Here is a 72,089-nt window from a genome sequence, read left to right on the forward strand (position 1 = left end):
GCCCCTCACTCAGAGGCGTCTCTATGTTGATAACGTTACTACAAAGCCAGAATCATCGCATTTCATCCATTACACTATGGGAAGAATTTCAGAGAGAAGCTGCAGTGAGCTCCTCCCTCATGGGTGTCTATTTGTTGATAACTTTGCTACAAAACCTGAATCATCATATTTCATCCATTAGCTGATGTGATGTATAAAAGAGAAGCTACAGAAAGCTCTTCCCGCATTTGCGTCTCATTGTTGGTATGATTACTACACAGAAAGAATCATCACGTTTCATGCATTACCCTATGTGAAATATTTCTGAGAGAAGCTACAGAAAGTATCTCCCTCCTTTGCATGTCTTTGTTGGTATGGTTACTATGAAGCCAGAATCATCGCACTTCACCCTTTACCCTATATGCAGTATTTCTGAGAGAAGCTGAAGAAAGCTTTTCACTCATTTGCTTCTCTCTGTTGGTATGGTTACTACAAAGCCAGAATCATCGCATTTCCTCCATTACCCTATGTGAAGTATTTCTGAAAGATGTTGCAGTAAGCTCCTCCCTCATAGGCATATCTTTGTTGGTAAGGTTATTACAAAGTCAGAATCATCGCATTTCGTCCATTACACTGTTGTTGTTGTGGTTGTTGTTGTGGTCTTCCGTCCTGAGACTGGTTTGATGTACCTCTCCCTGCTACTCTATCATGTGCAAGCTTCTTCATCTCCCAGTACCTACTGCAACCTACATCCTTCTGAGTCTGCTTGGTGTATTTATCTCTTGGCCTCCCTCTACGATTTTTACCCTCCACACTGGCCTCCAATACTAAATTGGCGATCTCTTGATGCCTCAGAACATGTCCTACCAACCGATTCCTTCTTCTGGTCAAGTTGTGCCACAAACTTTTCTTCTCCCCAGATCTATTCAATACCTCTTCATTAGTTATATGATCTACATATCTAATCTTCAGCATTCTTCTTTAGCACCACATTTAGAAATCTTGCATCCTCTTCTTGTTCAAACTAGTTATCGTCCATGTTTGACTTCCATACATAGCTGCACTCCATACAAATACTTTCAGAAATGACTTCCTGTCACTTAAATCTATACTCGATGTTAACAAATTTATCTTCTTCAGAAATGCCCTCCTTACCATTGCCAGTCTACATATTATATCCTCTCTACTTTGACCATCATCAGTTATTTTGCTTCCCAAATAGCAAAACTCATTTACTACTTTAAGTGTCTCATTTCCTAATCTAATTGCCTCAGCATCACCCAACTTAATTCGAGTACATTCGCTCATCCTCATTTTGCTTTTGTTGATGTTCATCTTATATACTCCTTTCAAGACACTCTCCATTCTATTCAACTGCTCTTCCAAGTCCTTTGCTGTCTCTGACAGAATTACAATGTCATCGGCAAACCTCAAAGTTTTTATTTCTTCCTCATGGATTTTAATACCTACTCAGAATTTTTATTTTGTTTCCTTTACTGCCTGCTTAATATACAGATTGAATAACATCAGTTAGAAGCTACAACCCTGTCTCACTCCCTTCCCAACCACTGCTTCCCTTTTATGCCCCTCGACTCTTATGACTGCCATCTGGTTTCTGTACAAATCGCAAATAACCTTTCGCTCCCTGTATTTTACCCCTGCCACCTTTAGAATTTGAAAGAGAGTATTCCAATCAACATTGTCAAAAGCTTTCTCTAAGTCTACAAATGCGAGAAACATAGGTTTGCCTTTCCTTAATCTTTCTTCTAAGATAAGTCGTAAGGTCAGTATTGCCTCATGTGTTCCAGTATTTCTACAGAATCCAAACTGATCATCCCTGGGGTCAGCTTCTACTAGTTTTTCCATTCGTCTGTAAAGAAATCGTGTTAGTATTTTGCCACTGTCGCTTATTAAAGTGATTGTTCGGTAATTTTCACATCTGTCAGCACCTGGTTTCTTTGGGATTGGAATTACTATATTCTTCTTGAAGTCTGAGGGTGTTTCGCCTGTTTCATACATCTTGCTCACCAGATGGTAAGAGTTTTGTCAGGACTGGCTTTCCCAAGTCTGTCAGTAGTTCCAATGGAATGTTGTCTACTCTGGGGGCCTTGTTTCAACTCAGGTCTTTCAGTGCTCTGTCAAACTCTTCACGCAGTATCGTATCTCCCATTTCATCTTCATCTACATCCTCTTCCTTTTGCATAATATTGTCCTCAATTGCATCACCCTTGTATAGACCCTCTATATACTCATTCTACCTTTCTGCTTTCCCTTCTTTGCTTAGAACTGGGTTTCCATCTGAGCTCTTGATGTTCATACAAGTCGTTCTCTTATCTCCAAAAGTCTCTTTAATTTTCCTGTAGGCAATATCTATCTTACCCCTAGTGAGATAAGCTTCTACATTCTTACATTTGTCCTCTAGCCATCCCTGCTTAGCCATTTTGTACTTCCTGTCGATCTGATTGTTGAGACGTTTGATTTCCTTTTTGCCTGCTTCAGTTATTGCATTTTTATATTTTCTCCTTTCATCAATTAAATTCAATATTTCTTCTGTCACACAAGGATTTCTAGCAGCCCTCATATTTTTACCTACTTGATCCTCTGCTGCCTTCACTACTTAATCTCTCAAAGCTAGCCATTCTTCTTCTACTGTATTTCTTTCCCCCACTCCTGTCAATTGTTCCCTTATGCTCTCCTTGAAACTCTGTACAACCTCTGGTTCTTTCAGTTTATCCAGGTCCCATCTCCATAAATTCGCACCTTGTTGCAGTTTCTTCAGTTTTAATCTACAGGTCATAACCAATAGATTGTGGTCAGAGTCCACCTCTGCCCCTGGAAATGTCTTACAATCTAAAACTTGATTCCTAAATCTCTGTCTTACCATTATATAATCTATCTGATACCTTTTAGTATCTCCAGGGTTCTTCCATGTATACAACCTTCTTTCATGATTCTTAAACCAAGTGTTAGCTATGATTAAGTTGAAGTCTGTGCAAAATTCTACCAAGCGGCTTCCTCTTTCATTTCTTAGCCCCAATCCATATCCACCTACTATGTTTCGTTCTCTCCCTTTTCCTACACTCGAATTCCAGTCACCCATGACTATTAAATTTTCACCTCTCTTCACTATCTGAATAATTTCTTTTATCTCATCATACATTTCTTCAATTTAGTCATCATCTGCAGAGCTAGTTGGCCTATAAACTTGTACTACTGTAGTAGGTGTCGGATTCGTATCTATCTTGGCCACAATAATGCTATCACTATGCAGTTTGTAGTAGCTTACCCACATTTATATTTTCCTACTCATTATTAAACCTACTCCTGCATTACCTCTATTTGATTTTGTGTTTATAGCCCTGTAGTCACCTGACCAAAAGTCTTGTTCCTCCTGCCACGGAACTTCACCAATTTTCTAACCTACCTGCTAGATTAAGGGATCTGACATTCCATGCTCCGATCCGTAAAACACCAGTTTTCTTTCTCCTGATAACGACATCCTCTTGAGTAGTCCCCGTCCGGAGATCCGAATGGGGGACTATTTTACCTCCGCATATTTTACCCAAGAGGACCCAATCATCATTTAATCATACAGTAAAGCTGCATGCCCTCAGGAAGTTTCCCCTTGCTTTCAGCCGTTCACAGTACAAGCACACCAAGGCCGTTTTGGTTATTGTTACAAGGCCAGATCAGTCAATCATCCAGACAGTTGCCCTTGCAGCTACTGAAAAGGCTGCTGCCCCTCTTCAGAAACCACACATTTGTCTGGCCTCTCAACAAATACCCCTTCGTTGTGGTTGCACCTACGGTATGGCTATCTGTATCACAGAGACACGCAAGCCTCCCCACGATTGGGAAGGTCCATTGTTCATGGGGTGTCCATTACACAATGTGAAGTATTTCTGAAAGAAGCTAAAGAAAGCTTTTCCCTCATTTGTGACTGTTTGTTGGTATGATTACTGCAGAGGCCAGAATATTCGCATTTCATCTATTACCCCATGTGAAGTATTCCAGAGAGAAGTTGCAGGAAGCTCTCCCCTCATATGTGTACATTTGTTGGTAACGTTACTACAAAGCCAGGATCATCGCAATTCATCCATTACCTTATGTGAAGTAATTCTGAGAGAAGCTACAGAAAGCCCTTCCCTCATTTGCAATTTTTGTTTGTATGATTACTACACAGACAGCATCATCACATTTCATTTATTACCTGATGTGGTGTACATAAGAGAAGCTACAGAAAGCTCCTCCCTCATTTACATCTGTTTGTTGCTATGATTACTACACAGACAGAATCATCACATTTCATCCACTACCTGATGTGAGGTATTTAAAAGAAGCTACAGAAAGCTCGTCCCTCATTTCTGTTTCTTTGTTGGTATGGTTACTACAAAGCCAGAATCATCACATTTCATCCCTTACCCTATGTGAACTATTTCTGAGAGGAGCTGCAGAAAGCTCCTCCCTCAAAGACGTGTCGTTGTTGGTAAGGTTATTACAAAGTCAGAATCATCGCATTTTATCCATTACACTTCGTGAAGTATTTCTGAGAGCAGCTGCAGAATGCGCTTGCCTCATAGGTGTCTCTTTATTGGAGAAGTGACTACAAAGCCAGAATCATCACATTTGGTCCTTTACCCTATGTGAAATTTTTTAAGGGAAGCTACAGAAAGCTCCTCCCTCATTTGCCTCTCTCTGTTCTTCCGGTTACTACAAAGCCAGAATCAATGCATTCCATGCATTACCCTTTGTGAAGCATTTCTGTGAGAAACTGCAGAAGGCTCATCCCCCATTGGCGTCTGTTTGTTGGTATGGTTACTACAAAGCCAGATTCATCGCATTTCATCCATTACACTATGTGAAGTATTTCTGAGAAGAGCTACAGAAAGCTAATCTCTCATTTGCTTCTCTTTGTTAGTAACGTTACTACAAAGCCCAAATCATTGCATTTTATCCATTACTTTATGTGAAATGTTTCTGAAAGAAGCTACATGGCATCTAAGTGTGAACCAATGTCTATGGTCCTCTGAGTCTTGTGGATGATTAGCAAGAGCTGGGTTTCACATGGCCATCTTTTTCAAAACAAATGCTGATTCCTACAGAGTAGGTTTGTAGTCTCCAGAAAACTCATTATACTCTAACATAATTCATGTTCCAAAGTTCTACAACTAATCAACATTAGAGATATAGGTCTATAGTTCTGCACATCTGTTCGAAGTCCCTTCTTGAAAATGGGGAAGACCATGCAGTTTTCCAATCCTTTGGAATGCTATGCTCTTCTAGAGACCTACGGTACACTGCTACAAGAAGGGGGCTAAGTTCCATTGCGTGCTCTGTGTAAAATCTAACTGGTATCCCTTCAGGTCCAGTGGGCTTTCCTCTTTTGTGTGATTTTAATTTTTTCTCTATCACTCTGTTGTCTATTTTGCTATCTACCCTTTTGTCATCTGTGGTGTCAGGACATTTTGTTTTGATCCACCTATCGCTTTGACATAAGACCAAAATTTCTTAAAATTTCTGCCAAGTCAGTACATAGAACATTACTTTTGAATTCATTAAGTGCTTCTCACATAGCCCTCCTCACACTACATTTCACTTTGCATAATTTTTGTTTGTCTGCAAGGCTTTGGATATGTTTATGTTTGTTGTGAAGTTCCCTTTGCTTCCGCAGCAGTTTTCTAACTCAGTTGATGTACCATGGTGGCTCTTTTCCATCTCTTACGATCTTGCTTGGCACATACTCATCTAACGCATATTGTACGATGGTTTTGACCTTGTCCACTGATCCTCAACACTATCTGTACTTGAGACAAAACTTTTGTGTTGAGCTGTCAGGTACTCTGTAATCTGCTTTTTGTCAGTTTTGCTAAACAGAAAAATCTTCCTCCCTTTTTTAATTTTTCAATTTATGGCTGAAATCATCGATGCAGTAACTGCTTTATGATTGCTAATTCCCTGTTCTGCATTCACTGTTTCAAATAGTTCAGGTCTTTTTGTCACCAGAAGGTCTAATATGTTATCGCCACGAGTTGGTTCTCTGTTTAACTGCTCAAGGTATTTTTCAGATAAAGCACTTAAAAAAAAATTCACTGGATTCTTTGTCCTTGCCATCCGTTATGAACGTTTGAGTCTCCCAGTCTATATCTGGCAAATTAAAATCTCCACCATGAACTATAACATGGTGGAGAAATCTGCTCAAAATATTTTCCAAATTACCCTTCAGGTGCTCAGCGACAACAGCTGCTGAGCCAGGAGGCCTATAGAGACATCCATAGGACTGTTGCTATTCACAATATACATAAATGACCTTGTGGATGACATCGGAAGTTAACTGAGGCTTTTTGCAGATGATGCTGTGGTGTATTGAGAGGTTGCAACAACGGAAAATTGTACTGAAATGCAGGAGGATCTCCAGCGAATTGACGCATGGTGCAGGAAATGACAATTCAGTCTCAATGTAGACAAGTGTAATGTGCTGTGAATTCACTGAAAGATAGATCCCTTATCATTTATCCACAAAATAGCAGGTCAGCAACTGGAAGCAGTTAATTCCATAAATTATCTGGGAGTACGCAGTAGGAGTGATTTAAAATGGAATGATCATATAAAGTTGATCGTCAGTAAAGCATATGCCAGACTGAGATACGTTGGAAGAATCCTAAGTAAATGCAATCCGAAAACAAAGGAAGTAGGTTACAGTACGCTTGTTCGCCCACTGCTTGAATACTGCTCAGCAGTGTGGGATCCGTACCAGATAGGGTTGATAGAAGAGATAGGGAAGATCCAACGGAGAGCAGCGCACTTCGTTACAGGATGATTTAGTAATCTCGAAAGGGTTACAGAGATGATAGACAATCTCCAGTGGAAGACTCTGCAGGAGAGACGCTCAGTACTCGGTATGGGCTTTTGTTAAAGTTTCGGGAACATACCTTTACCGAAGAGTCAAGCATTATATTGCTACTTCCTACATATACCTCGCAGAGAGACCAAAAGTACAAAATCAGGGATTAGAGCAAAAACAGAAGCATACCGACAATACATCTTTCAATGAACAATACGAGACTGGAATAGAAGGGAGAACGGATAGAGGTACTCAGGGTACCCACCAAAAACACACAGTCAGGTGTCTTGCGGAGTATGGATGTAGATGTAGATGTAGATGTAGATGTAGGTGTAGAAGCTGCAGAAAGGTCCTCCATCATTTGTGTCTCTTTGTTGGTATGATTACTACAAAGCCAGAATCATTGCATTTGATCCATTACCATATGTGAATTATTTCTGAAAGAAGCTGCAGAAAGCCCCTCCTGCAGCAGCATATCTATATTGGTATGATTACTACAAAGCAAGAATTATTGCATTTCACCCATTACCCTATGCGAATTATTTCTGAAAGGAGCTCCATACGGCTCCTGCTACATCAGTGTCTTTATGGTCGTATATTTAATACAAAGCTAGAATCATCCCATTTCATTCATCACGCTATGTGAATTATTTCTGAAAGAAGTTGCAGAAAGCACCTCCCACAACAGCGTCTCTCTGTTGGTATGATTACCACAAAGCCAGAATCAACGTATTTCATACATTATCCTATGTGAATTATTGCTGAAAGAAGATGCAGAAGGCTTCACTTACAGCACCACCTGTTTCTTGTTATGGTTACTACAAAGCTAGGAACATCGCATATCATCCACTACACTATGTGAATAATTTCTGAATGAAGCAGCAGAAAGTTCCTTCTGCAGTAGTGTCTCCTTGCTTGTATGATTCCTACAAAGCCAGAATCAATGCATTTAATCCATTAGCATATGTGATTTATTTTTGAAAGGACCTGCAAAAAGCTCCTCACATAGCAGCGTCTTTTTGTTCATATGATTACTACAAAGCCAGAATCATTCCATTTCATTCATTACCATATGTGTATTATTTCCGAAAAGAGGTGCAGAAATCTCCTTCCACAGTAGTTTCTCTTTTTTCATCAGATTACTACAAAGCCAGAATCATCGAATTTCATCCATTACACTATGTGAATTATTTCTGAAAGGAGCTGCAGAAAAGCTCCTAGCACAGCAGCATCTTTTTGTTGATATGATTACTACAAAGCCACAATCACGCATTTCATCCATTACCCTATGCAAATTATTTCTGAAAGAAGCTGCAGTCCCTCCTCCAGCAGCAGTGTCAATTTGTTGGTATGATTACCACAAAGCCAGAATCATTGCATTTCATCCATTATCCTATGTGAATTATTTCTGAAAGAAGCTGCAGAAGGCTTCTCCCACCTCACCACCTCTCTGTTGTTATGATTACTACAAAGCTAGAATCATCCTATTTCATCTATTACCCTAAGTGAATTATTTCTGAACAATGCTGCTGAAATCTCCTCCTGTAGCAGCATCTCTTTGTTGCTATGATTACTACAACGCCAGAATCATCGCATTTCATCCATTACCCTATGTGAATTATTTCTCAAAGAAGTTACAGAAAGCGTCTCCCACAGCTGCATCTTTTTTTCCATATGATTATTACAAAGCCAGAATCATCCAATTTCATCCATTACTGTATGTGGTTATTTTCTAAAAGAAGCTGCAGAAAGCTCCTCCCGCAGCAGCATCTCTTTTTTGGTATCATTACAACAAAGCCATAACCGTCGCACTACATCCATAACCGTATCTGATCTATTTCTAAAAGAAGTTGCAGAAAGCTCCTCAGGCAGCAGTGTCACATTGTTCATATGATTACTGCAAAGTGAGAATCATCCCATTTCATCCATCATGCTATGTGAATTATTTCTGAAAGAAGTTGCAGAAATCTCCTCCCACAGCACCGTGTCTTTGTTGGTATGATTACTACGAAGCCAGAATCATCTCATTTCATCCTTAAGACTATATGAATTATTTCTCACAGGCAGTGCCAAAAGAACCTCCCACTGCAGCGTCACATTGTTGGTATGATTACTCCAAAACCAGAATCAAAACATTTCATCCATTACACTACGTGCATTTTCTCTGAAAGAAGCTACAGAAAGCTCCACCCATATTTGCGTTACTTTGTTGGTGTCATTACTACAAGACCAGAATCATCAATTTTTATCTATTACCCTATGTGAATGACTTTTGAAAAAAGCTGCAAAATGTTCCACCCACAATGGCGTCACTCTGTTGGTATGATTAATACAAATCCTCAATTATCACATTTCATCTGTTACCCTATTTGAATTTTTTTCCGGAAGAAGCTGCAGAAAACGCCTCTCACATTTGCGTTGTTTTCTTGGTATGATTACTACAAAGTGAGAATCATTGCATTTCTTTGATTACCCTATGTGAATTATTTCTGAAAGGAGCTGCAGAAAGGGCCTGCCGCAGTTGTGTCACTTTGTTGCTATGATTACAACAATGCCAGAATCATTTCATTTCATCCATTACCCTATGAGAATTATTTCTAAATGATGCTACTAAGAGCTCCTCCCACACTTGCATCACACTACAAAGCCAGAATCATTACATTTCATCAATTACACCATGCGAATTATTTCTGAAAGAAGCTGCAAAAAGCTCCTCCTACATTCGCATCACTTTGTTGGTATGATTACTACAAAGCCAGAGTCATTGAATTTCATGAATAACCCTATGCAAATTATTTCTGAATGAAGCTGCAGAAAGCTCCTCCCACATTTGCATCAATTTGTTGGTATGATTACTACAAAGCCAGAATCATCGCATTTCATGCATTTCCATATGTGAATTTTTTTTTTTTCAAGAGAATCAGCAGAACGCTCATACCACAGCAGCTTCACATTGTTGGTATGATTACATAAAAGCCAGAATCATTGCATATTATCCATTACACTACCTGAAATATTTCTGAGAGGAGCTGCAGAAAGCTCCACTCACACTACTACACTTTGATCCTACAGTTACTACAAAGACAGAATCATCACATTTCATCCATTGCCCTATGAGTATTATTTCTGAAAGGAACTGCAGGGAGCTCCTACCACACTGCTATCACTTTCATGGTATAGTTACAACAAGGCCAGAATCTTCTGATTTCATCCACTACCATAGGTTAATTATTGCTGAAATGAATTGCTTGTAGCTCTGCTCACAGTACTGTAACTTTGTTAGTACAGTTTCTACAAGGCCACATTCATCGCATTTCATCCATAAATCTGTGGAAATTATTTCTGAGAGAAGCTGCAGAAAGATTGTCTCACATTACTATCACATTGTTGGTTCAGTTGTGATCTATTTCTGAAGGAAGCTGCCAAAGCACCTCTCTCAGTACTGTCACATTGTTTGAAATTTTACACAAAGCAATACTACTACTACTACTATGTGATCAGGCCCAGTAGACCACACACATCTACAAGTTACCTCCTCCACTGTATTCTGTCCAATGCTGCTATCTGCCATTCGGCCACATCTATTGACCCTTGGATTAAATCTTCATGGGATCCACCACTCCAATTGTTCTTGGGTCTCCCTGGAAGTCTCTTTCCTGTAGGTGTGAAATCCAGGAGCTTCCGAGGCCATCTGTGATCCTCCACCCAAGCTACAATGTTGGCCCACTGCATTTGTTTGGCTTTGAGGGTACCTGCTATGTTGGGCCACTGGTATAGTTCCTCAAGCGCTTCATTGTATCTGATCCTCCATTCCCAATATCTGCATCCAGAACTGTACCAAAAATCTTCCGAAGCACTTTTCTCTCAAAAACAAGGAGCTTATGGAAGCCCTGTTTCCGGATACTCCATATCTCACAGCCATATAGAACAAGAGGCTGGATAAAGGTTTTGTACGGTTGAATCTTGAACTGTCTGGAGAGATATTTCTACCAAAGCAGTTGTGCTAGGCTGTGGAAAGATCGGTTTCCTGCTTGTATTCTGGCATTGATCTCTGCATCACATGACGAGTTCACAGTGGAAAGTGCCCCTAGGTATTTGAATTCTTGCACTCTCTTGTAGGAAAGGTCCACAACAAGCAACAAGCATTGCATTTTATCGATAACCCTATGAAGATTATATCTGAAAGAAGCTGACAAAAGCTCCTCTCAAATTACTATCCCTTTGTTGGTATAGTTACAAAAAAGCCACAATCATCGCATTTCATCTTCAACACTATGATAATTATTTCTGGAAGAAGCTCCAGAAAGCTCCTCTCACACTACAATCACTTTCACAGTTAGTTACTACAAAGCCACAGTCGTCTCATTTCAGCCATAACACTATGTGAATTATTTCTGGATGAAGCTGCAGAAAGCTCCTCTCACACTACAATCACTTTCTTGGTGTAGTTACCATAAAGCCAGAATCATCACATTTCATTCATAACACTATGTGAATTATTTCTGAAAGAATCTGCAGTAAGATGCTCTTCCTTAACAATCAATCTGTTCATATAGCTACTACAAAGCAAGAATCATTGCATTTAATTTGTAACATCATGTGAATTATTTCTGAAAGAAGCCACAGAACGCTCCCCTCAAAATACTATAAACCTTGATGGTGTAGTTACTACAAAGCCACAATTACTGCATTTGATTCATAGCATGCTGTGAAATATTTCTGAAAGAATCTGCAAAAAGTTCCATTCACTCTAGAACCAAAGTGTTGGTATAGTTATTAAAAAGTGACAATCATTGCACTTCACTCATAATGGTATGTGAATTATTTCTGAAAGAAGCTGCAGAAAGCTCACAATACTATCACCTTGTCGGTATAGTAACTACAAAGTCATATCCATCGCATTTTATGCATAACCCTATGTGAATTATTTCTGAAAGACGCTGCACAAAGGTACTCTCACTGTAGAATCATTTTGTTGCTATAGCTACAACAAAACCACATACATGGCATCTCACCCATAACACTATGAGATTTATTTCTTAAAGAAGCTGCAGGAAGATTCCCTCACAATACTATCACTTTGTTGTTATAGTTATTGAAGACATACAACCATTGCATTTAATCCATAACCATATGTGTATTATTTCTGAAAGAAGGTGCAGCAAGCTCCTCTCACTCAAGTATCAATCTGTTGGTATAGCTATTACAAAGCCACAATCATAGCATTTCATTCATAAGCCTATGTGATTTATTCCTGAAAGAAGCCGCAGGAAGCTCCCCTCACAATACTATCACTTTTCCAGTATAATTACTAATGAGCCACAATCATCTCATCTCATTCATAGTCCTATGTGAATTATTTCCAAAAGAAACTGTAAAAAGCTTTCCGACCAATACCACGAGTTTTGGTACAGTTACTAAAAAGCCACAATCATTGCATTTCATTCATAGTCCTATGTGAATTATTTCTGAAAGGAGCTTCAGAAAACTCCACTCACAATACTATCATCCTGTTGGTATAGTTACTACATAGCCACAACCATCACACTTCATCCAAAACCCTATGTGAATTATTTCTGAAAGAAGCTCCAGCAAGCTCCTCTCACTCTATTACACTGTGTTGGTATGGTTACTACAAAGCAACAGTCATCCCATTTCATCCATAATCCTAAGTGCTTTATGGGACATAAGCTGCACGAAGCCCCCTCACAATACAATCACTTTGTTGGTTTCCTGAATGAGATTTTCACTCTGCAGCGGAGTGTGCACTGATATGAAACTTCCTGGCAGATTAAAACTGTGTGCCCTACCGAGACTCGAACTCAGAAACTTTGCCTTTTGTGGGCAAGTGCTCTACCATCTGAGCTACCATAGCATGACTTACGCCCGGTCCTCACAGCTTTACTTCTGCCAGTATCTTGGCTCCTACCTTCCAAACTTTACAGATTTTCTCCTGTGAATCTTGCAGAATTAGCACTCCTGAAAGAAAGGATATTGCGGAGACATGGCTTAGCCACAGCCTGGGGGATGTTTCCAGAATGAGATTTTCACTCTGCAGTGTAGTGTGCACTGATATGAAACTTTCTAGCAGATTAAAACTGTTCTGGAAACATCCCCCAGGCTGTGGCTAAGCCATATCCCCACAGTATCCTTTCTTTCAGGAGTGCTAGTTCTGCAAGGTTCACAGGAGAGCTTCTGTAAAGTTTGGAAGATAGGAGACGAGATACTGTCAGAAGTAAAGCTGTGAGGACCTGTATCTTCATTAGGGTGATCCCCATATGCATCTGCTTCCCACTTACTTACTGTTTTTAGAGTGTCATATGCCTGTAACGCTATCAGGTGGCATCCGACATCACAGTGGGCAGTGGTCATAACGTTTTGGCTCCTCGGTGTATAGGGGATCTATACAAGGGAGATATAACTGAGGGCAACATCATACAAATAGTAGAAGAGACAGATGAAGGTAACAAGGGAGATATACTGTGAGAAGCATTTGACTGAGCACTGAAGACTCACACTGAAACAAGGAAACAAGTACCCAGGGGTAGACAACATTCTGTCAAAACTACCGATAGCATTGGGAGAGACAACAATGACAAAATTATTCCATTTGCTGTGCTAGATGTACGAAACAGGTGAAATATCCACAAATTTCACTAAGGATGTGTTAATTTCACTTCCAAAGAAATAAGGTGCTGTGAGGTGTGAATATTCCCAAACTGTCAGTTTAGGAATGTGTCGTTGCAGAATACAAACACAAATTCTTATATAAAAGGACCAAAAAGCAGCAGATACTGACTTCATAGAAGATAACTTTGGATTCTGGAGAAATGTAGGACCACATGTGACAATACTGACCCTACAACTTATCTTAGAAGATGCATTAAGGAAAGGCAAACCTATGTTTCTACCATTTGTAGACTTAGAGAAAGCTTTTGACAATGTTGACTGGAATGCTCTTCTTCAAATTATGAAGCAGGGATGAAATACAGGGAGTGAAAGACTATTTAAAATTTCTACAGAACCAGATGGCAGCTATAACAGTTGAGGGGCATGAAAGGGAAGCAGTGGTTGGGGAGCAAGTGACACAGGGTTGTAGCCTATACGTGACGTTATTCAAACTGTATATTTGGCAACCAGTAAAAGAAACAAAAGAAAAGTTCAGAATAGGAATTAAAATACATGGAGAAGAAATAAAAAACTTTGAGGTTTGCTGACAACATTGTAATTCTGTCAGAGACAGCAAAGGACCTGCAAGAGCAGTTGCACGGAATGGACAGTTCTTGAAAGGAAGATATGATATGAACATAAACAAAAGCAAAAGAAGATAACGGAATGTAGTCAAATTAAATCAGGTGATGTGAGGGAATTAGATTAATGAATGAGACACTTAAAGACGATGATTTTTGCTATTTGGGCAGCAAAATCGCTAATGATGTTCAAGGTAGAGATGATATAAAATCTAGGCAGACAATGGAGAGGAAAGTGTTTCTGAAGAAGAGAAATTTTGGAGCATTGAATATAAACTTAGGTTGTAGAGTAATTGCACTTTATGCAAGACCCCTTTGTAGCTTTGTTTTCAGTGAGACATTTTTCAGCACTTTTTTTTGCTATCTTCAGACATGTAGATGTAGATAGTACAGAAAATGCTGAAACAGGTTTGTGTGAAAACACAGCTATGAACATGCCCGAAAAAAAAAAGAGAGGGGAAATTTCTCTCTAATTTTCTTAGACACAGAAATAAAGAGAACTGCAATATTCACAACATGGAACTGCAATATTCACAACATGTTTATAGATTTAGGTGTTACAAAGATTTTTCTGGAAACATTTGTATTGATTGTTGTCATATACGAAGTGAAACATGGATATCAAACAGCTTAGACAGGATGAGAATAGAAGCTTCTGAAATGTGGTGCTACAGATGTATGCTGAACATAAGGTGGGTGAATGGACTTGGAGAGAAAAGAAATTTCCTACACAATCTGACTAAAAGAAAGGATTAGTGGACAGGATGCATTCTAAGATGTTAACGGATCACTAGTTTAGCACTGGAGAGAAGTGTGGAGCAGTGGCACCACTCCCATATCGTATATTAAGATCCTCATAAGCCTTTTGGTAACTTTATTTTCAAAATTCTGATGATGAAGTTCATACTTTATGCAAAGTCTTACGAGTTAATAGGTATATTTTGAAGGAAAGATCACTTTCAAATTAAAGGGCTATTTTTCCTCTTTTCAGTAAACTTTACTATCTTAACAGATATTGAATATAATAGAGGGAAACATTCCACATGGTAGAAATATACATAAAAAACAAAGATGCTGTGACTCACCAAATGATAAAACACTGGTAGACAGACGTTGCTTCATCTATGGGTTGTGAAAGTTTGAAATTTGTGTGTGTTTGTGTATTTTTTATTGTGTCTATCTACCTTCACTTTCTCATTTGGTAAGTCACAGCAACTTTCTTTGTTATATGCATTAACAGATATTGATAATTGTTAGTTTAACTTTATCCACATTTGTAGTGCCAGTTATGGACATATTGCTGTGAATTTCCAGGATCTGTTGATACACTTTTGATCATCTGATTTTTCTAATATCTATTGACACCAGTACTAATGAGCAAGAGTCCTGAATTACAAATTACAGATTTTTCAGTAACTACATTTTAATATGCAAGATGGGTCCCATAATAATAATAAGCCCTTGATTTCCAATGCATAGGCATAAATTAGAATTGAACTTTTGAATAGACGCTGCTCATGCGAAGTAACATACTGCTACAAACAAAATATAATGACAATATCCACAGCCAATAAAACTTAGCCTTCTGGCTCACAGGTTTTGTAAACAATAATAAATTAACATAATTCATTAATACTGTAGAACAAATCTGTTTACGGCCTACATTCACTCCACTTTCTTGATTCTGCTGTTAATCTTCTTCAGGTATGGCTTCAGTTTAACTAGGCTGCATTCTAGACCACTCTTGGGAACTATTTGTGTTGCCTCTCCATTCATTTAAGTCAGGCTGAGAGAACTTATTTTACAATTATGAGCAATAAATATCATTATGTGTGTGTTTCAGTTTTGTTTAGTAATATTTGTGTTTACAACAACCATTCTTTGCCGTGTTTTACTTAACTGTATGAGAAACAACTTTTGATGACTTCATCTGTATTGTGTGCACATTTACTTTCTGAAGAGATAATAAGTATTGTGCTCCACAGATGTCCATACTAAGTACCTGTCTGCATACATCATTAGAAACTGTAAGAGATCTGGTCATCCCCAACAGGATCTTAAAGACATGATTAAAGATTAGTGAGCTCATAATTTTGAACTTATAAAAGAAACTTCTGGCTATCCATTTTAAGTACGGAACTATCAACAGTAATTTAAGGTGCTGATCCTCTGAAACTGTACAGCTTCTGAATGGCTTGTATCACAACTATTGATGTGACATAACACCTATGGTATATTTTCTATTGTCTTCTGCAATGAAGTTCCCATTCTATCCATTACAGGGTTTAACCTTACTTGAACCATAATCATGATGATGAACATCTGAATAATTTAGTGGGTTCTGAACCTGAAACATGAAATAGTAGAGGACTACAAATACGACAGTGGGAGCTCATCTTCAGTGCTGTGTGAAAGATCATGCACAAAAATCCTTGTGGGATAGTGTTGCTAACAACTATTGTTTTGATTTAGTTAACTTCAGTGCTAGTAAACAGTCACTATTGCTCAATAGATATTAAAACTGAAAATAAGTAAATTTTTGGAAATATGTAGAATCTGATCACAGATGAAAGAAAATAGAAATAATCTTAAATATATGTTCTTGATTATTAGCATTATTTTCAGAGAGAGATAACAGAAATAAGATTGAGCCCACAGTGTTTTAAATGTTTCAAAGCCAGAAGCTTCTTCAAGGAAATGCACCCAACTGTAGAGCTTTTCTTTGACGGTAGACAATGATAATCCCATTCCTTAATAGAATGTTGATACCTTGCATATTGGCTGCATATTAATAATCATAACTAATCTTCATCAGAGCAAGGAAAACAAACACAAAAGCACACAAGCTCTGGCACCCAAGACCAGACTGCAAGCAGAAGCACATGGTGGGAGAAGCAAACAGGTGGTAGGGAAGGAGGAGAATGGGGCAGGGAGAGATAGTAGGGTAGGGGGACAGTTATGTGCTGCTTGTGGACGGTTACAGGGACAAAGTGGGGAGAGAGTACGGCAGCTAGTTGGAGTCAGGAGATTAGACAGATGTCAGCAGGGGGGTGGGAGGGCCATCAGAAAAGGAGGTAGCTATAAAAACTGTGGGTGCATTACTGGAATTGAGTTCTGGAATGGGAACAAGGAATGGTATAGTTTGGTGGTAGACAGTGACTAATGAAGGTTGAGGGTTACTTAAATGTAAGCTATACTGTAGGGAGAGTTCCCACTAGTGCAATTCAGAAAAGTTGGTGTTGGTGGGAAGAATCCAGAAGGCACAAGCTGTGGAGCAGTCACTGAAATGACAAATGTCATGCTGCGCAGCATGCTCAGCAATTGATTGGCCCAACTGTTTCTTCATCACAGGATTTTGGTTGTCATTCATGTGAACATACATTTTGTCAGTTGCCGTGTCAACATAAAATACAGCTCAGTGGTTGCAGCTTAGCTCTTGGATCACATGACTGGTTTCACAGGTAGCATTGTCTTTGATTGGGCAAGCAATAATTGTGAGTGGACTGGAGTAGGTGGTGGAGGGAGGATGTATGGGACAAGTCTTGCATCTATGTCTATTACAGGGGCATGAGCCATGAGGTAAAGGGCAGCAAGCAGGGGTTGTGTAGTAGTGATATTCTCTAGGTTCAGTGGTCAGTGGAATACTACTGTGGAAGGGATGTAAAAGATAGTGCTTAATACATTCCCCACTCCAGGGTACTATGATATATATTTTTGGTTTGTAAATAAATCTTCCTTTTCCTTCTGCTAGTTACTTTATTTATCCTATATATGTTTCGCCTTCTGTTCTAAGGCATCATCAGTGGGATATATAATGATACAATTTTGTTAGTTTTAGATTATTAAACAGTTCACTTTGTAAAAAAAAGTAATTACTTATGATTTGCTAATTTGCTTATCCTCACATCTGGTCTGGAGGTCACACTACCACTTTTATCACTGCCATATAATCACATTTTTGTGTTCTCACCTTCCATACACCATTCAACATATTTCTTCCCTTTCTTTGGTCGACTATTGTTCCTTTGTCACTCAATACATTTATTTCGTCGTACACTGTTTTTCTCAACGTAAATATCGCAACTCTATTATTTGTTTCATCTTCTTTGAGAAATTTACCTATTTGTTGCAAATGTAACGAAGTATATGTTCGAGACTAACTTCTATTTCTGATGTTTCTACTGCGTGTGCGTATGATTGAGAGAAAGGGAGGGAGGGGGATAGAGCTGACGAGTTTTAATTTGGGTGGGGGGGGGGGGCAGTGGAGGGGGGAATACAAGCTATCAGTGAGTGGTTGAAAACTTTGGTGACAGCGACAGCTGATTTGACTTTTCCTTTCAATATTCTGTGGAGGGGCTCATGGATTTTTTGGATTCTATTATTATTATATTGGACTGTATTATTTTATTAATCCTTTTTGCAGATGGTATTCTATTATTTTAAATAATGAATGGCTTGGCATGTGTACTTGGTCATTCAACAGGATTTTCCCTTCTGCTTTGGTTTTCTGTATGTGGTAATTTTCTTGCATTATTAGGAGGTGTTGTTTTACTGTCAATTATAATTATTTTATGTCATTGTCTCTAGTGGTTGGTTTGTGGTCATTTTCTCTTAGGCATTCTGCAAATGTGATGTGGTTTGTCCCATATTTCCAAACTCTCATGTGTTTTTTTATCTGACATCAGATGTTCCCCTGTTTGCTCTATGTAACTGCCTTCACAAGTGTTACACTGTAGCTGATATATACCTGCTTTCTGGTATATGTCTCTGTTATTTGTCAGTTTTGGGGTGTATTTTTGAACAGAACTGTCTATTGTGTCTGCTATGTTTATTCCTTATCTCTTGAAAATGTTGGTGATTTGATAGGTGAGTTTGCGTTTGTATGTCATTGTGTATCATCTACTGTTTTCTTTCAACTTTTTCTGATTATCCTGTGCAGTTGTTATGGGACTACATGTTTGTGTTTGGTTCTGTTGTGTTGTTGTCTGTGGTTTGGAGCTTTCTGCTTTTATTTTACTTTTAATTTTGTTGTTAAGCTTTGTTACTGTGTTACTGTTGTAACCATTATTTTGTGCCTCCTGCATCATTATGTCCCATTCTTTTTGGTTGCCTTCTTTGGCAAGTGGTACTGTGTTGAGTCTATGGAGCATGTGTTGAAGTGCTGTTTGCTTTTGTGTGTGCGGGTGGTTAGAGGACTGAGGAATCATATTGTCTGTTGCTGTGGGTTTACGGTAAATTTCAAACATATGCTTATGGTTCTGTTTTCTTATTGTTATATCCAGGAAGTTAATTTGGTTGTTCTGTTCTCTTTCAATTGTGAATTTTATATTTTTATGGATCTTGCTGATGTCAGTATGTAGTTTTTCAATTTATCTTTGTGGTACATCTGTTAAGCAAAGGATGTCATCCATGTATCTGAACCACTATAATATGTTGTATTCTTTTGCTAATATTTTTGTGAAAATGATCTGTTAAATGTGGTTTACCAAAATATCTGCTAAGGCTTCTGAAACTGGGGACCCAATTGGTAATCCATCTTCTTCTAAATAAAATTCATTACTGAATTTGAAGTAATTTTGTTGTGTTATGAGCTTTATTAGTGTGTATATTTCCTTAATCTGTTCATCAGGAAGGTGACTATAAGTTTTCAGGTACTTATCTATAATTTCTATTACTTCTGGTACTCCTGGCTGGTGTGACCAAGCCATTCTAGGCGCATCAGTCAGGAACTGCGCAGCCACTAAGGTTGCAATTTCGAATCCTGCCTTGGGCATGACTGTGTGTGTGTTGTCCTTAGGTTAGTTAAGTTTAAGTAGTTCTAAGATCTAAGGGACTGATGACTTCAGATGTTGAGTCCCATAGTGCTCAGAGCCATTTGAACCATTTCTGGTACTGGTATGTTGCAATACATGATTTCTATAACAAATGAAAGGAGGGTTATATCTTTTGTTCGTTGTATTTGCTGTGTAGTGTTTTTAATGGTTCTGTCTTCTTGTACTTTGAAATTTTCAGACAGAAATTTTAACATGTATCCTGCAAGCTCTGAAGTGGGGGGAGTTTCTGAAATCCAGTATTGGCCTCACAGAAGATTTGGTTTGTGGATTTTTGGTTGGCTTTGGAGAACCAGCGCAGTGGGACTGATCTATGACAACTTTCTTTTCTCTATGTTATCCAATATGATGTCAATATTTTTCAGAGTGTGTTTTCTTTTCTTTTTTTACTTTTGTCTTTAATCTGAATGTCATGTCTGATTTTAAATTTGTAATGCTATTTTGTAAAATGAATTCTTGTGTTTTTTCAATGTATTGTTCTTTGTGTATCAGTAATATTGTGGTCTCTTTGTCTCCTTTTAAAATGTTGTTGTTGTTGTTGTTGTTGTTGTTGTTGTGGTCTTCAGTCCTGAGACTGGTTTGATGCAGCTCTCCATGCTACTCTATCCTGTGAAAGCTTCTTCATCTCCCAGTACCTACTGCAACCTACATCCTTCTGAATCTGCTGAGTGTATTCTTCTCTTGGTCTCCCTCTATGATTTTTACCCTCCATGCTGCCCTCCAATACTACATTGGTGATCCCTTGATGCCTCAGAACATGTCCTACCAACTGATCCCTTCTTCTAGTCAAGTTGTGCCACAAACTTCTCTTCTCCCCAATCCTATTCAATACCTCCTCATTAGTTACGTGATCTACCCATCTAACCTTCAGCATTCTTCTCTAGCACCACATTTCGAAAGCTTCTATTCTCTTCTTGTCCAAACCAGTTATCATCCATGTTTCACTTCCATACATGGCTACACTTCATACAAATACTTTCAGGAAAGAGTTCCTGACACTTAAATCTATACTCGATGTTAACAAATTTCTCTTCTTTATAAACGCTTTCCTTGCCATTGCTAGTCTACATTTATATCCTCTCTACTTCAACCATCAGCAGTTATTTTGCTCCCCAAATAGCAAAACTCATTTACTACTTTAAGTGTCTCATTTCCTAATCTAATTCCTTCAGCATCACCCGACTTTATTCGACTACATTCCTTTATCCTCATTTTGCTTTTGTTGATGTTCATCTTATACCCTCGTTTCAAGCCACTATCCATTCCATTCAACTTCTCTTCCAAGTCCTTTGCTGACTCTGACAGAATTACAATGTCATAGGCGTACCTCAAAGTTTTTATTTCTTCCCCATGGATTTTAATACCTACTCTGAATTTTTCTTTTGTTTCCTTTACTTCTTGCTCAATATACAGATTGAATAACATCAGTGAGAGGCTACAACCCTGTCTCACTCCCTTCCCAACCACTGCTTCCCTTTTATGCCCCTCGACTCTTATGACTGCCATCTGGTTTCTGTACAAATTGCAAATAGCCTTTCGCTCCCTGTATTTTACCCCTGCCACCTTTAGAATTTGAAAGAGAGTATTCCAATCAACATAGTCAAAAGCTTTCTCTAAGTCTACAAATGCTAGAAACATAGGTTTGCCTTTCCTTAATCTTTCTTCTAAGATAAGTCGTAAGGTCAGTATTGCCTCATGTGTTCCAGTATTTCTATGGAATTCAAACTGATCTCCCAGAGGTCAGCTTCTACTAGTTTTTCCATTCGTCTGTAAAACATTCATGTTAGTATTTTGCAGCAGTCACTTATTAAACTGATTGTTTGGTAATTTTCTCATCTGTCAACACCTGCTTACTTTGGGATTGGAATTATTATTTTAAAATGATAACATTTTGTTTTTGTAGTTTTCTCCTAATTTTTCCTAGTGTTGCAGATCTGAGTTTTTGTTGTTTTGTGTTGTTGCATTTTTATGCTGGTTATTATATTCAGGATTTCTTTTTTTACTAGTTCTCTAGTTAATCCAATGCTGACACTGCTATTTTCATTCCTATCATCCCTTGTCAAAACACTTTATGCTTCTATAATTAGATTTCATAAGTAACCTTCATCTATTTCTGAATTTAGATTGTATTTTCATCCTTTCTCCAACAGCTGTCTTTCTTTACTGTTTAACTGTGTGTCTGTAAGGTTCACTAATCTTGGGTAGAATTTGTGTGTGTGAGTAAAGGTAATATGTTGTAACTGGAGTTTTTTGAGTTGGTTGATCTTTCTTCTATGAACTGTTTCTATTCTTTGTGCAGCAGTTTTTGTAAGCTTTTCGACCCTGTTGACCAGATGGGAGAAAACTTTCATATTATTTATGGTGTCTGCGAGTTGTAAATATGTCTTATACAACTCGTAATTTAACTCTTGTTTTTTAGGGTCTAGGGATTTTATCTCGTATTTTAACCATATTTTCTGAGCAGAATGCATTGCTTTTTGGGTGGTGGTTGAACTGTTTTTAATTTTTACATTGAATATTTAGGTACCAGATTGTTACATTTGCATATGTTGAATTTTGTGTGTTGTATGGTTTTATGGATGTTCAGATGATTCTTCTGAATTTCTGGTATGGGCCATGTGGAAATGCCTGGCATGGCATGAATAACAAGTCTGTTTGTGTGGCCATCCTCTGCAGCAAGCATATAAAAATTTGTTTTGTAAATAAAGCTGCCTTATCCTGCTGCTAGTTACTTTATTTATCACATACACTTTTCACCTTCTCCTGTTCTAAGGTATCATCAGTGGGATTTATAACGATACAGTTGTGTTAGTTTCATATTATTAAACAGTTAAATTCACAATTTTTTTTAAAAAGAGTAACTACTTACATTTTGGTGATTTGCATTTTCTCACAACTGCCTATCATACAAGTTCATGGCCAGGGATAATGACGTGTCCTGGGGTCCACTGATAAACCACGGAATGGCTCCCAAGCAGGCGACGTGGAAACTGCTTCTTGAGATAGGCATTCTCTGAAGCTGACCTACATTCTGTCTACACCATGGGGTTTTCTGGCTTTGGGAGATGGAATGGCATAACAGCACACATAACAAACTGCATGCCGTTAAGGAGGCTATGAATGTGTGGAAGTCTTCCAGGCAGGCCTCTCCCAGGGAATCAGTCATCCTCTGCCGGCTCTGCATTGACTATATGAGGCTAATGCATGGTTAACTACTCTGTTGCGAGAAGCCACCTAAGTGTCGCTGTGGCTTCCAAATGACAGTTGTTCACCTCTTGCTGGACTACTCACATTTAACCCCTCTGTGACAGACTTTCAACTTTCCCACCAACCTGCCTTCGGTGTTGGACACAATGACTCCACAGCAGCTTTAGTTTTACATTTTATCCGTGAGAGTGGGTTTTATACTTCTATATAGGGTTTAGTGTATCCTTTGACCCTCTGTGTCCTCCAGCCTAGTGCTTTACGGTTGAGTTTTTAATGTGTTGCAGAGTCACTGGCTTTCCCTTTCTATTCTCGTGCTTGCCAGCCGCTGTAATCTGCTTTCATGTTTTACTCTCTTCTGTTGTTTCCTTGTCCTCTTTTGTTCCTTTTAGTGTTCATAGTGTGCCCTTCATTCTTATGGCTTTTCCTTTCTTTCTGTTTTGTGTTACACATTTAATCCGTTTTATTCTCACTCTTGTGGCATTGCTTTTTAGGAACATTGGTGAGGCAGATGGTGTGATAGCTGTCCACATCAAGTGCGTTTTTACACAATCTCACCATAGCCGGTTGAAGATGATGATTATATGTCACTTGTAGTCAGATGAGATATGTTTAATCACCTGGCTCTGGATGCGGTCAGGCTCAGGAACTGTGTCGGTGCAATGTGCAAGAGCACTGAAAAGCTTCCACTTTGTAAATGGGGCGTTATAGGATTCACCACAGCATGTAGTGCATTAGAGTACATTACCTTTCAGCCACCGTTCCAGTGTGCGAAACCTTGGGGGATGATTATCCAATGCAGTGCCCGGCAAAGTGCCTGGAAATCGCATTTGTGTTTGTACATAAATCGCCATTTAAGGTAACACCAGGGACAGCCATTGAGGCTTGGTACCCAAAGAGACATTTGATCTTTTTCCAGACTTGGGAAGACATGTCGCCTCCAATGGTGGAGACTTATCTCTCCCAACACCACTCCTTCTGTTGCTCGATAAGGTAGCGAACACTGGCACAGAGCCATTTAAAGACTATGATGTGCTCCAGGGAAGGGTGCCACTTACGGGCTGTAAAGCTTGCAGACACTCTTCAATTGCCTGAACGATTTGCGGCGACCACCAAGTGACTGCCTTACTCCTTGGGCAACATAAAGAGCGAGGGATTCCGTTTTCTGTGACATAAACAATTGTGCTAGTCATCTGCTCAACCATCACATCGATATTACAATGTAGGGGAGATTCAGCGGTGACAGCTAAGGTGAAAGTTACCCAGTTAGCCTTGTTCAAAGCCCATCTGGGCAGGCATCTGTGTGCCTGATGCTGGGGCACTGCCAGGAAGATGGGGAAGTGCTCACAACCACACAGGTAGTCATGTCTTCTTCAGTGGATGGATGGGAGATGTTCTGGGCTGCAGATTGATACGTCAATGGCTGAGTAACTCCCATGAGCCACACTGAAACATGTGGCTGCCCCAGTATTTAAGAGTCAGAGGTCAAATTGCAACAGTAAATTTCGACAACTCTGCCTCGCCCAGTAACTATGGTACCACCCCACAAGGGGTTAGGGGCATTAAAATCTTCCCGAAGAAGGAAAGGTTTAGGCAGTTTATCAATTAGTGCAGCTAATACATTCAGGGGTACTGCACCATCTAGATGAAGATATACATTTCAGACAGTTATTTCCTGCATCATCTTTATTCTGACAGCCACAGCTTCAAGAGAGTTTTGAAGGGGCACATGTTCACTACAGACTGAGTTTAGAACATAAACGCAAACTCCACCTGTCAATCGATTATAGTCACTGTGGTTGCTGTAATATGCCTTATAGTCACGGAGGGCAGGGAACCAGGTTACCTGGAGGGCAATGCAGATGGCAGGTTTAAACCTCAACAGTTGCTGTAGCTCAGCCAGGCAGTGGATAAAACCACCACAGTTGCACTGGACGATGAGATCGTGAGACTGGGAAGGCAAAGAAAATTCAGTGAAGCACTGTATGGCTCACAGTCACCTGCTTCCACTGATTTATTGCCTGAATAGTCTATATCCATCATGTGAGAGGGTCTGGCAAGATCTACACTCCTGGAAATGGAAAAAAGAAAACATTGACACCGGTGTGTCAGACCCACCATACTTGCTCCGGACACTGCGAGAGGGCTGTACAAGCAATGATCACACGCACGGCACAGCGGACACACCAGGAACCGCGGTGTTGGCCGTTGAATGGCGCTAGCTGCACAGCAGTTGTGCATCGCCGCCGTCAGTGTCAGCCAGTTTGCCGTGGCATACGGAGCTCCATCACAGTCTTTAACACTGGTAGTATGCCGCGACAGCGTGGACGTGAACCGTATGTGCAGTTGACGGACTTTGAGCGAGGGCATATAGTGGGCATGCAGGAGGCCGGGTGGACGTACCGCCGAATTGCTCAACACGTGGGGCGTGAGGTCTCCACAGTACATCGATGTTGTCGCCAGTGGTCGGCGGAAGGTGCACGTGCCCGTCGACCTGGGACCGGACCGCAGCAACGCACGGATGCACGCCAAGACTGTAGGATCCTACGCAGTGACATAGGGGACCGCACCGCCACTTCCCAGCAAATTAGGGACACTGTTGCTCCTGGGGTATCGGCGAGGACCATTCGCAACCGTCTCCATGAAGCTGGGCTACGGTCCCGCACACCGTTAGGCCGTCTTCCGCTCACGCCCCAACATCGTGCATCCCGCCTCCAGTGGTGTCACGACAGGCGTGAATGGGGGACGAATGGAGACGTGTCGTCTTCAGCGATGAGAGTTGCTTCTGCCTTGGTGCCAATGATGGTCTTATGCGTGTTTGGCGCCGTGCAGGTGAGCGCCAAAATCAGAGCTGCATACAACCGAGGCACACAGGGCCAACACCCAGCATCATGGTGTGGGGAGCAATCTCCTACACTGGCCGTACACCTCAAGTGATCGTCGAGGGGACACTGAATAGTGCACGGTACATCCAAACCGTCATCGAACCCATCGTTCCACCATTCCTAGACCGGCAAGGGAACTTGCTGTTCCAACAGGACAATGCACATCCACATGTATCCCGTGCCACCCAACGTGCTCTAGAAGGTGTAAGTCAACTACCCTGGCCAGCTAGATCTTCGGATCTGTCCCCCAATGAGCATGTTTGGGACTGGATGAAGCGTCGTCTCACGCGGTCTGCACGTCCGGCACGAACACTGGTCCAACTGAGGCGCCAGGTGGAAATGGCATGGCAAGCCGTTCCACAGGACTACATCCAGCATCTCTACGATCGTCTGCATGGGAGAATAGCAGCCTGCATTGCTGCGAAAGGTGGATATACACTGTACTAGTGCTGACATTGTACATGCTCTGTTGCCTGTGTCTATGTGCCTGTGGTTCTGTCAGTGTGATCATATGATGTATCTGACAACAAGAATGTGTCAATAAAGTTTCCCCTTCCTGGGACAATGAATTCACGGTGTTCTTATTTCAATTTCCAGGAGTGTAGGTACTTAGCAGGTGCCCAAATCTCCACCCCACCCTCAGCTGCAGAGCCTGTAGGTAGCCATGGTGTGGGTGCGACCGCAATTTCTTTGGTCTTAGCGGTTTTCGTTTTTGATTTCTCTCACTGCTCCTTGGGTTTCCCAGGCTGGGAGGACTTCACTGGCTCAGTCTCCAGGACTGAGGATGAGCGTGACGTCCTACAACCAGCTGCTTTTTTGCTCTTTGGCCACTGGCAGGTGTCCTGTTTCCCACTAGAAGATACCTAGGAATGGAGTGACCCAAGGGACCACTTCCTAGGGAGAGAAGCTGAAGAACACTTAAGTTTCTCCAGCTCCAGCCATGATTGTTGCGCAATGATGGTGGCGGCGGGGGGCGGCGGGGGGCGGCGGGGGGGGGGGGGGGGGGCAGGGTGGTGTTGCTCCTCAAGTAGGTGGTGCAGGATCAACAGGGATGGAAATGCTCTCCAACATCAAGGGGGCAGGTGAGTCTACCAGCTCTGAGAGGTGACCTGGTTTGGCAGAGCTCATGGTGTCAGAACTGTTGTAGGGGTGGTGCAAGACTATGTCATACACACAGGATGCAGGTGTTCAAATTTTCTCTTATCCTCAGTGTAGGTCATTCATTCCAGGGTCTTGTACTCCATGATTCTCCTTTCTTTCTGGAGAATCCTGCAGTCAGATGAGCAAGGTGAATGGTGCTCTCTGCAGTTGACACAGGTGGAAGGCCGTGCACATGGAGTATTGGGATGTGATGGGCATCCAAAATCTTGGTTTGTGACACTGGAAGTAGTGCGGGAAAACATATTGCTGAACTTCCAGCACTTCTAGCACCGAGTTGGGGGGTGGATAAAGGGCCTTACATCACACCAGTAGACCATCACCTTGACCTTCTCGAACAATGTATCACCCTCAAAGGCCAATATGAAGGCACCGCTGGCAACCTCATTATCCTTCCGACCCCGGTGGACATGCTGGACGAAATTTACACCTCGTCACTCTAAATTGGCCAGCAGCTCAATTTCGGACTGCAAAAGAATGTCTCTCTGAAATGTGATACCCTGGACCACATTTAGGCTCTTACTTGTTGTACTGTTGTGTGTTGAATTGTGCTTGTGATCGCTTAGAGACTGCTGGTGTTTCACCACCAGCAACAGATGATGGACTGCGCTTCATCGTTTGTCATCCACCCTGATGCCGCCCACTCTGACCAGGGGCCCTCCCAACAGGCGCCACCTGATAGGATGGCCTTTGCTATGAGTCCTGATGCCTCAGGAGGATGGGCATCTACCCCTTGGCATATGCAGGGAGTTAACAGTGCAGTCATCAGCAGCACAATGCCTGTGTGGTTATGGGTCTAAAGATCTTAATTCACGAAGAACACGATGGACCTTTTAAGGCTCCCTTCTCCAGTTGGCTCATTCTTTTGGAAAAGTTTGAAGAATGGAAGTCAAACCCTACAGGGGGCCATCACATAAAGGCTGAAACATGTGAAACTCCTTTTAGTCACCTTGTACGACAGGCAGGAATACCCCGGACCTGCAGGGGAGAAGGAGAATATGATATGGTTGCTCCAGTCCTGATTGTGCTACCATGTCATGAGTGGAATGCTGCACCTTTGATAGGTGGTGGGTGACTGGAGCAATAAGGCATGGGGATGTGTTGTTGTATGAAGCTGGGAAGGTAATAACAGTGTGTGAAGGCCTCAGTGAGATCCTCAGCATATTTTCAGAGGAACTGCTCATCACTACTGATGCAACAGCCATGGATGACTAGGCTGTATGGAAAGGACTTCTTGGTATAGAAAGTGTTGCAGCTGTGAAAGTGTTCTAGAAACTAGAACTGTGATCCAGACATTTTTATTAATTAGACTGCGCATCTTATGTGGTGAGAAAAAGTCAATAATTGTATCTGGGGACTTTATAATGTCAATATGTTGGTACACAGTGCAATTAAAATTCCGTTCCTTAACTTTCTATGTAGTTTCAACTTTTATTCTAATACGCACATCAAAAAAGTTTTGCATAACCTCATTCCCTAGAGTTGGAGAGTAGAGAACCTGTACAGAAAATTGGAATAGAAATCAACATAAACAACATTTCTGCCCTTTTTATTGCTCATAAAAACCACACACTGCATGTTGTACCACTATACAGTGATACCTTCACAGGTAGGGGTCCAGATTTCTGTATACACTGGTACCTCTAATACCCAATAGCACATCCACTTGCATTGATGCATGCCTGTATTTGTCATGGCATACCATCCACAAGTTAATCAAGGCACTATTGGTCCAGATTGTCACAGTCCTCAACGGCGATGTGGCATAGATCCCAAGAGTGGTTGGCGGGTCATGTTATCCATAAACAGCCATTTTCAATAAATCCCAGACAAGTTTGATGGGTTCTGTCTGGAGAGCATGCTGGCCACTCTAGTTAAACAATATAATTATCCCAAGGAAGTCATTCATGGGGGTATGAATTCTCGTCCACAACAATTAATGCCTCATGAATATGCTGCCGATATCATTGCGCTATTGGTTGGAGAATGGCATTCATGTATCATGCAGCCATTATGATGCCTTCCATGACCAGCAGCAACATACATCAGCCCCACATAATGAAACTACACCTGCTGTACAGTGTGTCTTAGGTGTTCAGCTTCACCGTGTTGCCTCTAAACACGTCTCCAAAGATTGTGTGGTTGAAGGCATATATGATACTCATTAGTGAAGAGAATGTGATGCCAATCCTGAGTGGTCTGTTCAGCATGTTGTTGGACCCATCTGTAAGACACTGCATGTTGTCATGGTTGCAAAAATGAACCTCACCATGGATGTCAGGAGTGGAGCTGCCCATCATACAGCCTGTGGTGCACAGTTTGAGTCATAACACAACGTCCTGTGGCTGCACAAAAAGCATTATTCTGGCATTGCTGTCAGGGTTCCTATGAGCCATAATCCATAGCTAGCAGTCATCCACTGCAGTAGTAGCCCTTGGGTGGCTTGAGCGAGGATTGTCATCAGGAGTTCCTGTATCTCTGTAGGTCCTCTATGTTTGAACATTATCACTTTGGTTCACTTCGAGATGCCTGGACACTTCCCCTGTTGAGAGACCTTCCTAGCACAAAGTAACTAAGTGGATGTGATCAAACCACAGTATTGGCCATCTAGGCATGGCTGAACTTCAGACAACCTGAGCTGTCTACCTCCTTCCAGGTGGAATGACTCGAACTTATTGGCTGTCGGAGCCCCTCCGTCTAAGAGGTGCTGCTCATGCATGGTTGTTTACATCTTTGGGTGGGTTTAGTGACATCTCTTAACAGTCAAAGGGACTGTGTCTGTAATACAATATCCACAGTCAACATCTATCTTCAGGAGTTCTTGGAACTGGGATGATGCAAAACTTTTCCGGCATGTGTATAAATATCCCAGATATGCTAACAAACTCTTCAAAAAGTTTCATAGACAATACATCTTCAAATCTAGAAACCTCAGATATAGAAGTAAGGAACATTGACCTAGGCTTATCTGACCACAATGCACTCATTACAGTTCTCACACTTCCCGTAAATACAACAATAGTACATCATAGGTACAAAAGAATTTTCTCCCCTGAAAACTGCCACCAGTTTACTACCACACTGACTGACCAATCCTCGGCATACGTATTGTCACAAACAAATACAAATGCCATGTTCTCTCTTTCCATGATAGATCTGGAAATGTGCTGTCTATAAAGATTCATGAAAGTCCACTCACATACACTAACAAAAACACACTGAGAAACTTCTACACTGAAGTGAAATTTTTTTCTGACACTAAAAAAAAAAGTATGAAACTGCAAATGTAAGTGTATAAAAAAGATAATTAATGTAGCATACATATTACATAATTATAGATTGGTAAGGGAGTCAGACAATGAATCAAGCAGAACATGGTAAATAGTTAAAGAGAACTGGGAAAAGCAGTAAGGAACAGGAGACTATACTTACATCTGGAGATAACAATCAACTAAAAAAAGAAGCATTGCTCAATTACATTATTAACTACTTTCTAAGTGTACTTGAGAAACTAAGCATGAACTTTAACAAACAAAAGTAAAAACCAGCACCAAAGTAGGCATCAGTAGGAGAATAAGTTCCAAGTTCCACTAATGAATATGAAATGTGGAAGTAATTAATAGTCTGAGGCCAAAAATGTCTGCAGAAATGGATAAAGTGCAAGTGTCATAAATAAAAAAGTCGCGCCACAAATTTTGTAGCCACAGGTACATACTGCCAATTTCTCATTCAGTGAAGGTGTGTTCACACAGAGGATGAAAATTTCTAAGGTTAGAACTCTGTTCAAAAATGGGTATTCATGCTAGGTAGAAAACTGCAGACGTATGTCCCTCCTTCAATCTCTTTCATAAATCTTTAGGAAGTTGATGAAAATCAGGATCATAAGCTATCTCGACACCTCCAATCTTCTGAATTGTAATCAACACAGCTTTCATACAGGTTATAACACAGGAGCCATACAAGCCTCATGAAGGAGCCAGAAGGAATTTCGACCATAACAAAAGTGTTGTAGCAATCAACCAAGATCTTATCAATGCCTTTGATACAGTAAACCACTAAATACTCCATGAGAAACTGGAAGCTATAGTATCAAAGATATTGGCAAGGAACTAACTTAATCCTATCTACAACACAGAACACAGATTTTGGAACTCACAGGGTCTCAAAACAGGCAAAAAATAAAGTGGCTATCAGATGCTGAGAGGGTGGCAAAAGGTGTCCTGTAAGGTACTGTTCATGGCCCCACCTATAATTTCTGATCTATATAATTGACATTAAAAGCCCAAACAGTTTGTCAAAAATGATGTTATTTGCAGACCATACAACCATAATTTGGTGATGATGGAAAATCCTTATCTATTACTGCTGAAAAATTTGTGAAATGCGTGCTGCAGCAGTTTCTTCATAATAAGTTAACATTTAATTTAAATAAAATAAATTACCTACAGTACAGTAAAGGAAATGAGAAGTATATCCTCCAGTTTTTATTGAGTGCCCACGAAATAGAGAAAGTAAAGTTTACAGAATTATTGGGCATGCACACTGACCATGTCTTCAGCTGGAAAAGCCATTGCATTTACATATCCAAAAAACTCAATTCTGCATGTTTTGCATCGAGCATAATTTATGGAATTTGTTACAAACAATGTACAACGTTAGTGTATTTTGCTTATTTTCAGTCTGCTGTATCTTATAGAAGAATGTTCTGAGGTGTCAAAAAACCTCACTTGCAGATACTTTGAAATGACAGGAAAATGTCATTAAAATTATTAAATACAGCTCTCCACAAACACACTGCAAGCCCTTATTCATGCATTTAATAATACTTACAGTACCATTGTTGTTCATATTCAAAAGTATGTCTGATAGAAGTACACACACAAGTAATTTACATATGAATTCAGATTTACAGAAGTACAACACACGTCAGTAAAAATCTGCATGTAGAAAGAGCTATAAAAACAAAAACTCAAAACAGGTTGAGCCATTATGGAATAAAGCTGTATAACACACTGTCAATTTAGATCAAGGGAATTATGAATGACAAAAAATTTAAGTCAGAAATAAAACTTAAGTATTAAATTAATGTTTCTATATCATGGATGAGTATTTTGAATTCCTTGATGACTAATAACCACTTGTTTTCTTTTCATTGTCATTCAAACATGCTGTTCTGATTGTAAATATTAAATATTGTTTGTATATTCTTGTTTCTTGAAGTGTACTGCTTGTATGTCAGAATTGTTATAGGGCACATCTAATACCAATCCATTAGTCCATTATGAAATTTTTTAAACACATTGTATAATGTTAATTTCATATTAGTTATATTAACATCTAGAATTGTGATGTATGTATGCTGTATCTCATTATGACAATACCTACATCATGTATGTGATGCAAAGGATACTATGGTGAACAGTAATTACTTACTTAAATCTGAACACACTTTTCTTTTTGTAAATAATAAAGAAAAAACACAAACTAGGAAATGATCGGAAAGTAATTATATGTACAAATTAACTTGGAATGTCAATGTAAAATGACTTTCTCCACATCATTACAATCTGTCATACAAAATTGTCCATGGAATGTGTAACTAACTAACTTTATAATGGGTCACTGATGAAGACGGAGTAGTTTCTTCTTTTATTTCTTTGATACACTAATAATAACACACAAATGGTAAAAACATTAAGCCGTTTTCAAGATTTTTAGTGTTGTTGTTGTTGTTGTTGTTGTGATCTTCAGTCCTGAGACTGGTTTGATGCAGCTCTCCATGCAACTCTATCCTGTGCAAGCTTCTTCATCTCCCAGTACATGCTGTAGCCTACATCCTTCTGAATCTGCTTAGTGTATTAATCTCTAGGTCTCCCTCTATGATTTTTACCCTCCACACTGCCCTCCAATACTAAATTGGTGATCCCTTGATGCCTAAGTACATGTCCTACCAACCAATCCCTACTTCTAGTCCAGCTGTGCCACAAACTCCTCTTCTCTCCAATTCTATGCAATACCTCCCCATTAGTAATGTGATCTACCCATCTAATCTTCAGCATTCTTCTGTAGCACCAAATTTTGAAAGCTTCTATTCTCTTCTTGTCCAACTATTTATCATCCATGTTTCACTTCCATACATAGCTACACTCCATACAAATACTTTCAGAAACGACTCCCTGTATTCCAGCCAACATTGTCAAAAGCTTTTTCCAAGTCTAGAAATGCTATAAACACAGGTTTGCCTTATCTTAATCTAGCTTCTAAGATAAGTCATAGGGTCAGTGTTGCTGCACGTGTTCCAATATTTCTACGGAATCCGAACTGATCTTCCCCGAGGTCAGCTTCTACCAGTTTTTCCATTCATCCGTAAAGAATTCTCGTTAGTATTTTGCACCTGTGACTTATTGAACTTATAGTTCGGTAATTTTCACATCTGTCAACACCTGCTTTCTTTGGGATTGGAATTATTATATTCTTCTTGACTTCTGAGGTTATTTCACCTGTCTCATACATTTTGCTCACCAGATGGTAGAGTTTTGTCAGGACTGGCTCTCCTAAGGCTGTCAGTAGTTCTAAAGGAATGTTGCCTACTCCCAGGGCCTTGTTTCAACTTAGGTCTTTCAGTGCTGTCAAACTCTTCGCGCAGCATCATATCTCCCACTTCATCTCAGCATTTTAAGTATTATATAGGGACAAAATGGAAGAATCTGATGTCTTGGTTCAGTTACACGTAATATTTTTTGAGTGTTTTATCTACCAATGGGAAAATGCTCCTCTCTAAACACAAATAAGTGTATATGCTCCTTTTTAAATAATTGACTGAAAAATCTGATTCTAGCTGCCTCATCCTACTTTACACAGCACCTTCCCAAAAATTTCCCAAAACTTTTGGTACACAAATATACTTGTTCTCTTCTCACTAATATGTCACTCATACCCCTCACAGCGGCTTGCCCATTCTCACTCACTCACTACTACTATTACTACTACTACCACTACTAGTAGTACTACTACTAGTAGTAGTAGTAGTAGTAGTAGTAGTATTTCCTCTTGCTGTCACTGTCTCTGCCTTGCTCTATCTTAGTGCTACTATCTGTTTCACTCCTTCCTACTGCTGCTGTATCTTCTCACTGACACACTGTCTCTCTTCTTTTTTGCCATTGTCACAGACTCAGTGTTGCATAATCTTTGGTTCTCACCTACTTCCACATCCCAATTTTCTTCATTCCTCTCCAACCATGGAGAAAAGTTCGCATGGTGCCTGTTGTATTAAATTCCGATGCAATTTCTATCTTTCATCAACACTCTGAAGGTCCACAGATTACATAATGACTCCAGATGTGCTTCGGAAACTACTACTGGTCTTCCAGGGAACAATCAGAGCGTAGACAGTTTGAGACATTACTCCCATGGAGAAAAGTCCGCATGGTGCCTGTTGTTTTCAATGCCGATGCAATTTCTGTGTTTCATCAACACTCTGAATGTCCAACGATTACTGAATGCGTCCAGATGTCCTTTGGAAAATACTACTGGTCTTCCAGGGAACGATCAAGCCGTAGACAGTTTGAGATATTACTCCCATGGAGAAAAGTCCGCATGGTACCTGTTGTATTCAATCCCGATGCAATTTCTGTGTGTCATCAACACTCTGAAGGTCCAAAGATTGCAGAGTGCCTCCAGATGTGCTTCGGAAACTACTACTAGTCTTCTAGGGAACTATGTACATCCAGACAGTTTGAGACTTTACTCCCACAGAGGAACATCCGCATGGTTCCTGTTGTATTCAATCCCGATGCACTTTCTGTGTTTCATGAACACTGTGAAGGTCCACAGATTTCAGAATGCCTCCAGATGTGCTTCGGAAACTATTGCTGGTCTTTCAGTGAACGATCAAAGCGTAGACAGTTTGAGACATTACTCCCATGGAGAAAAGTCCGCATGGTGCCTGTTGTTTTCAATGCCGATGCAATTTCTGTGTTTCATCAACACTCTGAATGTCCAACGATTACTGAATGCGTCCAGATGTCCTTTGGAAAATACTACTGGTCTTCCAGGGAACGATCAAGCCGTAGACAGTTTGAGATATTACTCCCATGGAGAAAAGTCCGCATGGTACCTGTTGTATTCAATCCCGATGCAATTTCTGTGTGTCATCAACACTCTAAAGGTCCAAAGATTGCAGAGTGCCTCCAGATGGGCTTCGGAAACTACTACTAGTCTTCCAGGGAACTATGTAAATCCAGACAGTTTGAGCGTTTACTCCCACGGAGGAACATTACTAACATGGAGAAAAGTCCGCATGGTGCCTGTTGTATATAATCACAATACAATTTCTATGTTTCATCAACACTCTGGACGTCCACAGAATACAGAGTGCCTCCAGATGTGCTTCGGAAACTACTACTGGTCTTCCAGGAACGATGTAAGCGTAGACAGTTTGAGACATTACTCCCATCGAGAAAAGTCCGCATATTGCCTGTTGTATTTAATCCCGATGCACTTTCTGTGATTCATGAACACTCTGAAGGTCCACAGATTACAGAATGCCTCCACATGTGCTTCGGAATCTATGACAGGTCTCCCAGGAATAGATCAAAGCGTAAACAGTTTGAGACATTACTCCCATGGAGAAAAGTCTTCATGGTGCCTGTTGTATTCAATCCCGATGCAATTTCTGTGTTTCGTCAACACTCTGAATGCCCAAAGATTCCTGAATGCATCCAGATTTGCATCGGAAACTACTACTGGTCTCCCAGGAATCGGTCAAAGCGTAGACGTTTGAGAAAGTACTCCCATGGAGAAAAGTCCGCTTGGTAAATGTTGTATTCTATCACGATGCAATTTCGGTGTTTCATCAACACTCTGAAGGTCAACAGATTACAGAATGCATCCAAATGTGCTTCGGAAACAACTACTGGTCTTGCAGGCAAGGATCAAAGCGTAGACAGTGTGGGACATTACTCCCATGGAGAAAATTCCGCATGGTGAATGGTGTATTCCATCACGATGCAATAGTTTGTTTCACCAACACTCTGAAGGTCCACAGATTATAGAATGCCTCCACATGTGCTTCGGAAACTGGTACTGGTCCTCCAGTGAAATATCTAAGCGTAGACAGTTTCAGAAATTCCTCCCATGGAGAAACGTCCGCCTGGTGCCTGTTGTATTCAATCCCTTATCAATTTCTGTGTTTCATCAAACCTCTGAAGGTCCAAAGATTACTGAATGCCTCCATATGTGATTTGGAAACTACTACTGGTTCTTCCAGGGAATGATCAAACCGTTGACAATTTGAGACATTACTCCCATGGAGAAAAGTACGCATGGTGCCTGTTGTATTCAATGCCGATTCAATTTCTGTTATTTCATCAACACTCTGATGTCCAAAGATTACTGAATGCCTCCAGATATGCTTTGGAAACTACTACTGGTCTTCCAGGGTACGATCAAAGCGTAGACAGTTTGAGACATTACTCCCATGGAGAAAAGTCCGCATGGTACCTGTTGTATTCAATCCCGATGCAATTTCTGTGTTTCATCAACACTCTGTAGGTCCAAAGATTGCAGAGTGCCTCCAGGTGTGATTCGGAAACTACTACTGGTCTTCCAGGGAACGATGTAAATCTAGACAGTTTGAGACATTACTCCCATGGAGGAACATCCGCATGGTGCCTGTTGTATTCAATCCTGATGCACTTTCTTTGTTTCATGAACACTCTCAAGGTCCACAGATTTCAGAATGCCTCCAGATGTGCTTCGGAAAATACTACTGGTCCTCCAGGGAAATATCTAAGCGTAGACAGATTCAGACATTCCTCCCATATAGAAACGTCCGCATGGTGCCTGTTGTATTCAATCCCTTATCAATTTCTGTGTTTCATCAAACCTCTGAAGGTCCATAGGTTACTGAATGCCTCCAGATGTGGTTCGGAAACTACTACTGGTCTGCCAATGAACGATAAAAGCGTACACAGTTTGAGACATTACTCACATGGAGAAAAGTCTGCATGGCGCCTGTTGCATTCAATCCCGAAGCAATTTATTTGTTTCATAAACACTCTGTAGGTCCACAGATTACAGAATGCCTCCAGATGTGCTTCGGAAACTACTACTGGTCTCCCAGGAATCGGTCAAAGCGTAGACGTTTGAGAAAGTACTCCCATGGAGAAAAGTCCGCTTGGTAAATGTTGTATTCTATCACGATGCAATTTCGGTGTTTCATCAACACTCTGAAGGTCAACAGATTACAGAATGCATCCAAATGTGCTTCGGAAACAACTACTGGTCTTGCAGGCAAGGATCAAAGCGTAGACAGTGTGGGACATTACTCCCATGGAGAAAATTCCGCATGGTGAATGGTGTATTCCATCACGATGCAATAGTTTGTTTCACCAACACTCTGAAGGTCCACAGATTATAGAATGCCTCCACATGTGCTTCGGAAACTGGTACTGGTCCTCCAGTGAAATATCTAAGCGTAGACAGTTTCAGAAATTCCTCCCATGGAGAAACGTCCGCCTGGTGCCTGTTGTATTCAATCCCTTATCAATTTCTGTGTTTCATCAAACCTCTGAAGGTCCAAAGATTACTGAATGCCTCCATATGTGATTTGGAAACTACTACTGGTTCTTCCAGGGAATGATCAAACCGTTGACAATTTGAGACATTACTCCCATGGAGAAAAGTACGCATGGTGCCTGTTGTATTCAATGCCGATTCAATTTCTGTTATTTCATCAACACTCTGATGTCCAAAGATTACTGAATGCCTCCAGATATGCTTTGGAAACTACTACTGGTCTTCCAGGGTACGATCAAAGCGTAGACAGTTTGAGACATTACTCCCATGGAGAAAAGTCCGCATGGTACCTGTTGTATTCAATCCCGATGCAATTTCTGTGTTTCATCAACACTCTGTAGGTCCAAAGATTGCAGAGTGCCTCCAGGTGTGATTCGGAAACTACTACTGGTCTTCCAGGGAACGATGTAAATCTAGACAGTTTGAGACATTACTCCCATGGAGGAACATCCGCATGGTGCCTGTTGTATTCAATCCTGATGCACTTTCTTTGTTTCATGAACACTCTCAAGGTCCACAGATTTCAGAATGCCTCCAGATGTGCTTCGGAAAATACTACTGGTCCTCCAGGGAAATATCTAAGCGTAGACAGATTCAGACATTCCTCCCATATAGAAACGTCCGCATGGTGCCTGTTGTATTCAATCCCTTATCAATTTCTGTGTTTCATCAAACCTCTGAAGGTCCATAGGTTACTGAATGCCTCCAGATGTGGTTCGGAAACTACTACTGGTCTGCCAATGAACGATAAAAGCGTACACAGTTTGAGACATTACTCACATGGAGAAAAGTCTGCATGGCGCCTGTTGCATTCAATCCCGAAGCAATTTATTTGTTTCATAAACACTCTGTAGGTCCACAGATTACAGAATGCCTCCAGATGTGCTTCGGAAACTACTACTAGTCTTCCAGGGAACGATCAAAGCGTAGACAGTTTGAGACATTACTCCCATGGACAGAAGTAAGCATGGTGCCTGTTGTATTCAATCGCAATGCAATTTATGTGTTTCACCAACACTCTGAAGGTCCACAGATTACAGATTGCCTCCAGATGTGCTTCGGAAACTACTACTGGTCCTACAGGGAAATAACTAAGTGTAGACAGTTGGAGACATTACTCCCATGAAGAAAAGCGCGTATGGAGGCTTTTCTATTCAATCCCGATGCAATTTCTGTGTTTCTTAAACACACTGAATGTCCACAGATTATAGAATGCCTCCAGATTTGCTTGGGAAACTACTACTGGTCTTCAAGGGAACGAACTAAGCGTATACCGTTTGAGAAAATACTCCCATGGAGAAAAGTCCGCATGGTGAATGTTGTAATTCATCATGATGCAATTTAGGTGTTTCATCAACACTCAGATTCTCCACAGTTTACAGAATTCCTCAAAATGTGCCTCGGAAACTACTACTGGCCTTCCAGGGAAAGACCAAAGCGTAGACAGTTTAAGACATTACTCCCATGGAGAAAAGTCCGCATGGTGGCTGTTGTATTTAATCTCGATGCAATTTCAGTGTTTCATCAACACTCTGAAGGTCGAAAGATTACTGAATGATACCAAATGTGATTCGGAATCTCCTACTGGTCTTCCAGGGAACAATCAAAGCGCAGACAGTTTGAAACATTACTCCCATGGAGAAATTTCCGCATGGTGCCTGTTGTATTTAATCTCGATGCAATTTTTGTGCTTCATCAACAGTCTGAAAGTCCAGAGAATATAAACTGCCCCAGATGTGCTTCGGAAACTACTATTGGTCTGCCAGGGAACGATCAAAGCGTAGACACTTTGCGACATTACTCCCATTGAGACAAGTCCGCATGGTGCCTGTGTTATTCAATCGCGATGCAATTTCTGTGTTTCATCAACACTCTAAAGGTCCAAAGATTACAGAGTGCCTCCAGATGTAGTTCGGAAAATACTACTGGTCTTCCAGGGAACGATGTAAACCTAGACAGTTTGAGACATTACTCCCATGGAGAAACATCCGCATGGTGCCAGTTGTATTCAATGCCGATGCACTTTCTGAGTTTCATGAACACTCTGAAGATCCACAGATTACAGAATGAATCCAGATGTGCTTCGAAAACTACTACTGTTCTTTCAGGAAACGATCAAAGCGTAGACAGATTGAGACATTTCTCCCATGGAGAAAAATCCGCATGGTGAATGTTGTATACCATCTCGATGAAATTTCTGTGTTTCACCAACACTCTGAAGGTCCACAGATTATAGAATGCCTCCAGATTTGCTTCGGGAAACTACTACTTGTCTTCCAGGTAACGATCAAAGCGAAGACTGTTTGAGACATTACTCACATGGAGAAAACTCCGCATGGTGCATATTGAATTCAATCACGATGCAATTTTTTGTTTCATCAACACTCTGAAAGTCCACAAATTACAGAATGCCTAAAGATTGGCTTCGGAAACTACTACTGGTCTATCAGGAATCGATCAAAGCGTAAACACTTTGAGACAATACTGCCATGGAGAAAAGTCCGCATGGTGGCTGTTGTATTCAATCGCGATGCAATTTCTGTGTTTCATCAACACTCTGAAGGTCCACAGATTACAAACTGCCTCCAGATGTGCTTCGGAAACTACAATTGGTATTCCAGGGAATGATCAAAGCGTTGACAGTTTAGGACATTTCTCCCATGGGGAAAAGTCCGCATGATGAATGTTGTATTCCATCACGATGCAATTTCTTTGTTTCACCAACACTCTGAAGGTCCACTGACTACAGAATGCCTCCAGATGTACTTTGGAAACTACTAATGGTCTTCCTGGGAAAGATCAAAGCATAGACAGTTTGAGATATTACTCCCATGGAGAAAATTCCGCATGGTGAAGGTTGTACACCATCTCGATGCAATTTCTGTGTTTCACCAACACTCTGAAGGCCCACAGATTACAGAATGCCTCCGGATTTGCTTGGGAAACTACTACTTGTCTTCCAGGGAACGATCAAAGCGTAGGAAGTTTGAGACATGCCTCCCATGGAGAAAGGTCCGCATGGTCACTGTTGTATTCAATCCCGATGCAATTTCTGTGTTTCATCAACACTCTGAAGGTCCACAGATTACAGAATGCCTCCAGATGTGCTTCGGAAACTACTACTGGTCTCCCAGGGAACGATCAAAGCGAAGACAGTATGAAACATGACTCCCATGGAGAAAAGTCCGAATGGTGCCTGTTGTATACAATCTCGATGCAATTTTTGTGTTTCATCAACACTCTGAAAGTCCAGAGAATACAAACTGCCCCAGATATGCTCCGGAAACTACTATTGGTCTGCCATATTGAATTCAATCACGATGCAATTTTTTGTTTCATCAACACACTGAAAGTCCACAAATTACAGAATGCCTAAAGATGGGCTTCGGAATCTACTACTGGTCTATGAGGAATCGATCAAAGCGTAACAGTTTGAGACATTGCACCTATGGGGAAAAGTCCGCATGGTGAATGTTGTATTCAATCCCGATGCAATTTCTATGTTTCATCAAGACTCTGAAGGTCCACAGATTACAAACTGCCTCCAGATGTGCTTCGGAAACTACTATTGGTCTTCCATGGAACGATCAAAGCGTTGACAGTTTAGGACATTACTCCCATGGAGAATAGTCCGCATTGTGCCTGTTGTATTCATTCCCGTTGCAATTTCTGTGTTTCATCAACACTCTGAAGGTCCACAGATTACAGAATGCCTCCAGATGGGCTTCGGAATCTACTACTGGTCTATGAGGAATCGATCAAAGCGTAGACAGTTTGAGACATTACTGCCATGGAGAAAAGTCCGCATGCTGCCTGTTGTATTCAATCCCGATGCAATTTCTGTGTTTTATCAACACTCTAAAGGTCCACAGATTACATAATGCCTCCAGATTTGCGTCGGAAACTACAACTGGTCTTCCAGGGAGCGATCAAAACGTATACAGTTAGAGACATTACTCCCAAAGATAAAACTCCGCATAGTGCCTGTTGTATTCAATCCCGATGCAATATCTGAGTTTCATCAACACTCTGAGGGACCAAACATTACTGAATGCCTCCAAATGTGCTTCGGAAACTACTACTGGTCCTCCAGGGAACGATCAAAGCGTACACAGTTTGAGACATTACTCCCATGGAGAAAAGTCCGCAGGGTGAATATTGTAATCGATCACGATGCAATTTCTATGTTGGATCAACACTCTGAGGTTCAACTGAGTACCGAATGACTCCAAATGTGTTACGGAAACTACTACTGGTCTTCCAGGGAACGATCAAAGCATAAACAGTTAGAGACATTACTCCCATGGAGAAACGTCCGCATGGTGCCTGTTGTATTCAACGCCGACGCAATTTTTGTGTTTCATCAGCACTCTGAAGGTCCACAGATTACAAACTGCCTCCAGATGTGCTTGGTAAACTACTATTGGTCTGCCAGGGAACGATCAAAGCGTAGACTCTTTGAGACATTACTCCCATGGAGAAAAGTCCGCATGGTGCCTGTTGAATTCAATCCCGATGCAATTTCTTGTTTCATCAACACTCCGAAAGTCCACAGATTATAGAATGCCTCCAGATGGGCTTCGGAAACCACTACTGGTCTCCCAGGAATCGATCAAATCGCAGACAGTTTGAGACATTACTCCCATGGAGAAACGTCCGCATGGTGCCCTTTGTATTCAATCAAGACGCAATTTTTGTTTTTCATCAACACTCTGAAGGTCCAAAGATTAGAGAATGCCTCCAGATGGGTTTCGGAAACCACTACTGGTCTCCCATGAATCGATCAAAGCGTAGAAAGTTTGAGACATTACTCCCATGGAGAAAAGTCCGCATGGTGCCTGTTGTATTCAATCTCGATGCAATTTCTGTGTTTCATCAACACTCTGAAGATCCACAGATTACAAATTGCCTCCAGATAAGCTTCGTAAACTACTATTGGTCTGCCAGGGAACGATCAAAGCGTAGACAGTTTGAGACATACTCCCATGGAGAAAAGTCCGCATGGTGCCTGTTGAATTCAATCCCGATGCAATTTTTTGTTTCATCAACACTCTAAAAGTCCACATATTACAGAATGCCTCCAGATGGGCTTCGGAAACTGCTACTGGTCTCCCAGGAATCGATCAAAGCGTAGACATTTTGAGACATTACTCACATGGAGAAAAGTCCGCATGGTGCCTGTTGTATTTAATCCCGATGCATTATCCGTGTTTCATCAACACTCTTTAGGTATACAGGTTACATAATGCATCCAGATGCGATTCGGAAACTACTATTGGTCAGCCATGGAACGATCAGAACATAGACATTTTGAGACTTTACTCCCATTGAGAAAAGTCCACATGGTGCCTGTTGTATTCCATCCCGATGCAATTTCTGTGTTTCATCAACACTCTGAAGGTCCAAAGATTACTGAATGCCTCCAGATGTGCTTCGTAAACTACTATTGGTCTGCCAGGGAACGATCAAAGCGTAGACAATTCGAGACATTTCTCCCATGGAAAAAAGTCCGCAGGGTGAATATTGTATTCGATCACGACGCAGTTTCTGTGTTGGATCAACACTCTGAGGGTCAATTAAGTACAGAATGACTCCAAATGATTTTCGGAAACTCTACTGGTCTTCCAGGGAACGATCGAACCGTAAACAGTTAGAGACATTACTCCCAGGGAGAAACGTCCGCATGTTGCCTGTTGTATTCAACCCAGACGCAATTTTTGTGTTTCATCAACACTCTGAAGGTCCACAGATTACAAACTTATTCCTGATGTGCTTCGTAAATTACTATTGGTCTGCCAGGAAACGATCAAAGCGTAGACTATTTGAGACATTACTCCCATGGAGGAAAGTCCGCATGGTGCCTGTTGAATTCAATCCCGATGCAATTTCTTGTTTCATCAACACTCCGAAAGTCCACAGTTTATAGAATGCCTCCAGATGGGCTTCGGAAACCACTACTGGTCTCCCAGGAATCGATCAAATCGTAGACAGTTTGAGACATTACTCCCATGGAGAAAAGTCCGCATGGTGCCTGTTGAATTCAATCCCGATGGAATTTTTTGTTTCATCAACACTCTGAAAGTCTTCATATTACAGAATGCCTCCAGATGGGCTTCGGAAACTGCTACTGGTCTTCCAGGAATCGATCAAAGCGTAGACATTTTGAGACATTACTCACATGGAGAAAAGTCCGCATGGTGCCTGTTGTATTTAATCCCGATGCATTATCTGTGTTTCATCAACACTCTGAAGGTATACAGGTTACATAATGCATCCAGATGAGATTCGGAAACTACTATTGGTCAGCCATGGAACGATCAGGACATAGACATTTTTAGACTTTACTCCCATTGAGAAAAGTCCACATGGTGCCTGTTGTATTCCATCCCGATGCAATTTCTGTGTTTCATCAACACTCTGAGTGTCCAAAGATTACTGAATGCCTCTAGTTGTGCTTTGTAAACTACTACACGTCTTCCAGGGAACGATCAAAGCGTAGACAGTTAGAGACATTACTCCCATGGAGAAAAGTCCGCAGGGTGAATATAGTATTCGATCACGATGTAATTTCTGTGTTGGATCAACACTCTGAGGGTCAACTAAGTACAGAATGACTCCAAATGAGTTTCGGAAACTCTACTGGTCTTCCAGGGAACGATCAAACCGTAAACAGTTAGAGACATTACTCCCAGGGAGAAACGTCCGCATGTTGCCTGTTGTATTCAACCCAGACGCAATTTTTGTGTTTCATCAACACTCTGAAGGTCCACAGATAACAAACTTATACCAGATGTGCTTCCTAAACTACTATTGGTCTGCCAGGAAACGATCAAAGCGTAGACATTTTGAGACATTACTCACATGGAGAAAAGTTCGCATTGTGCCTGTTGTATTCAATCCAGATGCAATTTTTGTGATTCATCAACACTCTGAAGGTAAACAGATTACAGAATGACTCCAGATGGGCTTCGGAAACCACTACTGGTCTCCCAGGAATCGATCAAATCGTAGACAGTTTGAGACATTACTCCCATGGAGAAAAATCTGCATTGTGCCTGTTGTGTTCAATCCCGATGCAATTTCTGAGTTTTATCAACACTCTGGGTGTCCACAGATTACAGAATGCTTCCAGGTGTGCTTCGGAAGCTACTACTGGTCTTCCAGGGAACAACCAAAGCGTAGACAGTTTGAGAAATTACTCCCATTGAGAAAAGTCCACATGGTGCCTGTTGTATTCCATCCCGATGCAATTTCTGTGTTTCATCAACACTCTGAGTGTCCAAAGATTACTGAATGCCTCCAGTTGTGCTTTGTAAACTACTACAGGTCTTGCAGGGAACGATCAAAGCATAGACAGTTAGAGACAATACTCCCAATAAAGAAAATTCCGCATGGTGAATGTTGTATTCAATCTCGATGCAATTTCTGTGTTTCATCAACACTCTGAAGGTCCACAGATTACAAACTTATTCCTGATGTGCTTCGTAAATTACTATTGGTCTGCCAGGAAACGATCAAAGCGTAGATTATTTGAGACATTACTCCCATGGAGAAAAGTCCGCATGGTGCCTGTTGAATTCAATCCCGATGCAATTTCTTGTTTCATCAACACTCCGAAAGTCCACAGTTTATAGAATGCCTCCAGATGGGCTTCGGAAACCACTACTGGTCTCCCAGGAATCAATCAAATCGTAGACAGTTTGAGACATTACTCCCATGGAGAAAAGTCCGCATGGTGCCTGTTGAATTCAATCCCGATGGAATTTTTTGTTTCATCAACACTCTGAAAGTCTACATATTACAGAATGCCTCCAGATGGGCTTCGGAAACTGCTACTGGTCTTCCAGGAATCGATCAAAGCGTAGACATTTTGAGACATTACTCACATGGAGAAAAGTCCGCATGGTGCCTGTTGTATTTAATCCCGATGCATTATCTGTGTTTCATCAACACTCTGAAGGTATACAGGTTACATAATGCATCCAGATGAGATTCGGAAACTACTATTGGTCAGCCATGGAACGATCAGAACATAGACATTTTTAGACTTTACTCCCATTGAGAAAAGTCCACATGGTGCCTGTTGTATTCCATCCCGATGCAATTTCTGTGTTTCATCAACACTCTGAGTGTCCAAAGATTACTGAATGCCTCTAGTTGTGCTTTGTAAACTACTACACGTCTTCCAGGGAACGATCAAAGCGTAGACAGTTAGAGACATTACTCCCATGGAGAAAAGTCCGCAGGGTGAATATTGTATTCGATCACGATGCAATTTCTGTGTTGGATCAACACTCTGAGGGTCAACTAAGTACAGAATGACTCCAAATGAGTTTCGGAAACTCTACTGGTCTTCCCGGGAACGATCAAACCGTAAACAGTTAGAGACATTACTCCCAGGGAGAAACGTCCGCATGTTGCCTGTTGTATTCAACCCAGACGCAATTTTTTGTTTCATCAACACTCTGAAGTTCCACAGATTACAAACTTATACCAGATGTGCTTCGTAAACTACTATTGGTCTGTCAGGAAACGATCAAAGCGTAGACTGTTTGAGACATTACACCCATGGAGAAAGGTCCGCATGGTGACTGGTGAATTCTATCCCGATGCAATTTCTTGTTTCATCAACACACTGAAGGTCCACATATTACAGAATGCCTCCAGATGGGCTACGGAAACTACTACTGGTCTCCCAGGAATCGATCAAAGGGTAGAAATTTTTGAGACATAACTCACATGGAGAAAAGTTCGCATTGTGTCTGTTGTATTCAATCTCGATGCAATTTCTGTGTTTCATCAACACTCTGAAGATGCACAGATTACAAATTGCCTCCAGATGTGCTTCGTAAACTACTATTGGTCTGCCAGGGAACGATCAAAGTGTAGACAGTTTGAGACATTACTGCCATGAAGAAAAGTCCGCATGGTGCCTGTTGTATTCAATCCCGATGCAACTTTTGTGTTACATCAACACTCTGAAGGTCCACAGATTACAGAATGACTCCAGATGCTCTTCGAAAACCACTACTGGTCTCCCACGAATCGATCAAATCGTAGACAGTTTGAGACATTACTCCCATGGAGAAAAGTCTACATTGTGCCTGTTGTGTTCAATCCCGATGCAATTTCTGAGTTTTATCAACCCTCTGAGTATCCACAGATTACAGAATGCTTCCAGGTGTGCTTCGGAAGCTATTACTGGTCTTCCAGGGATCAATCAAAGCGTAGACAGTTTGAGAAATTACTCCCATTGAGAAAAGTCAGCATGGTGCCTGTTGTATTCAATCCCGATGCACATTCTGTGTTTTATCAACACTCTGCAGGTCCAAAGCTTACTGAATGCCTCCAGTTGTGCTTCGTAAACTGCTACAGGTCTTGCAGGGAACGACCAAAGCATAGACAGTTAGAGACAATTCTCCCAACAAAGAAAATTCCGAATGGTGCCTGTTGTATTCAGTCTCGATGCAATTTCTGTGTTTCATCAACACTCTGAAGGTCCACAGATTACAAACTGCCTCCAGATGTGCTTCGTAAACTACTATTGGTCTGCCAGGAAACGGTCAAAGCGTAGACTCTTTGAGACATTACTCCCATGGAGAAAAGTCCGCATGGTGCCTGTTGAATTCAATCCCGATGCCATTTCTTGTTTCATCAACACTCTGGAGGTCCACATATTACAGAATGCCTCCAGATGTGCTTCGGAAATTGCTACTGGTCTTCCAGGGAACGATCAAAGCGTAGACACTTTCAGAAATTACTCCCATTGAGAAAAGTCCGCATGGTGCCTGTTGTATTCAATCCCGATGCAATTACTGTGTTTCATCTACACTCTGAAGGTCCACAGATTACAGAATGTCTCCAGATGTGTTTCGGAAACTACTACTGGTCTTCCAATGAACGATCTAAGCGTAGACACTTGATACGTTACTCCCATAGAGTAACGTCGATATGGTGCCTGTTGTATTCAATCCCGATGCAATTTCTGAGTTTTATAAAGCTCTAAGGGTCCACAGATTTCAGAATGCTTCCAGATGCTCTTCGGAAGCTACTACTGGTCTTCCAGGGAACAATCAAAACGTAGACAGTTTGAGACATGATTCCCATGGAGAAAAGTCCGCATGGTGCTGTGGTATTCAATGCCGATGCAATTTCTATCTTTCGTCAAAACTCTGAAGGTCCACAGATTACATAATGCATCCAGATGTGATTCGGAAACTACTATTGGTCAGCCATGGAACGTTCAGATCGTAGACATTTTGAGACATTACTCCCATTGAGAAAAGTCCACATGGTGCCTGTTGTATTCAATCCAGATGCATTTTCTGTGTCTCATCAACACTCTGAAGATCCAAAGATTACTGAATGCCTCCAGTTGTGCTTTGTAAACTACTACTGGTCTTCCAGGGAACGATCAAAGCGTAGACAGTTTGAGACATCACTCCCATGGAGAAAAGTCCGCATGGTGAATATTGTATTCGATCACGATGCAATTTCTGTGTTGCATCAACACTCTGAGGGTCCACTGAGTACAGAATGCCTCCAAATGTGTTTCGGAAACTACTACTGGTCTTCCAGGGAAGGATCGAAGCGTAAACAGTTAGAGACATTACCCCAATGGAGAAACGTCCGCATGGTGCCTCTTGTATTCAATCCCGAAGCAATTTTTGTGTTTCTTCAACACTCTGAAGGTCCGAAGATTACAGAATGCCTCCAGATGAGCTTCGGAAACCACTACTGGTCTCCCAGGAATCGATCAAAGAGTAGAAAGTTTGAGACATTGCTCCAATGGAGAAAAGTCCGATTGGTGCCTGTTGTATTCAATCTCAATGCAATTTCTGTGATTCATCAACACTCTGAAGGTCTACAGATTACAAACAGCCTCCAGATATGCTTGGGAAACTACCATTGTTCTTCCAGGAAACGATCAAAGCGTACACAGTTTAAGACATTACTCCCATGAAGAAAAGTCCGCACGGTGCCTGTTGTATTCAATCCCGATGCAATTTTTGTGTTTCATCATCACTTTGAAGGTCCACAGATTACAGAATGACTCCAGATGGGCTTCGGAATCCACTACTGGTCTCCCAGGAATCGATCAAATCGTAGACAGTTTGAGACATTACTCCCATGTAGAAAAGTCTGCATTGTGCCTGTTGTGTTCAATCCCGATGAAATTTCAGAGTTTTATCAACACTCTGAGTGTCCACAGATTACAGAATGCTTCCAGGTGTGCTTCGGAAGCTACTACTGGTCTTCCAGGGAACAATCAAAGCGTAGACAGTTTGGGAAATTACTCCGATTGAGAAATGTCAGCATGGTGCCTGTTGTATTCAATCCCGATGCACATTCTGTGTTTCATCAACACTCTGCAGGTCCAAAGATTGCTGAATGCCTCCAGTTGTGCTTTGTAAACTACTACAGTACTTGCAGGGAACGATCAAAGCATAGACAGTTAGAGACAATACTCCCAATAAAGAAAATTCCGAATGGTTCCTCTTGTATTCAATCTCGATGCAATTTCTGTGTTTCATGAACACTCTGAAGGTCCACAGATTACAAACTGCCTCCAGATCTGCTTCGTAAACTACTATTGGTCTGCCAGGAAACGATCAAAGCGTAGACTGTTTGATACATTACTCCCATGGAGAAAGGGCCGCATGGTGCCTTTTGAATTCTATCCCGATGCAATTTCTTGTTTCATCAACACTCTGAAGGTCAACATATTACAGAATGCCTCCAGATGGGCTTCGGAAGCTACTACTGGTCTTTCAGGAATCAATCAAAGCGTAGACATTTTGAGACATTACTCACATGGAGAAAAGTCCGCATGGTGCCTGTTGTATTCAATCTGGATGCAATATCTGTGTTTCATCAACACTATGAAGATCCACAGATTACGAATTGCCTCCAGATGTGCTTCGTAAACTACTATTGGTCTGCCAGGGAACGATCAAAGCGTAGACAGTTTGAGACATTACTCCCATGAATATAAGCCGCATGGTGCCAGTTGTATTCAATCCCAATGCAATTTCTATGTTTCATCAACACTCTGAAGGTCCACAGGTTACAAACTGCCTCCAGATATGCTTGGGAAACTACTATTGTTCTTCCAGGAAACGATCAAAGCGTACACAGTTTGAGACATTACTCCCATGAAGACAAGTCCGCATGGTGCCTGTTGTATTCAATCCCGATGCAAATTTTGTGTTTCATCAACACTCTGAAGGTCCACAGATTACAGAATGACTCCACATGGGCTTCGGAAACCACTACTGGTCTCCCACGAATCGATCAAATCGTAGACAGTTTGAGACATTACTCCCATGGAGAAAAGTCTGCATTGTGCCTGTTGTGTTCAATCCCGATGCAATTTCTGAGTTTTATCAACACTCTGAGTGTCCACAGATTACAGAATGCTTCCAGGTGTGCTTCGGAAACTACTACTGGTATTCCAGGGAACAATCAAAGCGTAGACAGTTTGAGAAATTACTCTCATTGAGAAAAGTCAGCATGGTGCCTGTTGCCTTCAATCCCGTTGCACATTCTGTGTTTCATCAACACTCTGCAGGTCCAAAGATTACTGAATGCCTCCAGTTGTGCTTTGTAAACTACTACAGGTCTTCCAGGGAACGATCAAAGCATAGACAGTTAGAGACAATTCTCCCAACAAAGAAAATTCCGAATGGTGCCTGTTGTATTCAGTCTCGATGCTATTTCTGTGTTTCATCAACACTCTGAAGGTCCACAGATTACAAACTGCCTCCAGATGTGTTTCGTAAACTACTACTGGTCCGCCAGGAAACGATCAAAGCGTAGACTCTTTGAGACATTACTCCCATGGAGAAAAGTCCGCATGGTGCCTGTTGAATTCAATCCCGATGCAATTTCTTGTTTCATCAACACTCTGGAGGTCCACATATTACAGAATGCCTATATATGTGCTTCAGAATCTACTACTGGTCTGCCAGGAACATATCAAAGTGTAGATAGTTTGAGACATTACTCCCGTCGAGAAAAGTCAGCATTGTGCATGTAGTATTCAATCCCGATGCAATTTTTGTGTTTCATCAACACTCTGAAGGTCCAAAGATTACAGAACGACTCCAGATGGGCTTCGGAAACCAATACTTTTCTCCCAGGAATTGATCAAAGCGTAGGCAGTTTGAGACATTACTCCCATGGAGAAACGTCAGCATGGTGCCTGTTGTATTCAATCCCGATGCAATTACTGTGCTTCATCTACACTCTGAAGGTACACAGTTTACAGAATGTCTCCAGATGTGCTTCGGAAACTACTACTGGTCTTCCAATGAACGATCTAAGCGTAGACACGTGATACGTTACTCCCATAGAGTAACGTCCGCATGGTGCCTGTTGTATTCAATCCCGATGCAATATCTGTGTTTCATCAACATTCTGAATGTCCACAGATTACAGAATGCCTCCAGATGTGCTTCGGAAGCTACTACTGGTCTTCCAGGGAACGATCAAAACGTAGTCAGATTGAGACATTACTCCCATGGAGAAATGTCTGCATTGTGTCTGTTGTATTCAATCCCGATGCAATTTCTGTGTATCATCAACACTCTGAAGGTCCACAGATTACAGAATGCCTCCAGATGTGCTTCAGAAATTAATTGCTACTGGTCTTCCAGGGAACGATCAAAGCGTAGACAGATTCAGAAGTTACTCCCATTGAGAAAAGTCCGCATGGTGCCTTTTGTATTCAATCCCGATGTAATTTTAGTGTATCATCAACACTCTGAAGGTCCCCACATTACAGAATGTTTCCAGATGGTCTTCGGAAACCACTACTGGTCTCCCAGGAATCGATCAAAGCGTAGACAGTTTGAGACATTACTAATGAGGCGAAAAGTCCACAAGGTGCCTGTAGTATTCAATCCCGATGCAATGTCTGTGTTTCATCAACACTCTGAAGGTCCACAGATTACAGAATGCCTCCAGATGGGCTTCGGAAACCACTCTTGGTCTCCCAGGAATCGATCAAATCGTAGACAGTTTGAGACATTACTCCCATGGAGACAAGTCCGCATGGTGCCTGTTGTATTCAATCCCGATGCAATTTCTGTGTTTCATCAGCACTCTGAAAGTCCACAGATTACAGGATGCCTCCAGATGTGCTTCGAAAACTACTACTTGTCTTCCAGGGAACGATGTAAACGTAGACAGATTGAGACATTACTCCCATGGAGAAACGTCTGCATATAGCCTGTTGTATTCAATCCCGATGCAATTTCTGTGTTTCATGAACACTCTGATGTTGCACAGATCACAGAATTCCTCCAGATGTGCTTCGGAAACTACTACTGGTCTTGCAGGCAAGGATCAAAGCGTAGACAGTGTGAGACATTACTCCCATGGAGAAAAGTCCGCATGGTGACTATTGTATTCAAACCCGATGCAATTTTTGTGTTTCATCAATACTCTGAAGTTCCACAGATTACAAACAGCCCCCAGATATGCTTGGGAAACTACTATTGTTCTTCCAGGGAACGATCAAAGCGTACACAGTTTGAGACATTACTCCCATGGAGAAAAGTCCTAATGGTGCCTGTTGTATTCAATCCCGATGCAATTTTTGTGTTTCATCAACACTCTGAAGGTCCAAAGATTACAGAATGCCTCCAGATGGGCTTCGGAAACCACTACTGGTCTCCCAGAAATCAATCAAATCGTAGAAAATTTGAGACATTACACCCATGGAGAAAAGTCCGCATGAGGCATGTTGTATTCAATCCCGATGCAATATCTGTGTTTCATCAACACTCTGAAGGTCCAAAGAATACTGAATGCCTCCAGTTGTGCTTTGTAAGCAACTACTGGTCTTCCAGGGAACGATCAAAGCGTAGACAGTTTGAGACATTACTCCCATCCAGTAAAGTCCGCAAGGTGAATATTGTATTCCATCACGATGCAATTTCTATGTTTCATCAACACTCTGAAGCTCCGCTGAGTACAGAATGCCTCCAACTGTGTTTCGGAAACTACTACTGGTCTTCCAGGAAACGATCAAAGCGTAGACAGTTAGAGACATTACTCGCATGGAGAAAAGTCCTCATGGTGCCTGTTGTATTCAATCCCGATGCAATTTTAATATTTCAACAACACTCTGAAGGGAAGGTCCACAGATTACAGAGTTCCTGCAGATGTGCTTCGGAATCTGCTACTGGTCTTCCAGGGAACGATCAAAGCGTAGACAGTTTGAGACATTAGTCCTATGGAGAAAATTTCGCATGGTGCCTGTTGTATTCAATCGCGATGCAGTTTCTGTGTTTTCATCGACACCTTTCTTTGGTGAATTTGGACATGAGCTAGGAACTTAAGATTTTGCATGAAAGGAGGACTATTAGCCGCGTTGCACGGCAGATTGTGAAAAGTGTTCATATGTAGTAAAAACCAGAGAAATCCGTCCGTATTCGTCATTTGATATCGAATCGACTTAAAACCAGATCGTCACATTGTCCGCTCTTCTTTCTGAAACGGTTACATTTATCGTCTGCAATTCTATGTCACGTGCTACGGTATGCGGAGACTCTAGAAGCACCACAGTAGAACACAGAAGAAGCTTCTAAGTTGATCTAATAGCCAGTAAGAAGCAGTACAATTCGAGTTTTAGTTATCGCTTATTGACTTTTTACCCTTCTTTGGTGCTTTTGTACATGAGCTAGGACCTTAACATTTTGCATGAATGGAGGACTAGCAGCTGCGTCGCACGGGAAAATGTGAAAAGTGTTGATATGTACTAAAAACCTGAGAAATCCGTGCGTTCTCGTCATTTGTTATCGAATCGACTTAAAGCCAGATCGCCACATTGGCCGCAATTCTCTTTGAAACGGTTACATTTATTGTCTGAAAAGCTATGTCGCGTGCTGCGGTATGCGAAGACACTAAAAGCACCGTAGGAGAACACAGAAGAAGCTTCTAAGTTGATGTAATAGCCAGTGAGAAGCAGTACTACTCAAGTTTTAGTAATCGATTATTGACTTTTTAGCAGGCTTTGTTGCCTTGGACATGAGCTAAGACCTTAAGATATTGCATGAAAGGAGGACTAGCAGCCGCGTTGCACGGAAGAATGTGAAAGGTGTTCATATGTAGAAAAACCTGAGAAATCCGTCCGTTCTCGTCATTTGTTGTCGAATCGAGTAAAAGCCAGAACGTCACATTGGCCGCTATTCTCTCTGAAAATGTTAAATTTATCGTCTGAAAAGCTATGTCGCGTGCTGCGGTATGCGGAGACACTAAAAGCTCCATGGTAGAACACAGATGAAGCTTCTAAGTTGATGTAATAGCCTGTAAGAAGCAATACAATTCATATTTTAGTTATCGATTATTGATTTTTTACCATTCTTTGGTGCTTTGGACACGAGCTAGGACCTTAAGATTTTGCATGAAAGGAGGACTAGCAGCCGCCTTGCACGGGAGAATGTGAAAAGTGTTCATATGTAGCAAAAACCTGAGAAACCCGTGCTCTTCCGTCATTTGTTATCGAATCGACTTAAAGCCACATCGCCACATTGGCTGCAATTCTCTTTGAAACGGTTACATTTATTGTCTGAAAAGCTATGTCGCGTGCTGCGGTATGCGAAAACTCTAAAAGCACCATAGGAGAACACAGAAGAAGCTTCTAAGTTGATGTAGTAGCCAGTAAGAAGCAGTACAATTCAAGTTTTAGCTATCGATTATGACTTTTTACCCTTCTTTGGTGCCTTGGACATGAGCTAGGACCTTAAGATTTCACATGAAAGGAGGACTAGCAGGTGCGTTGCACGGGAGAATGTGAAAAGTGTTCATATGTAGAAAAAACCTGAGAAACCCGTCCGTTCTCGTCATTTGTTCTCGAATCGACTAAAAGCCAGATCGCCACATTGGCCGCTATTCTCTCTGACACGGTTAAATTTATCGTCTGCAAAGCTATGTCGCGTTCTGCGGTATGCGGAGACCCTAAAAGCGTCATAGTAGAACTAAGAAGAAACTTCTAAATTGATGTTATAGCCAGTAAGAAGCAGTACAATTCATGTTTTAGTAATCGATTACTGAGATTTCTCCCTTCTTTGGTGCCTTGGACATGATCTAGGATCTTAAGATTTTGTATGAAAGGATTCCTGGCAGCCGCGTTGCACGGGAGAATGTGAAATGTATTCATATGTAGTAAAAACCTGAGAATTCCGTCCGTTTTCGTCATTTGTTATCGAATCGACTTAAACCCAGATCGTCACAATCGCCGCTCCTCTCTCTGAAACGGTTACATTTATCGTCTGCAAAGGTATGTCGCGTGCGGCGTAATGCGGAGACACTAAAAGCACCATATTAGAACACAGAAGAGGCTTCTACGTTGATGTAATAGCCAGTAAGAAGCAGTACAATTCAAGTTTTAGCTATGGATTATTTACTTTTTACCCTTCTTTGATGCCTTGGACTAGAGCTAGGATCTTAAGATTTTGTATGAAAGGATTACTGGCAGCCGCGTTGCACGCGAGAATGTGAAAAGTGTTCGTATATAGTAAAAACCGGAGAAATCTGTTCGTTTTCGTCATTTGTTATCGGATCGACTTAAAGCCAGATCGCCACATTGGCCACTATTCTCTCTGAAACAGTTACATTTATCGTCCGCAAAGTTATGTCGCGTGCTGCGGAATGCGGAGACACTAAAAGCGTCATTGTAGAACACTGAAGAAGCTTCTAAGGTGATGTAATTGCCAGTAAGAAGCAGTACAATTCAAGTTTTTGCTATCGATTATTGACTTTTTAGCCTACCTTAGTGCCTTGGACATGAGCTAGGACCTTAAGATTTTGCGTGAGAGGCGTACTAGCAGCCGCGTCGCACGGGCGAATGTGAAAAGTGTTCATATGTAGTAAAAACCTGAAAAAGCCGTCCATTTTCTTCCTTTGTTATCGAATCGACTTAAAGCCAGATATTCACATTGACCGCTCTTCTCTCTGAAACGGTTACATTTATCGTCTGCCAAGCTATGTCGCGTGCTGAGCTATGCGGTGACACTAAAAGCACCATAGTAGAACACAGAAGAAGCTTCTAAGTTTATGTAATAGCCAGTAAGATGCAGTACAATTCAAGTTTTAGCTATCGATTATTGACTTTTTAGCCGGCTTTGGTGCCTTGGACATGAGCTAGGACCTTAAGATTTTGCATGAAAGGAGGACTAGCAGATGCGTTGCACGGAAGAATGTGAAAGGTGTTCATATGTAGAAAAACCTGAGAAACCCAACCGTTCTCGTCATTTGTCATCGTATCGAGATAAAGCCAGATCGTCACATTGGCCGCTACTCTCTCTGAAAATGTTACATTTATCGTCTGCAAAGCTATGTCGCGTGCTGCGGTAGGCGGAGACACTAAAAGCACCATGGTAGAACAAAGAAGAAACTTCTAAGTTGATGTAATAGCCTGTAAGAAGCAGTACAATTCACATTTAAGCTATCGATTATTGATTTTTTACCATTCTTTGGTGCTTTGGACATGAACTAGGACCTTAAGATTTTGCATGAAAGGAGAACTAGCAGCCGCGTTGCACGGGAGAATGTGAAAAGTGTTCATATGTAGTAAAAACCTGAGAAACCCAACCGTTCTCGTCATTTGTCATCGAATCGAGATAAAGCCAGATCGTCACATTGGCCGCTACTCTCTCTGAAAATGTTACATTTATCGTCTGCAAAGCTATGTCGCGTGCTGCGGTAGGCGGAGACACTAAAAGCACCATAGTAGAACACAGAAGAAGCTTCTAAGTTGATGTAAAAGCCAGTAAGAAGCAGTACATCAAAATTTAGTTATCGATTATTAACTTTTTTGCCTTCCTTGTTGCCCTGGACATGAGCTAGGACCTTAAGATTTTGCGTAAAAGGCGTACTAGCAGCCGCGTCCCACGGGAGAATGTGAAAAGTGTTCATATGTAGTAAAAACCTGAGATATCCGTCCGTTTTCGTCATTCGTTATCGAATAGACTTAAAGCCAGATCGTCACTTTGGACGCTCTTCTCTCTGGAACGGTTACATTTATCGTCTGAAAAACTATGTCGCGTGCTGCGGTATGCGGAGACACTAAAAGCACCATAGTAGTTGATGTAATAGCCTGTAAGAATCAGTACAATTCAAGTTTTAGTTATCGATTATTGACTTTTTAGCCTTCCTTGTTGCCTTGGACATGAGCTAGGACCTTAAGATTTTGCGTGAAAAGAGTACTAGCAGCCGCGTTGCACGGGAGAATGTGAAGAGTGTTCATATGTAGTAAAAACCTGAGATATCCGTCCGTTTTCGTCATTCGTTATCGAATAGACTTAAAGAATGATCGTCACATTGGCCGCCGCTCTTCTCTCTGGAACAGTAACATTTATCGTCTGCAAAGCTATGTCGCGTGCTGCGGTATGCGGAGACACCAAAAGCACCATAGTAGAACACAGAACAAGCTTCTAAGTTGATGTAATAGCCAGTAAGAAGCAGTACAATTCAAGTTTTAGCTATCGATTATTGACTTTTTACCCTTCTCTGGTGCCTTGGACATGAGCTAGGACCTTAAGATTTTGCATGAGAGGAGGACTAGCAGCCGCGTTGCACGAGAGAATGTCAAAACTGGTCATATGTAGTAAAAACCTGAAAAATCCGTCCGTTTTTCTCCTTTGTTATCGAATCGATGTAAAGCCAGATCTTCACATTGACCGTTCTTCTCTCTGAAACGGTTATATTTATAGTCTGCAAAGCTATGTCGCGTTCTGCGGTATTCGGAGACACTAAAAGCGTCATAGTAGATCAAAGAAGAAACTTCTAAGTTGATGTAATAGCCAGTAAGAAGCAGTAAAATTCAAGTTTTAGCTATCGATTATTGACTTATTAGTCGGCTTTGGTGCCTTGGACATGAGATAGGACCTTAAGATTTTGAATGAAAGGAGGACTAGCAGACGCGTTGCACGGGAGAATGTGAAAAGTGTTCATATGTAGTAAAAACCTGAGAAAAACGCCCCCTTTCGTCATTTGTTATCGAATCGACTTAAAGCCAGATCGCCACATTGGCTGCAATTCTCTTTGAAACGGTTACATTTATTGTCTGAAAAGCTATGTCGCGTGCTGCGGTATAGTAGTATATTACCGTTTAACGTCCCGTCGACAGCGAGGTCATTAGAGATGGAGCGCAAGCTCGGGCGAGGGAAGGATGGGGAAGGAAATCGACCGTGCCCTTTCAAAGGAACCATCCCGGCATTTGCCTGAAGCGATTTAGGGAAATCACGGAAATCCTAAATCAGGATGGCCGGAGACGGGATTGAACCGTCGTCCTCCCGAATGCGAGTCCAGTGTGCTAACCACAGCGCCACCTCGCTCGGTAGCTGCGGTATGCGAAGACGCTAAAAGCACCATAGGAGAACACAGAAGAAGCTCCTAAGTTGATATAATAGCCAGTAAGAAGCAGTACAATTCAAGTTTTAGTTATCGATTATTGATTTTTTATCCTTCTTTGGTGACTTGGACATGAGCTAGGACCTTAAGATTTCACATGAAAGGAGGATTAGCAGGTGCGTTGCACTGGAGAAAGTAAAAAGTGTTCATATGTACAAAAAACCTAAGAACCCGTACGTTCTCGTCATTTGTTCTCGAATCGAGTAAAAGCCAGATCGCCACATTGGCCGCTATTCTCTCTGAAACGGCTACATTCATCGTCTGCAAATCTATGTCGCGTGCTGCGGTATGCGGAGACACTAAAAGCACCATAGTAGAACACAGAAGAAGCTTGTAAGTTGATGTAAAAGCCAGTAAGAAGCAGTACAATTCAAGTTGTAGCTATCGATTATTGAATTTTTACCCTTCTTTGGTGCCTTGGACATGAGCTAGGACCTTAAGATTTTGCATGAAAAGAGGACTAGCAGCCGCGGTGCACGGGAGGATGTGAAAAGTGTTCATATACAGTAAAAACCTGAGAAATCCGTCCGTTTTCGTCATTTGTTATAGAATCGACTAAAAGCCAGATCGTTACATTGGCCGCTCTTCTCTCTGAAACGGTTACATTTATCGTCTGCAAACCTATGTCACGTGCTGCGGTATGCGGAGACACTAAATGCACCATAGTAGAACACAGATGAACCTTCTAAGTTGATGTAATAGCCAGTAAGAAGCAGTACAATGCAAGTTTTAGTTATCGATTATTCACTTTTTACCCGTCTTTTTGGCCTTGGACATGAGCTAGAATCTTATGATTTTGATAAAAAAAATGAGGACTAGCAGCCGCGTTGCACGGGAGAATGTGAAAAGTGTTCATATGTAGTAAAAACATGAGAAATCGGTCCGTTTCCGTCATTTGTCATCGAATCGACGTAAAGCCAGATCGTCACAAAGACCGCTATTCTCTCTGAAACAGTTACATTTATCGCCTGCAAAGCCATGTCCCGTGCTGCGTTATGCGGAGACACTAAAAGCACCATAGTATAACACAGAAGAAACTTCTAAGTTGATGTAAAAGCCAACAAGAAGCAGTACAATTCAAGTTTTAGTTATCGATTATTGACTTCTTAGCCTTACTTGGTTCCTTGGACATGAGCTAGGACCTTAAGATTTTGCATGAATGGCGGACTAGCAGCCGCGTTGCACGGGAGAATGTGAACTGTGTTCATATGTAGTAAAAACCTGAGAAATCCGCCCGCTTTCGTCATTTGTTATCGAATCGACTTAAAGCCAGATCGTCACATTGGCCGCTACTCTCACTGAAACGGTTACATTTATCGTGTGAAAAGCTATGTCGCGTGCTGCGGTACGCGGAGACACTAAAGGCACCATGGTAGAACAAAGAAGAAACTTCTAAGTTGATGTAAAAGCCAGTAAGAAGCAGTACATCAAAATTTAGTTATCGATTATTAACTTTTTTGCCTTCCTTGTTGCCTTGGACATGAGCTAGGACCTTAAGATTTTGCGTAAAAGGCGTACTAGCAGCCGCGTCCCACGGGAGAATGTGAAAAGTGTTCATATGTAGTAAAAACCTGAGATATCCGTCCATTTTCGTCATTCGTTATCGAATAGACTTAAAGCCAGATCGTCACTATGGACGCTCTTCTCTCTGGAACGGTTACATTTATCGTCTGAAAAGCTATGTCGCGTGCTGCGGTATGCTGAGACACTAAAAGCACCATAGTAGTTGATGTAATAGCCTGTAAGAAGCAGTACAATTCAAGTTTCAGTTATCGATTATTGACTTTTTAGCCTACCTTGTTGCCTTGGACATGAGCTAGGACCTTAAGATTTTGCGTGAAAAGAGTACTAGCAGCCGCGTTGCACGGGAGAATGTGAAGAGTGTTCATATGTAGTAAAAACCTGAGATATCCGTCCGTTTTCGTCATTCGTTATCGAATAGACTTAAAGAATGATCGTCACATTGGCCGCCGCTCTTCTCTCTGGAACAGTTACATTTATCGTCTGCAAAGCTATGTCGCGTGCTGCGGTATGCGGAGACACTAAAAGCACCATAGTAGAACACAGATGAACCTTCTAAGTTGATGTAATAGCCAGTAAGAAGCAGTACAATTCAAGTTTTAGTTATCGATTATTCACTTTTTACCTGTCTTTTTGGCCTTGGACATGAGCTAGAATCTTATGATTTTCATAAAAAAGTGAGGACTAGCAGCCGCTGTGCACGGGAGAATGTGAAAAGCCTTCATATGTAGTAGATACCTGAGATATCCGTCCGTTTTCGTCATTCGTTATCGAATAGACTTAAAGCCAGATCGTCAAATTGGCCGCTGTTCTTTCTCTGGAACGGTGACATTTTTCGTCTGCAATGCTATGCCGCGTGCTGCGGTATGCGGAGACACTAAAAGCACTATAGTAGAACACAGAACAAGCTTCTAAGTTGATGTAATAGCCAGTAAGAAGCAGTACTACTCAAGTTTTAGTTATCGATTATTGACTTTTTAGCCGGCTTTGGTGGCTTGGACATGAGCTAGGACCTTAAGGTTTTGCATGAAAGGAGGACTATCAGACGCGTCGCTTGGGAGAATGTGAAAAGTGTTCATATGTAGTAAAAACCTGAAAAATCCGTCCGTTTTCCTCCTTTGTTATCGAATCGACTTAAAGCCCGATCGTCACAAAGACCGCTATTCTCTCTGAAACAGTTACATTTATCGTATGCAAAGCTATGTAGCGCGCTGCGGTATGCGGTGACACTAAAAGCACCATAGTAGAACACAGAAGAAGCTTCTAAGTTTATGTAATAGCCAGTAAGATGCAGTACAATTCAAGTTTTAGCTATCGATTATTGACTTTTTACCCTTCTGTGGTGCCTTGGACATGACCTAGGAGCTTAAGATTTTGCATGAAAAGGGGACTAGCAGCCGCGGTGCACGGGAGGATGTGAAAAGTGTTCATATACAGTAAAAACCTGAGAAATCCGTCCGTTTCCGTCATTTGTCATCGAATCGACGTAAAGCCAGATCGTCACAAAGACCGCTATTCTCTCTGAAACAGTTACATTTATCGCCTGCAAAGACATGTCCCGTGCTGCGTTATGCGGAGACACTAAAAGCACCATAGTATAACACAGAAGAAACTTCTAAGTTGATGTAAAAGCCAACAAGAAGCAGTACAATTCAAGTTTTAGTTATCGATTATTGACTTTTTACCCTTCTCTGGTGCCTTGGACATGAGCTAGGACCTTAAGATTTTGCGTAAAAGGCGTACTAGCAGCCGCGTCCCACGGGAGAATGTGAAAAGTGTTCATATGTAGTAAAAACCTGAGATATCCGTCCATTTTCGTCATTCGTTATCGAATAGACTTAAAGCCAGATCGTCACTATGGACGCTCTTCTCTCTGGAACGGTTACATTTATCGTCTGAAAAGCTATGTCGCGTGCTGCGGTATGCTGAGACACTAAAAGCACCATAGTAGTTGATGTAATAGCCTGTAAGAAGCAGTACAATTCAAGTTTTAGTTATCGATTATTGACTTTTTAGCCTACCTTGTTGCCTTGGACATGAGCTAGGACCTTAAGATTTTGCGTGAAAAGAGTACTAGCAGCCGCGTTGCACGGGAGAATGTGAAGAGTGTTCATATGTAGTAAAAACCTGAGATATCCGTCCGTTTTCGTCATTCGTTATCGAATAGACTTAAAGAATGATCGTCACATTGGCCGCCGCTCTTCTCTCTGGAACAGTTACATTTATCGTCTGCAAAGCTATGTCGCGTGCTGCGGTATGCGGAGACACTAAAAGCACCATAGTAGAACACAGATGAACCTTCTAAGTTGATGTAATAGCCAGTAAGAAGCAGTACAATTCAAGTTTTAGCTATCGATTATTGAATTTTTACCCTTCTGTGGTGCCTTGGACATGACCTAGGAGCTTAAGATTTTGCATGAAAAGGGGACTAGCAGCCGCGGTGCACGGGAGGATGTGAAAAGTGTTCATATACAGTAAAAACCTGAGAAATCCGTCCGTTTTCGTCATTTGTTATAGAATCGACTAAAAGCCAGATCGTTACATTGGCCACTCTTTTCTCTGAAACGGTTACATTTATCGTCTGCAAACCTATGTCGCGTGCTGCGGTATGCGGAGACACTAAAAGCACCATAGTAGAACACAGATGAACCTTCTAAGTTGATGTAATAGCCAGTAAGAAGCAGTACAATTCAAGTTTTAGTTATCGATTATTCACTTTTTACCTGTCTTTTTGGCCTTGGACATGAGCTAGAATCTTATGATTTTCATAAAAAAGTGAGGACTAGCAGCCGCTGTGCACGGGAGAATGTGAAAAGCCTTCATATGTAGTAGATACCTGAGATATCCGTCCGTTTTCGTCATTCGTTATCGAATAGACTTAAAGCCAGATCGTCAAATTGGCCGCTGTTCTTTCTCTGGAACGGTGACATTTTTCGTCTGCAATGCTATGCCGCGTGCTGCGGTATGCGGAGACACTAAAAGCACTATAGTAGAACACAGAACAAGCTTCTAAGTTGATGTAATAGCCAGTAAGAAGCAGTACTACTCAAGTTTTAGTTATCGATTATTGACTTTTTAGCCGGCTTTGGTGGCTTGGACATGAGCTAGGACCTTAAGATTTTGCATGAAAGGAGGACTATCAGACGCGTCGCTTGGGAGAATGTGAAAAGTGTTCATATGTAGTAAAAACCTGAAAAATCCGTCCGTTTTCCTCCTTTGTTATCGAATCGACTTAAAGCCCGATCGTCACAAAGACCGCTATTCTCTCTGAAACAGTTACATTTATCGTATGCAAAGCTATGTAGCGCGCTGCGGTATGCGGAGACACTAAAAGCACCATAGTATTATACAGAAGAAACTTCAAAATTGATGTAAAAGCCAGTAAGAAGCAGTACAATTCAAGTTTTAGTTATCGATTATTGACTTTGTAGCGTTCCTTGGTTCCTTGGACATGAGCTAGGACCTTAATATTTTGCGTGAAAGGCGTACTAGCAGCCGCGTCGCACGGTAGAATGTGAAAAGTGTTCATATGTAGTAAAACCAGGAGAAATCCGTCCGTTTTCGTCATTCGTTATCGAATAGACTTAAAGGCAGATCGTCACATTGGACGCTCTTCTCTCTGGAACGGTTACATTTATCGTCGGCAAAGCTATGTCGCGTGTTTCGGTATGCGGAGACACTAAAAGCACCATAGTAGAACACAGAAGAAGCTTCTAAGTTGATGTAATAGCCAGTAAGAAGCAGTACAATTCAAGTTTTTGTTATCGATTATTGGCATTTTAGCTGGCTTTGGTGCTTTGGCCATGAGCTAGGATCTTAAGATTTTTTATGAAAGCAGGACTAGCAGCCGCATTGCAAGGGAGAATGTGAAAAGTGTTCATATGTAGTAAAAACCTGAGATATCCGTCCGTTTTCGTCATTTGTTATCGAATCCACTTAAAGTCAGATCGTCACATTGGCCGCTATTCTCTCTCAAACGGTTACATTTATCGTCTGCAAAGTTATGTTGCGTGCTACGGTATGAGTAGACACTATATGCACCATAGTAGAACACAGAAGAAACTTCTAAGTTGATGTAAAAGCCAGTTAGAAGAAGTACAATTCAAGTTTTAGTTATCGATTATTGACTTTTTTGCCTTCCTTGGTTCCTTGGACATGAGCTAGGACCTGAAGATTTTACATGAATGGCGGTCTAGCGGCCGCGTTGCACGGGAGAATGTAAAAAGTGTTCATATGTAGAAAAAAAAACCTGAGAAAAACGTCCGTTCTCGTCATTTTTTCTTGAATCGAGTAAAAGCCAGATCGCCACATTGGCCGCTATTCTCTGTGAAACGGTTACATTTATCGTCTGCAAATCTATGTCGCGTGCTGCGGTATGCGGTGTCACTAAAAGCACCGTAGTAGAACACAGAAGAAGCTTCTAAGTTGATGTAATAGCCTTTAAAAAGCAGTACAATTAACGTTTTAGCTATCGACTATTGACTTTTTACCCTTCTTTGGGTACTTGGACATGAGATAGGACCTTAAGGTTTTGCATGAATGGCGGACTAGCAGCCGCGTTGCACGGGAGAATGTGAAATGTATTCATATGTAGTAAAGACCTGAGAATTCCGTCGGTTTTCGTCATTTGTTATCGAATCGACTTGAAGCCAGATATTCACATTGACCGCTCTTCTCTCTGAAACGGTTACATTTATCGTCTGCAAATCTATGTCGCGTGCTGCGGTATGCGGTGTCACTAAAAGCACCGTAGTAGAACACAGAAGAAGCTTCTAAGTTGATGTAATTGCCAGTAAGAAGCAGTACAATTCAAGTTTTAGCTATCGATTATTGATTTTTTACCATTCTTTGGTGCTTTGGACATGAGCTAGGACCTTAAGATTTTGCATGAAAGGAGGACTACCAGCCGCCTTGCACGGGAAAATGTGAAAAGTGTTCATATCAAGTAAAAACCTGAGAAATCCGTCCGTTTTCGTCATTTGTTATCGAATCGACTTAAAGCCAGATCGCCACATTGACCGTTTTCTCTCTGAAACAGTAACATTTATCGTCTGCAAAGCTATGTCGCGTGCTGCGGTAGGCGGAGACACAAAAAGCACCATAGTATAACACAGAAAAAACTTCTAAGTTGATGTAAAAGAAAGTAAGAAGCAGTACAATTCACGTTTTAGTTATCGATTATTGACTTTTTAGCGTTACTTGGCTCCTTGGACATGGGCTAGGGCCTTATGATTTTGCATGAATGGCGGACTAGCAGCCGCGTTGCACGGGAGAATGTGAACTGTGTTCATTTGTAGTAAAAACAGAAGAAATCCGTCCGTTTTCGTCATTCGATATCGAATCGACTTAAAGCCAGATCGTCGCATTGGCCGCTATTCCCTCTGAAACACTTACATTTATCGTATGCAAAGCTAAGTAGCGTGCTGCGGTATGCGGAGACACTAAAAGCACCATAGTATAACACAGAAGAAACTTCTAAATTGATGTAAAAGCTAGTAAGAAGCAGTACAATTCAAGTTTCAGTTATCGATTATTGACTTTTTTGCCTTCCTTGGTTCCTTGGACATGAGCTAGGACCTTAAGATTTTGCATGAAAGGAGGACTATCAGACGCGTCGCTTGGGAGAATGTGAAAAGTGTTCATATGTAGTAAAAACCTGCAAAATCCGTCCGTTTTCCTCCTTTGTTATCGAATCGACTTAAAGCCAGATCGTCACATTGGCCGCTCTTCTCTCTGGAACGGTTACATTTATCGTCTGAAAAGCGATGTCGCGTGCTGCGGTATGCGGAGACACTAAAAGCACCATAGTAGTTGATGTAATAGCCAGTAAGAAGCAGTACAATTCAAGATTTAGTTATCGATTATTGACTTTTAACCTTCCTTGGTGCTTTGGACATGAGCTAGGACCTTAAGATTTTGCGTGAAAAGCGTACTTGCAGCCGCGTTGCACGGGAGAATGTGAAAAGTGTTCATATGGAGTAAAAACCTGAGATATCCGTCCGTTTTCGTCATTCGTTATCGAATAGACTTAAAGCCAGATCGTCACATTGGCCGCCGCTCTTCACTCTGGAACAGTTACATTTATCGTCTGCAAAGCTATGTCGCGTGCTGCGGTATGCGGAGACACTAAAAGCACCATAGTAGAACACAGAACAAAGTTCTAAGTTGATGTAATAGCCAGTAAGAAGCAGTACAATTCAAGTTTTAGCTATCGATTATTAACTTTTTACCCTTCCTTGGTGCCTTGGACATGAGGTAGGACCTTAAGATTTTGCATGAAAAGAGGACTAGCAGCCGCGGTGCACGGGAGAATGTGAAAAGTGTTCATATACAGTAAAAACCTGAGAAATCCGTCCGTTTCCGTCATTTGTCATCTAATCGACGTAAAGCCAGATCGTCACAAAGACCGCTATTCTCTCTGAGACAGTTACATTTATCGTCTGCAATGCTATGTCGCGTGCTGCGGTATGCGGAGACACTAAAAGCACCATAGTATAACACAGAAGAAACTTCTAAGTTGATGTAAAAGCCAGCAAGAAGCAGTACAATTCACGTTTTAGTTATCGATTATTGACTTTTTAGCGTTACTTGGCTCCTTGGACATGGGCTAGGGCCTTATGATTTTGCATGAATGGCGGACTAGCAGCCGCGTTGCACGGGAGAATGTGAACTGTGTTCATTTGTAGTAAAAACAGAAGAAATCCGTCCGTTTTCGTCATTCGATATCGAATCGACTTAAAGCCAGATCGTCGCATTGGCCGCTATTCCCTCTGAAACACTTACATTTATCGTATGCAAAGCTAAGTAGCGTGCTGCGGTATGCGGAGACACTAAAAGCACCATAGTATAACACAGAAGAAACTTCTAAATTGATGTAAAAGCTAGTAAGAAGCAGTACAATTCAAGTTTCAGTTATCGATTATTGACTTTTTTGCCTTCCTTGGTTCCTTGGACATGAGCTAGGACCTTAAGATTTTGCATGAAAGGAGGACTATCAGACGCGTCGCTTGGGAGAATGTGAAAAGTGTTCATATGTAGTAAAAACCTGCAAAATCCGTCCGTTTTCCTCCTTTGTTATCGAATCGACTTAAAGCCAGATCGTCACATTGGCTGCTCTTCTCTCTGGAACGGTTACATTTATCGTCTGAAAAGCGATGTCGCGTGCTGCGGTATGCGGAGACACTAAAAGCACCATAGTAGTTGATGTAATAGCCAGTAAGAAGCAGTACAATTCAAGATTTAGTTATCGATTATTGACTTTTAACCTTCCTTGGTGCTTTGGACATGAGCTAGGACCTTAAGATTTTGCGTGAAAAGCGTACTTGCAGCCGCGTTGCACGGGAGAACGTGAAAAGTGTTCATATGGAGTAAAAACCTGAGATATCCGTCCGTTTTCGTCATTCGTTATCGAATAGACTTAAAGCCAGATCGTCACATTGGCCGCCGCTCTTCACTCTGGAACAGTTACATTTATCGTCTGCAAAGCTATGTCGCGTGCTGCGGTATGCGGAGACACTAAAAGCACCATAGTAGAACACAGAACAAAGTTCTAAGTTGATGTAATAGCCAGTAAGAAGCAGTACAATTCAAGTTTTAGCTATCGATTATTAACTTTTTACCCTTCCTTGGTGCCTTGGACATGAGATAGGACCTTAAGATTTTGCATGAAAAGAGGACTAGCAGCCGCGGTGCACGGGAGAATGTGAAAAGTGTTCATATACAGTAAAAACCTGAGAAATCCGTCCGTTTCCGTCATTTGTCATCTAATCGACGTAAAGCCAGATCGTCACAAAGACCGCTATTCTCTCTGAGACAGTTACATTTATCGTCTGCAATGCTATGTCGCGTGCTGCGGTATGCGGAGACACTAAAAGCACCATAGTATAACACAGAAGAAACTTCTAAGTTGATGTAAAAGCCAGCAAGAAGCAGTACAATTCACGTTTTAGTTATCGATTATTGACTTTTTAGCCTTACTTGGTTCCTTGGACATGAGCTAGGACCTTAAGATTTTGCATGAATGGCGGACTAGCAGCCGCGTTGCACGGGAGAATGTGAACTGTGTTCATTTGTAGTAAAAACAGAAGAAATCCGTCCGTTTTCGTCATTCGTTATCGAATCGACTTAAAGCCAGATCGTCACATTGGACGCTCTTCTCTCTGGAACGGTTACATTTATCGTCGGCAAAGCTATGTCGCGTGTTGCGATAAACGGAGACACTAAAAGCACCATAGTAGAACACAGATGAGCTTCCAAGTTGATGCAATAGCCAGTAAGAAGCAGTACAATTCAAGTTTTAGTTGTCGATTATTGACATTTTAGTCTGCTTTGGTGCTTTGGACATGTGCTAGGATCTTAAGATTTTGCATGAAAGCAGGACTAGCAGCCGCGTTGCAAGGGAGAATGTGAAAAGTGTTCATATGTAGTAAAAACCTGAGAAATCCGTCCGTTTTCGTCATTTGTTATCGAATCGACTTAAAGTCAGATCGTCACATTGGCCGCTATTCTCTCGGAAACAGTTACATTTATCGTCTGAAAAGCTATGTCGCGTCCTGCGGTATGCAGAGACACTAAAAGCACCATAGTAGTTAATGTAATAGCCCGTAAGAAGCAGTACAATTCAAATTTAGTTATCGATTATTCACTTTTTACCCTTCTTTGGTGCCTTCGACATGAGCTAGAATCTTAAGATTTTGATAAAAAAGTGGGCTAGCAGCCGCGGTGAACGGAAGAATGTGAAAAGTGTTAATATGTAGTAAAAACCTCAGAAATCCGTCCGTTTTCGTCATTTGTTATGGAATCGACTTAAAGCCAGATCGTCACATTTGCCGATATTCTCTCTGAAACGGTTACATTTATTGTCTGCAAAACTATGTCGCGTGCTGCGGTATGCGGAGACACTAAAAGCACCATAGTAGAACACAGAAGAAGCTTCTAAGTTGATGTAATAGCCAGTAAGAAGCAGTACAATTCAAGTTTTAGTTATCGATTATTGACTTTTTCCCCCTTTCTTTGGTGCCTTGGACATGAGCTAGGACCTTAAGATTATGCATGAATGGAGGCCTAGCAGACGCGTTGCTTGGGAGAATGTGAAAAGTGTTCATTTGTAGTAAAAACCTAAGAGATCCGTCCGTTTTCCTCAATTGTTATCGAATCGACTTAAAGCCAGATCGTGAATTGGGCCGCTATTCTCTCTCAAACGGTTACATTTATCGTCTGCAAAGCTATGTCGCGTGCTACGGTATGAGGAGACACTATATGCACCATACTTGAACACAGCAGAAGCTTCCAAGTGTATGTAATAGCCAGTAAGAAGCAGTAGAATTCAAGTTATAGTTATCGATTATTGACTTTTTAGCCGGCTTTGGTGCCTTGGACATGAGCTAGGACCTTAAGATTTTGCATGAAAGGAGGACTAGCAGAAGCTTTGCCCGGAAGAATGTGAAAGGTGTTCATATGTAGTAAAAACCTGAGAAATCCGTCCGTTTTCGTCATTTGTTATCAAATCGACTTAAAGCCAGATTGTCACATTGGCCGCTATTATCTCTGAAACGGTTACATTTATCGTATGCAAAGCTATGTCGCGTGCTGCGGTATGCGAAGACACTAAAAGAACCATAGTAGAACACAGAAGAAACTTCTAAGTTGATGTAAAAGCCAGTAAGAAGCAGTACAATTCAAGTTTTAGTGATCGATTATTCATTTTTTACCCTTCTTTGGTGCCTTGGACATGAAGTAGGACCTTAGGATTCTGCATGCAAGGAGGACTAGCAGCCGCGTTGCACGGGAGAATGTCAAAAGTGTTCATATGTAGTAAAAACCTGCGACACCCGTCCGTTTTCGTCATTTTTAATCGAATCGACTTAAAGCCAGATCGTCATATTGGCCGCTGTTCTCGCTGAAACGTTTACATTTTTCGTCTGCAAAGCTATGTCGCGAGCTGCGGTATGCGGAGATACTAAAAGCACCATAATACAACACAAAAGAACCTTCTAAGTTGATTTAATAGCCAGTAAGGAGCAGTACAGTTCAGGTTTTAGCTATCGATTATTGACATTTTAGCCAGCTTTAGTGCCTTGGACATGAGCTAGGACCTTAAGATTTTACATGAAATTAGGACTAGCAGACGCGTTGCACGGGACAATGTCAAAAGTGTTCATATGTAGTAAAAACCTGAGACATCCGTGCGTTTTCATCATTTGTTATCGAATCGAATTAAAGCCAGATCGTCATATTGGCCGCTCTTCTCTCTGAAATGGTTACATTTATCGTCCGCAAAGCAATGTCGTGTGCTGCGGTATGCGGAGACACTAAAAGCGTCATAGTAGAACTAAGAAGAAACTTCTAAATTGATGTTATAGCGAGCAAGAAGCAGTACAATTCATGTTTTAGTAATCGATTACTGAGGTTTTACCCTTCTTTGGTGCCTTGGACATGATCTAGGATCTTAAGATTTTGTATGAAAGGATTCCTGGCAGCCGCGTTGCTCGGGATAATGTGAAATGTATTCATATGTAGTAAAAACCTTAGAATTCCGTCCGTTTTCGTCATTTGTTATCGAATCGACTTAAAGCCAGATCGTCACATTGGCCGCTCTTCTCTCTGTAACGGTTACATTTATCGTCTGCAAAGCTGTGTCGCGCTGCGGTATGCGGAGACACTAAAAGCACCATAGTAGAACACAGAAGAAGCTTCTAAGTTGATGTAATAGACAGTAAGAAGCAGTACAATTCAAGTTTTAGCTATCGATTATTAACTTTTTACCCTTCTTTGGTGCCTTCGACATGAGCTAGGACCTTAAGAATTTGCATGAAAAGAGGACTAGCAGCCGCGGTGCACGGGAGGATGTGAAAAGTGTTCATATATACTAAAAAACCTGAGATATCCGTGCGTTTTCGTCACTTGTTATAGAATCGACTTAAAGCCAGATCGCCACATTGGCTGCAATTCTCTTTGAAACGGTTACATTTATTGTCTGAAAAGATATGTCGCGTGCTGCGGTATGCTAAGACACTAAAAGCACCATAGGAGAACACAGAAGAAGCTTCTCATTTGTTGTAATAGCTTGTAAGAAGCAGTACAATTCAAGTTTTAGTTATCGATTATTGACTTTTTACCCTTCTTTGGTGACTTGGACATGAGATAGGACCTTAAGATTTCACATGAAAGGAGGACTAGCAGGTGCGTTGCACGGGAGAATGTAAAAAGTGTTCATATGTAGAAAAGACCTGAGAAAAACGTCCGTTTTCGTCATTTGTTCTCGAATCGAGTAAAAGCCAGATCACCACATTGGCCGCTATTCTCTCTGAAACGGTTACATTTATCGTCTGCAAATCTACGTCGCGTGCTGCGGTATGCGGAGACACTAAAAGCACCATGGTAGAACACAGAAGAAGCTTCTAAGTTAATGTAGTAGCCTGTAAGAAGCAGTACAATTCACATTTTAGCTATCGATTATTGATTTTTTACCATTCTTTGCTGCTTTGGACATGAGCTAGGACCTTAAGATTTTGCACGAAAGGAGGACTAGCAGCTGCGTTGCACGGGAGAATGTGAAAAGTGTTCATATGTAGTAAAAACCTGAGAAACCCGTCCGTTCTCGTCATTTGTTATCGAATCGACTTAAAGAGGTCGTCACATTGGCCGCTATTCTCTCTGAAACGGTTACATTTATCGTCTGCAAAGGTATGTGGCGTGCGGCGGTATGCGGAGACACAAAAAGCACCATAGTATAACACAGAGGAAACTTCTAAGTTGATGTAAAAGCCAGTAAGAAGCAGTACAATTCAAGTTATAGTTATCGATTATTGACTTTTTAGCTACCCTTGGTTCCTTGGACATGAGCGAGGACCTTAAGATTTTGCATGGATGGCGGATTAGCAGCCGCGTTGCACGGGAGAATGTGAACTGTGTTCATCTGTAGTAAAAACAGGAGAAATATGTCCGTTGTCGTCATTCGTTATCGAATCGACTCAAAGCCAGATCGTCACATTGGCCGCTCTTCTCTCTGGAACGGTTACATTTATCGTCTGCAAAGCTATGTCGCGTTCTGCGGTTTGCGAAGACACTAAAAGCACCATAGTAGAACACAGAACAAAGTTCTAAGTTGATGTAATAGCCAGTAAGAAGCAGTACAATTCAAGTTTTAGCTATCGATTATTAACTTTTTACCCTTCCTTGGTGCCTTGGACATGAGATAGGACCTTAAGATTTTGCATGAAAAGAGGACTAGCAGCCGCGGTGCACGGGAGAATGTGAAAAGTGTTCATATACAGTAAAAACCTGAGAAATCCGTCCGTTTCCGTCATTTGTCATCTAATCGACGTAAAGCCAGATCGTCACAAAGACCGCTATTCTCTCTGAGACAGTTACATTTATCGTCTGCAATGCTATGTCGCGTGCTGCGGTATGCGGAGACACT

The sequence above is a fragment of the Schistocerca gregaria genome, chromosome 3, assembly GCF_023897955.1.
Source record: "Schistocerca gregaria isolate iqSchGreg1 chromosome 3, iqSchGreg1.2, whole genome shotgun sequence".
Taxonomy (NCBI): domain Eukaryota; kingdom Metazoa; phylum Arthropoda; class Insecta; order Orthoptera; family Acrididae; genus Schistocerca; species Schistocerca gregaria.